A 71,654-nucleotide genomic window follows, 5' to 3' on the forward strand; every position below is an offset into this window, starting at 1 on the left:
GGCCCCACTGTGCCAGCCTTGACTCACCCACCTCCCAGCAGCCTGGAAGCATCTATATATGCTCCTTTTCTCATGGCTCACCTGGAGCTGCATGCCTCGTCTCCCACAGCTGCTCACTAACATCATGTGGGCACAGAGTTTGTGATGCACATCTCATCAGTGCATATGGGGGATAAAAGCATGGGGAAAAGAGAGTCAGGCCCTGCTTGGTGCCCAGGGCTCCATCTGGAAACAGAACTCTCCTTTAGAGAGTGAGTCCTGTGAGGAGAAGCTGAGGGAGCTGGGGGGGCTCACCCTGGAGGCTCAGGGTGATCTTCTCTCTACAGCTCCCTAACAGGAGGGTGCAGCCAGGTAGGAGTTAGGGTGACAGGAGCAGAGCAAATGGACTCAAGCCATGCCAGGAGAGGTATGGGTTGGACATCAAGAAGAATTTTTTCATGGGAGGGGTTGTTAAACATTGGAATGGGTTGCCCAGGGAGGTGGTGGAGTCTCCGTCCCTGGAAGTAATTAAGAAGTGATTGGACTCTGCTCTGATTGACAAAGTGGTGACTGGTCACAGGCTGTACTTGATGATCTCAGAGGCCTTCCCCAATCTAATGGATTTGGTGGTTCCATGATATGCTCTGCTGGGTTTCTCAGCAGACAAGTGACAGGCCAGCTGCAAGTTTTCTACAACAGCTGTTCTGTGGGGGAAGCTGTGATGCCTCCTGTGTGAAGAGAGAAGGGGATGGATACACTAAAGCCTTAAACACTGTCACACTACTCAGAAGCTTCCCAGCCCTGGAGCAAACATAAAGAGAGAAGGTGGAGAAGCAGGGAGGGAGCTGAATGCTTCTTCAAGCCTTAGCAAGTTGATGGCAAGAAAACAAATTCACTAGCTGATCTGCCTCAATGAGTCATGACTGTTATGCTCAGCTAAAGGCAGCACTCAGTAATTCTTGCTCAAACCCAACAGCTCTCCTGTATCTTTGATGTGTCTTTCATAAGAACCAGATTTGCCTCCTAACAAGCTTATCTCAATCTTCAGGGACACAACAAAGCCCTGAGGGTCAAATCCAGCAGGCATTAACATACACTGGCTCCATTGGGCATTATGCAAACTCTGGGAAGCATTCTGCTCCTAGGAGGAGAGGTGATGTGATTTTACAACAGGGAACTTTCCTAGCCTCCTAAAACCTCATAAAAAAAGAATAGATATTAATTTCTCTCCTCCCACCCTTGCAAGGCCAAAGCACCTCCCCAGTGTTGCCATCTTGGACTTGCCATTGTCCTGGCAGTACCAAGTAACCTGGCCTGCCCCTAAGTCTAGTGTAGGGGTGTTCCAAATTGTCCCTTGTTACAGGGCCAAACACAGTCTTACTAACAGGAGACAAAGGTGGCAGCTGCAGGTCTTCACTGGCACGGCTCAGTGTGGCTGTGTGTCCTGGGCAGGCTGCACCTTCCCCTTGCCAATGGCACCCACGTGGGTCTCCCCCATCACACATCCGCCTGCAGCCAGCCAGGTTTACTCCTGGTGGCTAAAGAAGTAGAAAAGAGACCAGACGATCAAACCTTTTAAAGTAATTTATAAAGAACATTTACATTCAGTAGTACAAAATGATGTAGCATTTCAATATTCCTCCTGAGCACAGCACCTGCAGAGAGGTGGGACCATACGCTCAGATCACAGCAAACACAACATGTGCTTCCAACTTTCAATTGTCACAGAATTACAGAATTTTATGTGTTGGAAGGGACGCACAAGGATCATTGAGTCCAATTCTAAGTGTTGAGAAACAGCTGTCTGGACTTCCCAGCTCTTCCAATGTGATTTGTGTGGGTACTCCTCCAGCCTGGGCTTTGGAGCTTAGGGGCAGTAAGAAGGGACTGAGATCCACACATTACAGAACTGGTCACTGGCACAAAGACTACCTCCCCTGAGAAGAGCATGTTTTATCTTATGCCTTTCAAAAGCTTTCATTTCACTGTACTCAGTTTTAATTTTGTGAGTGCATACAGGGCACCTGCTTTCTCAAGGGGTATCCCAGTGATAAGATTTGTCACTCGTCAGCCATAATAATTACTGGCAATAGGCCAGGGCCTCCAGAGGCTGATCCAGGCCAAACAGATTCCTATCAAACATTAGGTGGGTAAAACTTTACACTGCCAGAGTTTATCCACCTTCTTATTTTTAAAGTATTTTTCAAGATTAACACATTTGACAACAATTACGGTGCAGTCTTAATACAAGTCAAACCACTTTGATCCCTTGCTATCTGTTTTGAGGCTACAATCTATAGTAAGCTTTTACTGAAGGAAGACAAAAAACTTCCTGCAAATATCCATTGGCTATAAACACTTTGGTTTATGGGAAGCAGGAATTCAGCTACAATACTGCAATTGCACTCCAGTTTATCTACACAGTGAGCAAAACTGTTTCTACAGATGGTGGCCTGGGGTGGCTGGAGGCCAGGCCAGCATCACAGGACAGCAGCTATCTTTCCTTGGCATGGCCATTGGCACGGTGGGCTCTGTTGTCCAGGGGCTGAGATCCATTCCTCTGGATGTAACCATTGCTTGTGACGTTGCTGAAACACGTGATCCCATTTTTCTCCTTTTCTCTAATTTTATCTCTTTCTTCATCCTTGTCACTTTCTTCTGTGTCACTTCTCATGTCCTTGTCCATCTACAAAGGCAGGTGAGTGAGGTGAGAAGCCAGATAAACAGAGCATTTGCACAAGCAGCAGTGATGGCTGAGCCACAGGCTGACCATGCCCCTGCTGCCTCAGCTCCCTGCAGCCTTCACATGACCCTTGGGAGCAGATTCTCCCTGCCTCTTTGCTTTCAGCCTCACTGGAATCTCATCTGTGACCCTGATACACATAATTCCTGAAATTAGGAATTACAGGCTGCGAAGCAGGGCAAAACCACAAATGCCCAGGACTGAGGACAACTGTGCAAGCCTGAGGAGATCCACGTTGCTGCCCTGGTCATTGGCAGGAGGGAGAAGGATGGGGAGGCAGTGAGTCAAGCTCGATTACACTTTCCAAAAGGGACAAGGAGCTGACTTGTGCCTACATGGCCTGGGTGGCTGCAGGCTGACAACACTGGGGACAGGCTGGAAACATGCTTCCCAAAGGCTCAACACAAAGCCACTCCACTCTGACTGCATTCAGGTTTATGGTCAGGTTTTTCCTCTTGTTGTTTATTGACTGAAAAACCTGTAATCCACTCCTAAGTATTTAATTATCTGCCTTAAAAGGGAGGCAAAAAAGAAATAATGGGATAAAATGACAGCTTAGAAAAAAGCCGCTCAGCACTTCCTGGCTTCTCAGGCTGTCTCTACTCTGCCATATAAGATGCCAATATTGGGGACAAATTCACAGTGTCACACTCCTTGTCGGACAGAGGGAAAGCTGCAAATCCCTTCTGTGACCTCAGCTTTAGAAACTGCTCAGGGGAAAATCAGGGGCTGCCCAGAAATTTAGTCTCCATTTATGGCTGTCCATTCTTCTTGAGATCTCCCAGATCATACTGAGAACTCTATTTCAGCTCATGCTCTTTCCAGAGATCACTACAACCAGATGCAGACAGGATTTGTAAAAATCTAAATTTGCACTGAATTCATTCTACCTCCAAGGACAATATGGGTGAGAGATAGGATCTGCTATGAACAACCTGCACCTTGGATCACTCTGGAACTGACAGATCAGGAAACATGCAGGAGTCTGGACCTGCAGCATAAGGACAAATAATAGTCAATATTTCTAAATATATCCATTTATAGCCAGAGAATGTGGCTGAGGCCTTAAATCTGGCAAGATTCCCAAAGGAACTATAAAGCTGCTCCCTCTGAGAGGGAATGAAACTTGTACTTCAGGATCTAGGCTGAGTACTAATTACTTGGGATTAGGAAACATCATGTGAGAAGGTGGTAAAGATTATTCTGTAGCCAGAGAGGAAAACCGTGGGGACCAGAAAGGCCTGCAAGAAGAACATGAACTGATTGCAGCAAAAGTTTTGTAGCTCTCAAAGAGAGAATGTCCTGTATTCTTGCTGATATTGCTTTGGGCTACAAAATATTGTCATTGAAACGGATCTCTTTAGGACAATTCTTTTTTGCTTTTTGCTGCTCAGTACAGAAAGTTTTCAAATATATTTTTATATCAAATCTGGCATATCCATTTTAGATAAAATAGGAAAAATTCTGGATATGCTTCAGGATTTTCTTCCCTGATGGTTCCTTACTTTCTAATAAGACTATTTATTACCTCATCATTTTACACTACAGTAACAGCAGTGGTAATTCAGCCCACACAAAAACTAGGAAAACAATAAAAGGCTGTATTCAGTTGTATCTTCATTTCCAGCCCTGTTTCCTGATCTGCAAGTAATTTGCTCTGTGCTACCTTAAGGGAAGGCAGATAAAGAAAATGGGGACAATCAGGATAAAGAGGAGCCTTTAATGATTGCTCTCAGTTCCTGTAAGACAAAATTCCTCAGTTGGATACTAATAAAACAAATCATCCTGGGCTCTGAGGTCACTTCCCACAGGGCACTGACTGGTTGCCTTTGGACGGCATCCTTGGCACGTGGCCAGCCATGGCTTTGATTTTGGGAACATGCTGAGCAGCACTTTGGTCTCACAGCAAATACTACAGGCCAGACAGAGTGGGATGTGGGATGCATTCCATTCCAGTTTATACAGCTGGAGCTCAGAAACTCATCTCTGGTTGCTTTGTGCCTGTTGAGCAGCACTGTCAGGTGAAGTATGGAATGGATCATAATTTGGGCATGCCTGTTGCCTTCCACTGCTGGAAGAAGAGCCCAGGCAGCTAGTTTAGACAGAAATACCTACTGTGTGAAATTGCATTCAAAAATCCTGTACAATAAGGGAAACACTTTTACACCGACCTCACCAGTCATGACAATTTCCTCTTCCTTGATTTCTTAGTCTTGTTACAAATGCAAATCACACTGCACAACGTGTTGGGATTTTTACCCAGATGTCACTGGCATTGTTCACAGACATCTCTCCTGGAGTCAAATCCATATTTTTGTTGAATAGAAGCATCAGAAGTGGACCCAATATTGTGATTCATAAAAAATTTTTCGGTCAACTTTCCCTAATACAATTGAGTTTCCTTCTACCTCACTGTTGGAAATATGCATATATAATTTCAATAGAACAATAAGGAATCCATGCCAGAGGGATCCCTGTATTCTCAAGCAGTCTAGGTGGACCCTCCCTCCCCATGTGATGTAAAGGACAGTGCAAACTGATGCATACCGTGCCCTGGAGGATGAACTTGTAGACCATGTGAATAATTAGGCAGGACCAGAAGACGTGGAGCAGCTGCAGAATCATCAGGAGAACATTCACAAAGTAGTATCCAAAGAAGGGCTGGAATATCTCCATGGAGTAATAGTAGGTGTTATAAAGCACTCTGCAAAACAGAGGGGATTGCAATGGAGGGAAAGCATGTGGTTAACAGGGCCACAATTAAGCCCCAGAAATTTGTAGTCACAGAGGAAGTTTCAGATCAGCCTTTCCATCTTTACCTATCCCAGCTCTCAGTTCCCCACCTGAAGTACATGGGATGGAGCCAGGGCTCCAGGACTGCTCCATGAACCCAAAGAGCAGCCTTTTTACCCCAAGGCAGGTGCAAAGGGGCAAACCCATGCTCCAGGACAAACACCAAAGGCTGCAGCCCCAGATAATCCTGCTGTCTCCCAGGAGGCAGCTCCTCCCTGTCCCCTCACGAGCAGACTCACGTGTAGGGGTAAATGACCAGGCGGCTGATCAGGAAGACAGCAGAGAAGATCATAAAGAGGCTGTCACAAGTTCTTTTCCACTTCATGTAATTGAATATCTTAGTTGGCTGGAAGGAGAAAGAACAATTAAACAGCAGCCAAGACAGCATCTGCACACACTCCAGGAGGTTAATGAGACATGTGTGACACAATCTGCATGCAGGTAACCACAGCTCTCAGCTGGGCACCCTTGGCTGGGTCAGCAGAGCAGCAGAGGATCTGAGGAACACCCCAGGGCTTGGCCTGTGTTAGACAGAAGGACATTCTGTGACTGAAGAGCACCATTGCTGATGAGGCTCTGCCTGGCTCACCTCTAGGAAGCAATCAGAAGCATCATGAATCACCATCACCAGTGTCCCAATGCGGATGTAGTTGGCACAGTATGAAAAACTGATCAGGAAGATGGTTGCAGCATGATGGACTATCTGCTCCTTGAAATCCTGATGAGAAGGGGAACAGCAGAGAATAAAACACATAATGCACCTCCTGCCCCAGTCTAAACGTGGTTCCTGCAGGTAGCAATACCTCTCTACCTAGTGACTAAGAAACATCCCTCTACAAAGTCTTACCCACATAATTATTTTACCAAATGTAATCTAGAAATGTGGGCAACCAAGAGACCCAGGAATGAAGAGCTTGTGGTGTAAACTGAGGATCTCACAACAAAGAACATTCTTTCCCTCCACCTGCCATGGCCTGATGCTGCACCCAGTCTGTTGGGACACTGGCACCAGGAACACAAGCAGCTTTACTGGCAGAGAACCCCCTCTTTTCCCATCTCTATGATCAGTGCAGCCTAGAAGAGTTACAAAAGAGCAATTTTTATTTTTGGATTTTAAGTTTGGATTGAGAACTCTGTAGTACTTTGCACCTTTCTATATCAGGGCTGGTTTCTCCACTTCCAATGAGCGGTAATGAAAATGCCTGTGAATGAGCAAGGAGAGACTGCCACAAAACCTTGACTGTCACTGTACACGCCCTTTGAGATCACTCTAAGTGTTCAGCTTGAGTCCTGGTTGTACTTGATTCTCCCCTGAGACTGCCACTCACCTTCCTCTTCACGTCAAAGGGCAAGGTGAATACCAGTGACCAGTAGAAGGAGAGCTCCAGCATGTAGTACCAGAACAGGGAGGGCTGGAGAGGCTGTGAGAGAGGGAGAGACAGGGAAACACCCATCAGATACATTAGTGCAGGGGCTGCAAGTGAAAACTCCTTCCAAGGCAAAAGACAACTGTAGTGGGTTGATGCTGACTGGACACCAGGCAGCCACCAAAGCCACTCTGTCACTCCCCTGCACAGCTGGACAGAGGAGAGAAAATATAACAAAAGGTTCATGAGTTGACATAAGGACCAGGACAGATTGCTCATCAAATATAGTCATGGGCAAAGCAGACTCTAATTAGAGATATGAATTAAGTTAATTGCTAACAAAATCACCAACATGATCATGAGAAGTGAAATAAACCCTTAGAAACACCTTTCCCCCTGCCCTTCCCTCCTTCCCAGCTCTACCTCAAACCCCAGTGATGCAAGGACATGGGAATGGGGGTTATGGTCAGTTCATCACCCACGGCTTCTCCTGCTGCTCAGGGAGAGGAATGCTTTCCCTGCTGCACTGTGGGGTCCCTCCCATGGGAAACAATTCTTCATTAACCTCTCCAGTGTGAGTCCATCCCACAGGCAACAGCTCTCTGTGAACTGGCACAACATAAGCTCATCCCATGGAGAACAGTCCTTCCCAAACTGCTGCGGCGTGGGTCACCCTTCCGTGGGGTGCAGTCCCTCAAGGACAGGCTGCTGCAGCACAGGGGCAGGGCTCCTCTCCCCATGGGCCTCCCACGGGCCCACAGCCTCCTCAGGCATCCCCCTGCTCGGCTGTGGGCTCCTCTTCCACAGGCTGTGGGGGCATCTCTCATCCCCATGGATCCCCATGGGCTATGGGTGGATCCCCACAGGTTGTGGGGGATCTCTGCATCCCCTGTGGGTCCCCATGGGCTGTGGGTGGATCTCTGCATCCCCATGGATCCCCAGGGGCTGTGGGGGATCTCTGCACCCCCATGGATCCCCACAGGCTGTGGGTGGATCTCTGCATCCCCATGGATCCCCACGGGCTGTGGGGGATCTCTGCATCCCCATGGATCCCCACAGGCTGTGGGGGATCTCTGCATCCCCATGGATCCCCACAGGCTGTGGGTGGATCTCTGCATCTCCCATGGATCCCCACAGGCTGTGGGTGGATCTCTGCATCCCCATGGATCCCCACGGGCTGTGGGGGATCTCTGCATCCCCATGGATCCCCACAGGCTGTGGGGGATCTCTGCATCCCCATGGATCCCCACAGGCTGTGGGGGATCTCTGCATCCCCATGGATCCCCACAGGCTGTGGTTGGATCTCTGCATCGCCCATGGATCCCCACAGGCTGTGGGTGGATCCCCGCATCCCCTGTGGATCCCCACAGGCTGTGGGGGATCTCTGCATCCCCATGGATCCCCAGGAGCTGCAGGGGCACAGCTGCTTCACCCTGGTCCTCAGCACAGCCTGCAGAGGAACCTCAGCTCTGGTGCCTGGAGCACCTCTTATCCCTCCTTGTCCACTGACCTTGGTGTCTGCAGAGCTGCTCCTCTCCCATTTCTCAGCCTGCTCTTCTCTGGCTGCAAGTACAACTGTGCAATAACTTTTTCTTTTTTTTTTTTTCCTTTCTTTTAAAATCTGTTATCACAGAGGTGTTACCACTATTTGTAATTGGCCCAGCCTTGGCCAGTGGCATGTTCAACTTGGAGCCACCAGGGATTGGCTCTGCTGGACATGGACGAGGATTCTGGCAACTTCTTACAGAAGCCACCTCTGTAGCCCCCTGCTACCAAAAGCAGGCACCAAAACCCCAATATTACAACCAAATCAACAAAGCAGGCTCCCGCAGCTACAGAGGGAAACAGTTCAACTGAACAACACACTCACTAAATGTCATCTGTGCCAAGATTAAATCAAACAGCAGGGGAAATTCAACTTTACCACACCATGTCAAACATTTAGGGAACCACCATGAAGACTGTGAATATTTTTAGGATTTCTTCAACATTATTGAGATTCCTGAGCAGACAGTACAGAGTTTTAAAAACTACATAAACCAATTCATTATGGTGGAGAAGGAGTAGCTGAATAAACCATTCCCTTTTTAGGCTTGAAGATGCTTCAGATACCCTGCACTCTGTCACAAATTTTCCAGTTTAATCAAACTAATGGGGGGAAAATCCAACCCCAGCAGGAAATGTAATTCACATTCTTTTGGGCAAAGTATCTGGGCTTTTAGAGTTGGGAAACAGAAAGCTTAGACCCAAACAGCAAGATTTTGTTACTTAACAAGCAATTTTTGCTGTTGTTGCATTATATGACCTCCTTAAACCTGAATCTATTTGATTAATAATTGCTATTAACAAAGTGGCTTTGCAACCATTTTCAAAGGAGCATGAAGTATCATGCTCCCTAATACCAACTGGTTATTTATGGCCTTCATAAATTTTAGTTTGTTTTCCTTTGTAGCAGCAGCAGTTGGCCACAAGAGGAAGCACAGCTGGATGCCCTGGGGCTTCCAGGGAGGATATGAACATCTCCCGAGCTGGTATGTGCTGGTCACACTCCAGGTTATCCAAACAGGAGCTCTGGATCAGAAGCTATTTTTTTCCCCCAAAGATCTGACTATCTGGGAGAACTGGTGTTTCTTTTGTCATTGTCTGTAGCACATGGCATGGTCTGTTTAGTAGAAATTGTGATTAATACATTTGTTGTTCCTGCTAATACACAGGTTTGTCCTTGACTTGCTTTTTGCAAGTGGGACATGCCCAACCCTGGTTTTGGTCTTTTCTGGTTGTTACAAATGTTGGAAAATGAGTGTGCACTGGATTTACATGGAAAGGTTTTGCTAGAGGGGTGGGGGCAGGGGTGGCTTCTGTGACATGCCAGAAGCTGCCCCCTGTCCAACAGAGCCATCTCCAAACACCTCCAAGATGGATCTGCCACTGGCTCCATGAATGATAGTGCCAGCAGCTCAAGGACGATGCTTTTAAAAATGGAAAAAACTGCTGGGCAAGAGTGGTGTGGAGAGAGGAGTGAGAATATGAGATACAGCTCTGTAGACCCTCAGGTCAGAGGATGAGGATGAGGAGGAGGATGAGGAGGATGAGGAGGAGGATGAGGAGGAGGATGAGGAGGAGGATGAGGAGGAGGAGGAGGAGGAGGAAGAGGAGGAGGAGGAGGAGGAGGAAGAGGAGGAGGAGGAGGAGGAGGAGGAGGAGGAGGAGGAAGAGGAAGAGGAAGAGGAGGAGGAGGAAGAGGAAGAGGAGGAGGAGGAGGAAGAGGAAGAGGAGGAGGAAGAGGAAGAGGAGGAAGAGGAAGAGGAAGAAGAGGAAGAGGAGGAGGAAGAGGAAGAGGAGGAGGAAGAGGAGGAGGAAGAGGAGGAGGAAGAGGTGGTGGTGGTGGTGGTGGAGCAGAGACTCCCCAGCAACCATGGTGATACAGGCTGTGCCCTGCAGCCCATGGAGGTCCACAGGGAGCAGAAATCCACCTGCAGTCCCTGAAGGACCCCTGACTAGAGCAGGGGGACGTGGCCTAAGGAAGCTCTGAGCCTGTGGAGACCTTGTGCTGTGGCAGGCTCTTGGCAGCACCTGTGGACCTGTGCTGGACCCAGGATGGTCCTTTCCCATCCTGTGGGAAGGACCACAGTGGAGAGGTTCATGGAGAGCTGTCTCCTGCTGGAGAACCCCGCTCCAGAACAGGAGGAAGGAGCAGCAGAGACAAGGTGTGATGGACTGACCACAACCCCCATTCCACATCTCACTGCACCACTGCAGGGGAGGTGGTGGAGAATGTGGGGGTGAAGTTAAGCCCAGGAAGAAGGGAAGGGTGCAGGAAGGTGCTTTTAAGATTTGGGTTTATTTCTTATTAAACTACTCTTATTTCACTAACAGTTAATTAAAATAATTTTTCCCCAAGTCAAGCCTGTTTTACCTTTGATGGCAACTGGGTATGCTCTCTCCCTGTCTTTATTTCAACCCATGAGCCTCTTCTATATTTTCTCCCCCCTTTCCATTTGAGGAGGGGAGTGAAAAATAGGCTTGGTGGGCACACTGTGGCCAGCCAGGGTCAGTCCATCACAGTGTGCCCTTATGGAGGCTCCCATTGTTTTGACAAGACATAGATCACAATGTACAGAGCAGGAGACAGAGGGAGCCAAGTGATCCTTGCAGTCTTACATTGCTATTCAAGCCCCACTTGTTTGTATGGTTTAATTTTTACACAGAACTACAGACTTGCCCCTAAAATTTTTGTCTTCATGCAATACTGGATTGTTCAGAGACTCATCCTCCAACGCATTGCCTCACTCTTCAGTCATTGGTCCCATTACATTTCCTGTGCCTCATGCTGTTAGAATTGGGCATTACTTTTCTCTTTATGGGTTTGCACCCTCCACATACAGTCAAGGGGTCTTGCTCTAGCTTTGACTGTCAGACAAAACCCCTGGAACAAAAGTCTTCATTTTCTCTTGGTAGTGACAAAGTGCTCTGCCAATTCATCTTCTCTTGCATTAGATGAGACCAGGTACAAAGATGTTCTCTCCAGATGAGGGTCTGACTTTGAATTCTTAGGTCTTCTGTGTCTGAATTTAATTCAGTGTCCTCTTTTTGTCACTATTATAATTTGATTTTCAAAAAATACAGAAACACAATACAAGACTGATAACAGCAATTCTCCTTCTTGTGTGACTCACCTGTTTTGGATATCCTGTCCAGCACTCTCTATGGTCCCAAAGCCAAGGCTTCTGCAATAAAAATGCAACACGTATGTGAGAATATCAGAGGAGCTCTTTACTTATCAGTTGTCTAATTCCTTTAGTTTGTTACTACCATAGACTTTGTTGTCTTTTATTACAGGCAGAGCTGGTCTCACTGTCTGGAATCCAATTGCCAAGAGATTTAATTACAAGGACTTGCATCTGCCTGCGACATTTCCAAATTGTGGCTATTTGCCTGAAATCTCACACACTATTTAACTGTTCCAAATAAAATAGCTCAGAGAAGACTTCTCCCAACTTCTTACCATCTTCTACAAGCTTGAGGTGGTGGTGATGTTCTGAGCATTTAAAAATAATCTTACAAGTATTTCATTAGGAATACCTGTGATTTAGACAATAACACTTAAATGTGGATAGAACGTTGAAAACTGGTGTGTCAGGTATGTGTTTTTTTCCTTTAACGGTGAAGGTTATGCTGCAGTTTGTTAAGTAATGAACCTCTGAAAAGATCCTACTCTGTTCAATAGAAAATTGGTAGTTTAGAACTCAGCAGTTTTGAAACCTTCACAGAAACACAGAAACATGGCAACTGCAGTGCCCAAGAGTCCTCCCTGCATGGAGCTGTGCCCAGGCTGGGTCAGAGCTCACAGAACACAGCAATGCCTCACACCTATGGGGGTAATTTACGTTCTACAGGGTTCCAGGTATCAGAGCTCAGGGAAAAAGGCAGCATTGCTTCTTCCCACTGAGCACTGCTGGTGTGTGGGCAATACAGAGGCAAAGCAGGAGGCAGTGGTTTTAGGTGCAGTGGTCATTTGGAACAGACACGGTTCCTGCTGACTGAGAGTGAGGCTGGGAATAGAATTTACAGCGAATGCATGTGCAGAACCAGGAGAGATGTGTGATATAGAACACATAAAGCACAAAGCAAAAACTACCAAACAACTATGGCATACTGTTTACCTAAGCTAGAAAGGAACTCCAGATCCCTGAATTTCATCATTCCTCTATTCTCAGCAAACATAGCTGATTTCTAGTGGCCTGCTGGAAGATAACTTTCCTTTGTTACAGGCTGTTTCACTGACTTACATGCAGAGGTTTTTGCTGTCAGTCTAAAACTACTAATGCAGAATTTAAACATTTGATTTTTTTCTAAAGAAAGAAGGGAGTTTCACAAAAACAAACACACATTTAAAAGCTACTCAGGTTACAAAATAAACTGTGAAAGTCAGAAAATTTCACAGGTATATATGCCTTGTCATGTTAATTCTTTGTCCCTCTTTTTAAAGTAGTCATTTTAGTACAATTTAGGTAACAGAATAATATATTTGCTACAGGATCTAGAGGTGCTATCTGTAGGATGGATGTCTCCCTTTTTTGTGAAAATTGTAAGATGTGTGTTGAATAAAGACATGGGTCACAAAAAGTGAAAATGGTATTTCATCCATATAATGGACAGACAACATGCTGAAGAATATGATTTTGTCCCTTCTTGCCATAGGGCTCTTGTACAATGCTAAGTAGATCACGCAGACCGAATTTCAATAGCTGGTCTCAAAGAACAGTCTTCTGTTTTGATGTACAGATCCACAGAACACTGCAGCTGGGGCTCAGATACCTTCACTCCTCAGCTACCTCATCCTCTATTCCTCATACTTTTGAGTACCTTAAAATCTGACTTAAAAATCTGTGTAAATTAAAAGTCCTTCAGGTGTTACAATGAGAGGTTACAAGGAGAGTTTGTGCCTGTTGCCTTGGAATGTGCACATTTTACATCGCTTAACTCATCAGACTGTACCAGAAGACTTTTGCAAATCTCACCCAGGGAACCAGGCACAACAAAAGAGTCAGGGGAGCCTTGAAAACAGAGGCAGCAGATGGCCAATGCCCCAGTCCCAGCTCAGTGACCACAGCTCAGGGACAAGAGCACACCCACGGCTCCTGTTAACACTTCTGCCTGATGAGGCAGTACAAATTGTATGAAGAGAACTCACTATTTATCAAATTAGAGAAAAGACTGAGGCATGAGCCTCAACCAATCACATCCTGGGTAAGGAAAACAAAATTAGCAGATAAAATTATTAAATTGCAGTCCATGCTCCAAAGGAAGCCAAATTTATTTGCCTTAAAGAGGTATTGGGTACAACACACAAACAGGCCCTGCAGCTTCCAGCTTAGGTAAGTGTTCTACCCTACAGAAATTTACTTTTATACAATCTCAACTGCTTTCTGCTTTGCCAGAAGAAGAGGAAACATCTTGGTTCTGGAGTCCTTAAAATAGGCATGGCCCAGTATGTCTGCGGTCTCCTAAGTGTGCTATGCAGGGGATACACAACAACCTGTATGGAAAACCTCTAGAAGAAGATCTGAAAAAGCATGTTTGACAACAAACTCTGCCATTCCTGCAGGCATTGGCTGGGGAGAACAGCAGGTGACTGCGTGTGTACTCACATCATACAGCACAGCGAGTCCAGTGAAGAAAGAAATGATGTAAAATGTAAATCTCCAGCTACAAACAAACAAAAAAAAAGGGCATTAGAATCCCATGCATTAACCCCTGAGCTGCAAGTCTGTGTACCCTCACACTAATTAAAAGAATAACACTATTAAGGCAAAGACACGTTAGTATGTTCAAGGTTTGACCAAAACAGGACCAGCTCTTTGCATTTTACCAGCACATTTCACAGACTTCACAAAGAGCAATTCCTTTGCTGTAGAGATGGCAGACGACACAAGAATCTTGCTGACTGAAATCCTGAGGAGAATAATCCCAAAGCTTCCCAGCAGTACCAGATGCATTTGCAAAAGTGAAACAATGCCAATCTCTCTCCTAGGCCTTTGGAGATCCAGCCTGCTAAATTTGTTATCATGTACAGTAACTAATTACTGTCATGTTTGGCCCAGTGAGGAGCCAGAAATGACTTTCCAACATTAAACCCACACAGAAATACAACAAACTGTTTGCCCAGTTCAGTGGACAGAGGCAGGTCACCCAAATATTCACACACATAGTAAGGAATGGGGGGAATTCAGCCCAACTGAATAAACAAGTTATTAATAAATGAACCACAGGAAATATGAAAAGGAGTAAAACTGTCTAAACTAGTCCTTTAATTTCCAAAAATCTCCATAACAATTCAGACATAACTGCATTTTGAGAGACTCCACCTGTCAATGAAAGCCCCAGGAATTCCAAGACAAAAATAAACTCTGTAAAGCTGCTGTGTCTCATCAGAGAGACATTCTGTCTACAGACTGCACATGGCAACAGAGGGCCAGGGGAAGGACTCTATCCTCAGAGGGCTGAGGCAGAAAAGGATTTACTGTTTCCCACTTACTGTTACTATTTACTACAAGTGCAGGGAGAGCTGATATTTCATCCAGATGGAGGGAGAATAAACATTGTTTATAAATAAACAACTCCTTATTCCCCGTTTCTGTAAATATTTGTAACTATATGGAATATTAGAAATAAATAATACACATCCTTTTCTTTTTGAATTAGGGTTTTTATGCAGGGGTTTCAAATTACAGGTGGAGGGTTAAACGGAGCACATGCTGATGAGCCCAAAGTTGATGCCTACCCAATGGATACAGATACCCACTTTTAGATAGATGAACTCCAGGTGTAGTACTATTTAGATAGATAGTGCTGCAGGTATTTAACGATTTCTTTTGCTTATGTGGCTTTCCTGGGGAGAGCCCAATTCCTTACACAAATAGCAGAGCAGCCCCTTGCAAATGAGGCATTCCAACCAACCTGTGGAGAGCCCTCCTTTTCTGTGGAAAGCTGAGCCAGGACTGACATGCAAATCTGTCTGTCCTGAAATTTATTTTGTGCCTCCACATAACAAGAAGGATTTCCACACAGCTGTTTCCAAGGCAGTTTTTGCTCTTTGCTCACAAACTTCCACCCCCGTGGAAGGATGCTGGTTTGTGACTTTCAGGATGCTGAAGAAAAACAACAGCAGAATCCAATCCAGCCTGCTGCCTGTAGCTTTTGAAAGCAACAGTGTGCAAAACAGTTGCAGAAAAGGTGCAGCAGAAGGAATCTATGCAGAAAGAGAAACTATGGGGAAGGCAATAGAAAGGATGCCTTCATAGTAGGAACTGAAGCAACAGCAAAGCACTAAGATGTAAACAGCAGAGAGTTTTTCAGGTTCAAATGTGTGTCAAAGCAGGATGCCAGTGTGACAAAGTCAGGAAAGGTCAGAAACAAGGGCCCTGCAAGGGGTAAAGGTACAACAGCAAAAGGAGATTTGGGACTGCAAATAAGGGGGAAAAGCAAGAAATGCTTCTGTAACAGAGAAGCAGCAGAGAGTAATAGCAGAGCCAAGTGGGTCAGGGAAACCCAAGATGCTTTCTGTGGAGGGAGCTGGGATCTGTGTGTAGGGATGGAGGGCACACAGGGAGGGATGGAGGGCACACAGGGAGCTGGGATCTTTGTGTAGGGATGGAGGGCACACAGGGATCTGGGATCTCTGTGTGGAGGGATGGAGGGTACACAGGGAACTGGGATCTCTGTGGAGGGATGGAGGGCACACAGGGAGCTGGGATCTCTGTGGAGGGATGGAGGGTACACAGGGAGCTGGGATCTCTCTGCACAGGGATGGAGGGCAAGGTTCAATAGGAGGCAGTGAGCTGTCTGTGCAGCTCAGCTCCCATGAAAACTTGAGTTCATGGCTTGTGCTCCTGCTCACCAGGCCTCGCTGAACTTCTTGGGCAGGCTGGGCCGGTCCATGTTCCTCCGGTGCCGGAACCACTTCTCCACCTTCCTCACTGGCAGGTCACATTGCTTGGCTAAACCGAGCAGCTCACCCTGGAAAAGAGGTGAGGCAGCAGGCTCAGATCCAGATTCAAAGGTCAGGCAGGGCATTATCTCATCTGATCCACCACAGAGCCCAGCTGGAGCCCCTGGCCAGCCTAAGTCTGTTCAAGCCAAGGCATCTTTCTGAAAGCTGTCCACTCCCGGTGTAAAGATCTTGGATAGCAGAAAATCTTTCCATTCTCCTCTAATCGATTGGTTATGAATACTAATGTTGAAAGTTCTCATTTTTTATGTTAACTTCCCCAGTTTTAAACTGGTCTTGTCTCCTCACATGATTTTGTTGCCTAATCACTTCCTCCCTCTGTCTTCAGGGATCAAATCCTTAAAATCAGTCACTCCAATAAAGATCACTGCAGCTTAAATCCTATTTTATGGTTCTGCACTGAACCTTGTCACGCCTCTCAGCAATTCTGACACAGTAGCATGGTGGATGTCATAAGCAGAGGCAACAAACATCATTTTCCTACTGGATATTCTCCTCTTGCCGTAAACCTGTTAGGGGTAATTCTTCAATATATAACTCACAGAAATCCTGCAATTACCTTCCCTCTAGTCCTTAGGCTGTCAAGAGTTTGTCATGTTTTATATTCCTACTAGGAGGTGTCATCATGGATAACCTTATTTTTTAAGTAAAGCAATAGTTTTTCATGGAATGCATTTACCTGAATTAGTATCATGTGAGACTGGCCTAGATACTTTAAGCATGCTGTACAAAAATAAGTTGACTACCAATTTTCAGATATGCTGCTTTCAAATGTGCTGTTTTATGAGCCCTTTTCTGGAGGTGGAGACAAATGGAGATGTTAATTTACATTCTCTAACTGCTCCATCAGGTGGAATTCTCCCGAGAAATAGCTGCCAAGAACTGCAAAGTCTCACATTGTACTGGACAATAAAAGCTGCCTCTGAGCAGTGGTGTGAGAGCTCATGGCAGGGGAAGGGAGCAGCAGACTGGCTGAGGTGCACCCAGCCAGGGGAGAGAGCCGAGCAGCAGCTCCTGCTTCCCCTCACGCTGCTGTCCCATGGTGAGGGTCTGTTCCAGGGTCCCAGACTCTGCTTAGTGCAACAGGGGTGCAGGAAGAGCCACAGGAAAAACCTGCTGGCAAAGCCAGGCCTTGAGTTAGATCTCTGACATAGCAGCAGTTACACTGAGAAATGCCTGGATTTTGGGGACAGAAAGGCAAGAGGAAGGTCAACCACTGACAAGTGTCCCTCAGAACACTCCTTCCCACTGCTGCAGAGATGGGCTGGCTGCACTACCCAGATCAATGCCTGCATTTTAATTTTAGCCTCTTCTCCTTTATTTCTAACCTGGTACTGCATATCCTGGGGCTCCTCATGCCCCACTGCAGCAAAACCATGCTGCAACAGCCTTGGTGAAGCAATGTGTTTGGAGCAGGATTGTTTCTTGGGAGTGGAACCCATGGTGAGCACCCTACTCACCCATCCTCTGTAAGAGTTCACAGCTATTGCTTTGAGGCCAAGAGAAAGTCTACAAAAACAAGCTGAAATAAAATCAGATTGCTTTCCCTACGACAGAGTTCACACTCAGGGACTTCCCTGACCAGGCTGAATTCTAATATTGCCTGACAATTCATAATCCTGATAGTGGTTTTTCCCATCAGCAGCAGCCATTATAACTCTGGGTCATCTTGCCAATTTCTTGAAAAACACTTTTCTTACCCCTCAGGGGAAAACTACCCACCAGTTGTGTTTGCAGGTTTCTGAAGCCTCTCCCAGTCTCTGCGATGATGGCCAAGACTTTGGCTTCTTGCAAGGCCAATCTCAAACTCAGGGATTGCATGGCAACAGAACCCAGACCCAGTCTAGGACTGGGAGATCAAGCAAGACACAAGGGCTGAGCTGCAGGGATTGGCAGTGTGGGAGCTCAAGGCAGCTGACTGTTTTCAGGATTTGCCGGTGTATGAAAAGAGGCCATCACAGAACGGCTGGGGCAGGAAGGGACCATGGAAATCATCTCATCCAATGGGCCCTGCTCAAATGGAGCTGCCTGCAGCCAGGTGTCAAGGAGCATGTCCAGAGAGCTTTGAGTTTTCCCAAGGATATAAATTCCCCAGCCCTCTGGGCACCCTGGCAGGGAGAAGGTGTCCCCGATGCTCAGGCAGAGCCCCCAGTGCTGCAGCCTGTGCTGTGCGTGGGTGAGCAGGGACAGGAGCTGCCACTGCTCAGAGCTGATGGCATCAATGGCAGCAGGACCCTCCTGGAGCTAACCAGGGCCACAGTGCTCCCTTTCTTGAGCTTCCACATAGGAACGGCATTGCTAAACCTCAGGATTCCAAATGGGATTTTCTTTGGCTAAAGACACTGAATCTACAGGAAAGCAAAGGAAGAAGGGACTCACCTCTTTAGGGTTCTTGCAGCGTGTGCTATAGAATGTTTCCAGCACGGGGTTGGGCTGAGCTTTTGGTCTCTGCTTGTCTCTCACACCCAATTTGGCACTGAGGGGCAGGGCTATGGCTCTGCAAAAGAAAACATAAAGGGTCAGCCAAAAGTAGAACAGTGATTTCTGATTTTGCAGCACTGTTAAAACATGGTGCAGTAAATAACAGCTGCTTCCCACATGTGAATCTAAATATGAGTATTATGTTGAGCAGGTAAAATCACAAACTTACAGTAGAAACTGTTGGACTTGCACCCTACTGCTCTGAGCTCTGTGCTGTGATATTCAAAATTACACGAGGCTGGCAAATGCAATATCCTCCTTTGTCAGCTTCTGAATCACCAGTCACGTACCTCTGGCATCCTTGATGGGGAGAACCACACTGGTGACAAGGCCTAAATGCTGTTCCCTGCTTGATCTAGAGCATGGAGCATACATGGCATTCACCTGAACCGAGGCCTAGGCTCAGGACCAGGAGCCAGGCTCTGCCAGAGGTGTGTTTTTAATGCAGAAGAAATGTCCTGCTGAAACAGGAAGCCATTTGGTCTTTCCTGGAGTAACTTACCCCCATGTTTCCTAATATAAATCAAACACAGTTACCAGCTGTGCATCTTCAGTTTTCACAGTGAAGAAATAAAGGAAAAAAAAAAAAAAACCAAAAAAAACCCAAACAAAACCCTGCATAAATAGAAAAAAGTTATCCAAGGAAAACTGTTCAGAGAATTCCTGTGCTCAACAACTCAACTCTTCTACTACCAACACTCTTCTCTACCTCAGCAGCAGAAAACATCCTCATTGAAGGTAAAGTGAGATCCTGTACAAATACTGCACAAAGAGGAAACTTGTCAAACAATTTTTTTTAATATCCAAATAATCTGAATTTTACTTTAATTTCTCAAGAATTAGCTGTTCTTATTAATTTACACACTGCCCCTGGGGACGGGTCACTGTGTTACCGCAAACTGGGGCTGAAGCTGTTTGAGCTGACAGCCCCAAGCAGAGGCAGCGAGTGCTGAGCCCACACCTGCTCTGCCTGCTCACTCCTGATGCCCAGGCAGGTCCTCTGATCCATTCTCCCCAATGATTTGGACACAGAAGAAGATTTTTTTTTCTTTCACTTCGGTTAAAAAAAGCTGCAAAAGCTATTTCACTGTTCAGGTGCTTAAAGATGTTCTACTTCAAAATAGTATGGGATATATTTATGGCTGTGATTGTCTGGTGTGGTTACCTGTGGTTTCTGCTAGTCAGAGAGCTTATACTCCATATGCATATCTTTAGGGACTATTTCATGTCCAGATGGGTCTTTCAGAAGTTTTCTTTTCAAGAACTCATTTCTTAATTCAATTATCAAGTATTAAAAAAATTTTATAAAAAGACCACCGACCTAAGGAATGCTGTAACTTCCGTTAAACCACAGGACAGGTACACATTTACTCACTCATATAACAGCTCTCACTTTTCTTTTGCACAGCCAACCCACCTGCCTGTGTATCAATTGTTCATTGTCATTATCTTTGGGAAATTCCTTTGGCATCACTGGCTACAGGAACATTCAAAGATGTACCAAGGCCAACAAAAATTACATGTTTCTACCCTAAAAGAAGGGCCAGGGCTAAGTGTGCTTGCTGGCAACAAGACACATAGTGATCACAAAAACATGGGGAAGCATTAACCAGTTTCAGTGAAATTTAGCAGCACTCTGGCACTGCTGCTGGGTGGCAAAGGAATAAAGCCATCGCTGGGAATCCTGGGGTTTGGCTCTGACTGCTCTCAATAAATGTTTTAGGTACATCTAATGACTTTTTTGGATATGAAGTGATTGGTTTAATAAGAGTGACACTGCACCAGCAGGTCCTGTGCTAAGAACAATAACACAGTATTTCAGCAGTATCCATAACTCCTCTGAAGTTGGGAAAACATCCACCTTAAGCTCTGCACTAAATCTTGGTTCTTACATTAAACATGGGCCTGATCTTTCTATTTCAAAGAACAGGCATCAATATAAGCACCTCTGAAGAGGAAGATGTAATAAATTATATTGTTGAAAACTGCCTTATTGACACTTCTTCTCAGGCCATATTGGGAACTGCAATGTATGACATTTTCCAGATACATTAAATAAAGAGAATGTCAGGTGTCAATGCAGCTTGCCAACAAATTTATTTTACTGAAAAGTATCCTGAAAATTTTCTTAATTTTGTTTAATCCCTGACTTCTCTGTATTTTCTGATGATTTCTTAAGGTTGTGGCATAAAATCTCTCTGTAACAGAAACAAGCCACTTGCAGTGGATGAAGTCAGGGTGTAACCAGTTACAATTACTTTGTTATTCAGGTTTTGAGTTTACCCATGATTTATGGAACCAATCCTACTTTTATGAACATCATTGGGAAAACAAGGCCTGAAATTCTTCCTAAGGGACGTTTGCATGTGTTGGCTGAATGCTCTGACTCAGTTCTCAGTTCAGCCCTGTTCCAAGCACAGCCCTGAAAGGATGATGCTTGTACAGATTTCAACATCACAGATATGTCATCTCAGTGGCAGAGATGCCTCGCCATGGCACTGTATCAGCTCTCTGCAGGACAAAAGGGTAAATCTGAGGACTAAACTGTCTCCTCTCAGAGTCAGTCACAGTCAGGGAGATGATTCTCGTCACCAGCCTGCTCCTCCATCAGTGAGCACATCTCACTCCATGTTTTGCATGGCAGAGGTCTCACCAAGGCACTTCATTCAGTAATCACAGAACAAGCTGTCTTGTGCAAAACCTCCTGAAGTTGCAACTAAGTGGATTTATCATGAATGGGCTTAAACTGCTACTCTCCCACCTTTCAAAAGTGGGCTCCACTCCTTCTGCAGAGGCCTTCAGAGCTAGTGTGAGGTAAAAGGAATATTTGACTTTGGAGGTGGGTTTTAAAAATATTATATATAAGGGTGCCACTTGCAAATACCTTCAAGTACTAAGAAAAGCAGAACCAGTGACAGCAGCAATCTGAACTTCTGTTCTTTGAGTCTCTTTTGGCCTCCTGCTTTCCTTTGGCAGAGGGCTATTGCTGTGCTCCTGGTGTAGTCTCTGCCTTCTCCGGCTGTCAGGAGAATGTTTCACACCAGTTAAACTGAGTGTTCCATTTGATACAAGGCCTGGATTCACTACAGTGCTGCTGTTCAAACTGACCCAGGTCCGTTTTCAGTTCCTGTCCCTCATCCTTGCACCAAGCCCTGCCTGTAAAACCTTAACAGGAAATTGTTTCCAGATCCTTACTGATCAACAACAAAAGTCTCTATGCAAAATAAACTTTACAAAGATGCATTTCTAAATAAAATATTCTGAATTTGTGTCCTTTCCTTCTTCTGGTTTTGAGTTCAAGTATCTGTTCCAGGCTGATCAAGAGTGTCTATTTCTTTAAATGTACAACATATGGCTCACATCCTGGCACCACCCTCCCACAAGAGACTGAGTATTTCTGACTAAAATCCTCTTCTAGTGAAATCTGGGACCTGTGTGGATTCAAATTCTCTGACAATTCCTTTCAATTGCTCAACACCCAAAAATTCCTGGACAAGCCCAAAGTCAGACAAATCAAAAATTGTACGTAAAGTCTGGTTTTCAATGGCTTTACTATTTCTCAAAGGACTTTAGTTGCCACATTTTACTAACCATGCAGGTAAGAAACACTTTGCAATATTCCTTCAATATCACAGCTTTCCAAGAACTTGATTTTTACAGAAATGGTCTTAAACATTACATAAGTAGAAGAGTAGCCAACATCCTTGCAGGACTACGCCCAGGGAAAAGTTCTGCTAAGTAAAACCAAGCTCCAAGTTATGGTTGAGGGACATATCTCCTACTCACAAGTGCAATCTGGAAACATTAAAGGAACAGGGGAGCTTCCCAAGTTCTAGGTTCTCTCTTTTCTTAGGACATCATTAACTGCTACCCCCAGTTCCTGCCTCGGTTCTGTGGCACAGCTCAGCACTGCAGCAGAAATGGGATTTCTACTCTCCAGCCCTGAATCCACCGTTTCCCACCTTCCTCAGCACAAACCAGCTCTCAGGGGAGTTGCTTCACCACCCGTGAGCTGTTTCTTCTCCCCCAGGGCTGCACCCACAACCTCCCGAGCTCTGCCAGGCACACCCAGCTCCTCTTCCCAAGGCACCACCTCATCCCCAGCATCGCCGCCTCTGGACGGGCCTTGCTGGCTCAGTTTCCCTCAGTTCAGCCAGATGGTGCAAAGGAGAGGGAAACCCATCCTTTCACAAGTTTAATGCCGAAAAAAGGGATGAAAAAATTGGTCCCAGCACAGTGGCTGATGTGGCCAGTGATGGCACACTGCAGAAAATCCTCCAGACTTCCCCTGCCCCTAATTTTTTACCTGGAGTTCTGACAGTTAAATCACATGAATCACATTATAACATATCTGAAATCCCAAAGCAGACACCACCAGGAACTATCTAGAGAGAGAAAAACTTGGCACCCAATGCAGAGTTGCAGGTAATAGCTGGTGGTGGCTGAAGGTAGAATAAGTTGCCACAGGGCAAGCTACAGCCACTAACCCCAAACCTGTCTCTAGTTACAGTCACTCATTTCAATCTGCAGACTAGGTGTCCAAAGATATACAGTCAGGGTTATCTACACAGAAAATGAGAAATAAACATTTCCTTCTGCAGTTCTCAAATTTGGTGTAAATTATTTTAAACAGGGCCAGTGCCACTGTTTAAAGATACAGATAAGGCAATGGAGAAACTGAGGGCTGGATTCACACCTCACCTTCCCAGGGGAAGATTTCTTCTCCAGGATGAACTGGATGTGAAACAGTAATGATTCAGAATGAGAAAAAGTCATGCTGAAATAAATTACTGCAGAGTTAGGACAAACAAGAATACAGCTCAGAACACTGGCTTGTAATTTGCATAGGTAAAATAGTGCTATGATTATAGGTTTCCTGGACCTGTAAAATGGGCTTGTGATGTTATCTTTTTCAAGGGTGTGACATGCAGCTTCAATTTAATGAAGTTTGTGAATCAAAACAGCTTTAAAATTAATGAGTAGGACCAGGCTTGTGGAAACACTCCCAGCTGAGGCAGCACTCGGATGGGAAAGAAGAAATCTTTTTACTTGGCCATCGGCATCTAAAAGCAGATGAAAAAGATATTTAGATTGACTGGGAGTGGTGTGGCAGGAGGTAGGCAAATAAAGGGACAGAGTGGCAGAAGCACAGAACCAGAGACGCTGCAAGGGGCTCTGGAGATGGCCCAGCCCAGCTCTGCTGCTCCTGCAGCTGCCTGGGCCGTGTGTTGCGGATCTCTGCCCGTGCAGACTCCTTCCCTCTCTGGGGAAGCTGTTCCAATGTTTGATCACCAGTAAGAAGAGAGTTTTTGTGTGTGCAGATGGAGCATCCTGCATTTCTGCTCGTGCCCACTACTTCACGTCCTGTCAGGAGCCACCACAGGGAAGAGTTGGGCTCCTCCTTCCTGGCCACGTCTTGCATGGGGAGCCATAAACTGGCCAAGGGCCACCAGTGGCACAAGGGCCCCATTTCCAGCTCCACATCAGAAGCACATCTGTGTCACCCACCAGCAGGAACAGGAATCCAGCCAGGTCTCTGCACCAGCAGGAAAGAAATGTGACTCACTTGTGTTTTAAAGTCTACCTAGAGCACCTTGGTTTCCACATGAATAGAGGTAACCAAGATGCCCTGTACCCAGGAAAGTGTAGGACAAAATCCATGGAATTTATGGAATGCACACTGAACATATTGTTTACAAAGAAGATATTTTAATTCCAATCTTGTATCATTCTAAAAATGATTATTTCAGTAATTATTCACACATTTAGTTTTAATAAAATACCCCAACTTACAGCCAGTATTTTTAGATAAAAGCATTCTTACAGGAGAGCTCTGAATCATTTCAACTTCTATAGGTTTTTCCAAGCTACCCTTGTGTCACAGAGAATCTGCAGAAGAAACATCCTTCTAGTCTACAGAAAAGTCCATTTCCATTTTGTTGTGCACCCACTTTACTTTTCAAAAGAGAATGATAAAACATTTTTTAAATTGTCATTTTCCTCTCTTTCTAAACTTAAAACCACTGAAGATTTCAAATTATTACCTCTTCAGAGAGCTACTAAGAATACTGTGTTTTGAATATACTGAAAACCACTTTAAAGCGTATTCAAAATCATGAAGGGGACTTGCTCTGCAGTCTTATCAACAGTTAATGCTGTAGTAAATCTGTTTTCCACCACCAAATCATGTGTCACCAATCACATTAACTACTGACCAAACTGCATGAAGCAATGGCACCAGTTCAGGACTTTAATCATTAAGCTCAGAGTTAGTGACACCTGCAGGATTTCTTGCTATACTTTTGTCATAAGGCCCAAATTTTCTGTGCTGAAGTGTAATGTGACAAACATTCAAATGGTTCTGGCCAGAAAGATTCTTGAGTCACAGTAACTTCTCGTGCCAGCACTGGAGGATGATATCACAGAGTCTGCAAAAAGCAGCCCCAAAAGCAGATTTGGGAGCAGAATGAGAGGAGCAGGGATCCTGGCAGCCCAGCACTGAAGGGTTTGTCAGCTCCAGGTCAGAGGCAGCAGCTGCAAACATCTGTCCGTGCAGAGAGAGCAGTGCCCTGCAGCCCACGGGGGTCAGTGCCACCCACCCTGCTGGGGCACAGCAATCAGCCCAGCCTGAGGCACCTTGCTCAGGTGTGTCTGGCAGTGCAATATCCAGAGCCCCATCACCCAGGATAAAGGAGACCTCATTGCATGATGGAGTGTCAACATGATTTCTGCCACACTCAACCCAGAAACAGCAAGTAACATGCAACACACACAAACCAGCAAAACACACACACAAACCTCACCTACAGTGATCTGTTTAATGTGTACAAAGTCACGGTGCTTGCAAATTGACCCTAAGGACAGGCTTTGTGCTCTACATTCAACGCACTTCTTTAGCCAGTGCACAGGGCTGAAAGGAAGGAGCTGAAAAATGCCAGCAGACTGTGACATGGAGTCTCTGCGATCTCTTCAGTCATGCCCTGGCACAGACAATAAAGCCAGCTTTTGGACCCAAACTGCTCCCATTGTACCTAAGAAACCACGAACAGTATTAAATAACTTACCTTTCAAAGGCACACCGAACGACTACCAAGATTAAAGCAAAAGGGATGCTGAGCAGGAGATCACGAGGCTGAGGGTAATGAGTGTCTTCAGACTCTTGCATGTCCTCCCAGGTGATTCCTGGGGGCAGCCAGAACTTGTGCTGCCACAGCCACTCATACAGAGAGCGAGCCATCCTGGAAGGAGGAGAGACCAGAACTGAGTGAGCCCTGCACACAGAAAACCTGTCAGCACAAGCCAAGCAAGGATCACACCCTTGCTGAGGTGGCATCTGGCTGTGGGACTGCCCAAAGAACTGATAACCTGTTCACAGATCCTGATCGTGTGCTTGGGAAATGCTGACTCCTGGCACCGAACCAAAACGGGTAAAATGGAGAAAAGTGCCTCAGAATTCAACAGAGTATTAGTGCCAAACTTCTCCGTTCAGGATTCCTCTCTACAGCTTGGTATTGTGGGGATGTGGCAAGTCTGATCTACTTTTTATGTATGTATCCTTATTTTTCAGTTTTTGATCTTTTGCATTTATTTGATTCTATTTACAGATTGTAATTCCATTGCGTGTGTGTGTGTGTGTGTGTGCGTGTGTGTGTGTGTATTATTATTCTGAGACTTCACCTTAGAAAAGAAATCATCTTTTTGCTTTGAATTATTAAGGAAGGTACTTCAGGTAAGGATTTTTGTGCTAGGCGGATTTTGTGCTGTGTTCTTAATGTAATTTTAAAGATTATGCTTGAATGTAGAATCTACATATATGATCAGTGAATTTAGCAGCAAAATGGACAGCAGCATGTTGATGTGACAATTCAACACACAAATACTGTTTCTAGATAACTCTACCTCATACAGAAATATGAGCTGCACCACCCTCCAATACACATTGCTCATTCTTAGCTGGTAACAACCAACATCCCAAACACAAGCTCTGAAGTCAAACAAACTCTGTGTAAGCACAGAAGAAGGAAATGTGAATGAAATGCCCCTTGAGATAATCAGAACAGTGCACAGGAAATGCCACCTTAGGAAACTAGGGAAAAAGCATACAATTTAAGTGTCTGTCCCAAGTATTATAAAGCTTCTCTTCAAGCACAGCCCAAAGGCCTGGCCTATTTTCTGCAAGAACTGTCTATCAAATCAAAAATTAATCAGTCATTTTATTTTGAAGGTATCTTTAATTCTGATGCAATTTCTCTGTTAAACTCATTCTACAATTTTGGTATCTGAGGGATATTTTCTGAATCACAGCCATGGAGTCATAGAATGGATTGGGTAAGACAGGACCTTGAATTTCATCCCACCCCTGCCATGGCAGGGACACCTCCCACTGTCCCAGGTGCTCCCAGCCCTGTCCAGCCTGGCCTTGGGCACTGCCAGGGATCCAGGGGCAGCCCCAGCTGCTCTGGGCATCCTGTGCCAGGGCCTGCCCACCCTCATGGGGAGGAATTTCTTCCCAATATCCCATCTAGATGTACCGTCCCTCAGTTTGAAGGCATTCCTCCATGTCCAATCCCTCCAAGCCCTTGTAAAAAGTATCTCTCCATCTTTCTTGTAGGCCCCCTTCAGGCACTGGAAGGAAATGTGACATCTTTTCTTGATTTGGACTTTACCATTCCCCTCAATGTTTCTTTGGATCTGACTACAACAGGGAAGGAGAGGATACTGTTTCCTCAGATTTGACTCATCCTGGCACATGCACGTCCAATTTGGTTTGAGGAGAAAGTTGATTAAAAATATATGTGTAATTGATAGTAAGTGGATGCAAACTTTCTAATCACTTATAGAAAAATATATATAATATATAGAATTTATATATCTCATATAGAAAGGAGGAAAACACTTCCCTTTTTCCCCAAAGAGAAAGGAAAACCATCTTATGAAAAATGCATTCTTCTCCTGCACTGTGCACTGCTCGATTTCAGCTTTTCATAGTAAAACCCACAGCATAAAAATTTTCCTAAAAATCAAAAACCTGACATACTGAAGAACTGCAACCAAAAGAAGTGGACGTATGGCTTCACTAGCACTGAAAAGAACATCCAGGTTTTTACTAGAGTTCAGTTTGACAATAATCAACAGTATTTTCTTTCTGGTGTAGCTCCTGGGCCTCTCGAAACTGCAGTTTTGACACCACTTCCAGGCTGCTCTCCATTCCTTCTTCTAGCTCTTCTTCCAGACAATACCTGGACAAAAACCACTGGCACATCTCCACTAAATGGAGATACAGAGGGTTTATAGATCCTTCAAATCCTGTTTTAAGAGCCTGACAAGCAGGATGCAGCAGTTTTTGAATTGCCTGCCAGATCTCGAGTGTCTGCAGCTCTCAGGGGCCTGTCCCCACCGAGGCTGTTTGGAGTGGGAATTTGCTACCAACCCTGTTCCCCTGCAGGGCTGTGGATCCTCTGGGACAGCTTCCTTTGCCTTTAGTGCTCCAGCAGAAGCACCTGGACCATGGGGGTTGGTGATGGCTCCTGGTGACAGAGCTGGCTGAAGCTCACATCCACACCTGCCAGAAAAAGCTTTGCAGACTGCCCAGTAAACGTGCTACAGCTCCTCTGGGTGACACAGCCCTGTGCCACGGGACAGGGTGGCTCTGCTGAACCCCCAGGCCTTGGGAACCATTTATTCAGGATGTCCCCAAACTTCCTACAGACTGTGTGAACCCAGGTTTCTCCATAAAAGTTTGCATTTTTCAGAGAAAAATGTGTTTGTGTAGAAGCAAACTGTATATGGGCTTAGCCTGCGATGAATTCAACATCCTGTCACCACAGAGCATGGTGACACCACACCAAAACAATTTGTGCATTTCAGCACTGGACACCAGCCTGGAGAGCCAGATAACCAGAGTGAGGTGTCTGAATTGCAAAGAACTTTACAGGCATCAAACATACCAACCTCAAAATGTTGGTAAACTTTCTCAGCTGTTAAAAATCTCAGCTCTAGCTGGGAAAAGCATTAGGAATACCTAGGAGAACTCCAGGGGAAAATTACACTTCCTCCTTGGCTCAGCTCTTCAAAACCCATTTCTTCAGTAGGTTTTCCCACTGTGCAGACAGAAGGCGTGCTGGGGAATGCTGCCTTCACAGCCAGCTTTGCAGCTACACATTCCCACATTCTCCCTCCAGAACCGTCCATATCTGGCAGCAACACAAAACCACACCTGGTAGAGAACAGCAGCTGAACTCTGTGGGAGAATATAAAATAGATGTCCAATTTGCTTAGGGGGGATAGATTCAGTGTGCTAAGGAAGCAAATAGCCAGTAGCTAATTGACTCTCATGTGCAAAACACAGATAGGCAGGATCACCCTCATGGAATATTTCTTCATCTTTGCAGCAGTCTTTACACATTGCAGAAAATACAGAACAAAAATTACAAAAAACCAAAAATACAGAACAGGGTACTACATGAAGTAATACATATATCTTTTGCAATTTATGCAGGTCAAATTCTCAAGTCAAGGCTGCTGGAAACTGAAGACAGTGGTGTGTCTAAAAGGCCCTTTGAGCACCCACAGAAAAGTGTAAGTGGGCCCATCCTTTCTCAGTTCTTTACACCTCATACAGCACCTATCCTGCACTGTAGCTTTTGAACACGCAGAAGCAAGCCCTTCAGCTCTGAACACAGGTCTGACAGAGAAGACACCCCCTCACACAGAGCTCAGCAAGAGCAGAGGTAACAAACAGCACTGGGAAACACTGGACAGATCAACATAAGGACTTCACAAACAACCAACAAAATAGTAAATGCTGAATAAACAGCTTTAGGTTGGTTGTAGAAAGGTTCATGTAAGGATGAAATCAAAACCAGAGAAGTATCACAGCCACACCATTGGGTAAGGGAGGACAAGGCATCAGCACTTCCTGAGCCCATAGTGCACCAAGGGGAGACTGGAAAAGGGGAATTCACTGAGGTCCTTTGAGGTGACACAGCCAGAAGGTCTTGAAGCAGCTGGACTCTGCTGCCCAGTGGCCTCATCCACTGTATTCACTTTCTTGAATCTTGCCTTTCCTGGTGTTGATTGCTTTTTTGGTTTTTGTGAACATAGTGGTTTCATCTGAATCCTCAGCATTGCAAAGGTCTCTGCTGTTGGGCTGGCTGGCTGCTCCCAGGAGAGCAGGAATTGCTGCATCTGCAGTGCCTGCAGCAGAGCAGCGCAGCAGGGCTCCCCACCCTGAGCCACAGAACAACACTGCACTGAGCCCTGCAGGGCCAGGCCTGTGCTTGGTTTCGCTTTTGAAGCAGAACTGCTTGAGAAGAAGCAGGACATCCAGCTAAGGAGGTTACTGCTCGTCTCACAGGTAAAATGGCTAAGCAGGTTTACCCAGACAATGTTAACTGTTGCTTACATCTTCAAAGAGTTCCTCTCTTGCTTCACTTACAGACTCCATTCCCAAGCAAAACATTAATATATAGGTACACAAATATTCATATAAATTTACATGTGTGACTATAGCAGATAAGGGTGGAGACGAAACAGAGAGAAACAGCTTACACATCTTGGAAAGAACTGGCTGCAGAGGCCTTCGAGTGCTCAATTACAGCAGGCATGGGCCATTGTCTGCAGGTGGATTACACAGGTTTGTGGGTGAACCATGCCAAAGGTACAAACATCCCTGCAGTGGCTCTGGGCGAAGCCATTTAGGTCAGCCAAGTCTTATTAGTTTAATTGCAGCCCCACGTGAATGGCCTGGCTGCCAGAGCAGCTCAGGGATTCCTGCAGAGCCTTCCTGGTAGGGCCAGTTTTCCCAGGATGCAAATATCCCCTGCAGCACAGCACTGCCATGGGGGAAATCACCACTCAATGGGGAGCACACCACCACAAGGATGCAGTTATGCTGCTTCTCGAGTCAAGCTGCTTTATTTTTCCATGGGGTTAAGGCTAAAGAAAACCAAAAAAGCCTCTTCAATCTTGATATGCTGGAGACCAAAATGGAGAGGCTTGTCCTATCTTCCCAAGAAACTGGGGTTGAGAAACAAAGTCCTCCGTATAGTTCTAAAGGCTCCTGTTATTTCAAACGGGAATTTGGAGCCATTGTATTCCTCTGGTCCATATTGCCTAAATTTGAGTTTCCATTGCCTATTATGCATTTGAACCTTTAACTCATTTTGCTAAGAAATCAATTAGCCAAGAACTCCATGAGTAAATTCTTCCCGATAGCTTTTCTAGGCAGTTTCTTGTTTGATACTTCCCAGAATCCTGATGTCTTCAACTAAAACTACTTGTTAGAGCAACCCAAGAGAAGATACTAGTTTAAACATGAAAATTTCTGTGTCTCTTTAAGGCAGAAATAAATAATTTTATCAAATAAAGCTCTGACTAACATAGCACAGGCTATCTTTTGAACACCCAAATTATATTTAATATCTTAATCTCCATCTCCAAGGATTTTTCTTTTTTTAAACTTTCACACTAATGATCACAATACTGGTTTTATGGTATTATAGTTCTAGGATAATTTTTGCTTCTTTTTTTCTTTTTTTCTGGTAAAATCTTTTATACATTTCTTCTAATATATATCAAGACTTGGTAAAATTTATAGATAAAAAATCACTAAAGACTTTGTAAAATTTATGGATAAAAAATCTTTGCTCCAAAATTTTTAGTTACATGTAGCATTACTTTCAGCATACTGAGATGGAGATTAGTTAGTTAGAGTCACCTGCCTGAAGGGAATGCATTAAGCTTTTCAAATTTCACTTTAGTTTTGATATGTTCATTTCCATTTCCTCATCTCTGTTAGCCATCCTGGAGTCATATCTGCTTTCAGATATCGCCTTACTCAAAACAACACTTCCCCTGCCCGAGATCCCTTTTTTAACTATGTTTCTCTTGGTTCTTCACCATTTAAAGGCTTTTCTTATAATGTAAATTTAACCATGGATGGACAGTGTCCAAGGGACTCAACTGAAATTTATCAATTAAGAAAAATGCCTAAGAAGGTCCTCCCATGGTAATGAAAAGATATTTAAACCTTTCCATATAGTTCCAGTCCATGAACTACTCATTGGCCTTAGCTCTGCTAGCATGCTTCCTCACCCTGTCAAAGTAACATTCCTATGGAACCCAGCACCCTCTACACCTCCATTTCTTTGAGCTTCTTTTGCAGATTTTTACAAGCCTGCTTGCTCTGGCCATAACTGACACAGAATCTCCAACCACATGCACAGGTTTTGTCATTAATCTCTTTTTACCTGCAGATAATTCTGCTTTATTTCTCTAGTTCCTCAGCCTTCTTATCTCTTTGTCTTGTGACTCTACACACCCTTTTCCCTAAAACTACAGCTTCTGGCAGAACCTCCATTTGTTTTTGAATCAAATAAGATGTTTCAACTGTGACCAGAAGCAAGAGAAATGAAACCACAACCTCCTCACCTTTGTAATCACCAACACTATGTTCTCCAGGCTCACCCTCCTCACCCAGACTCTGTTCTCCAAATCCTCTTTTTGGGAAAATAATTGAAAATTTGAAATTATTTGTGCAGTCTTGTTTCTCCACCAATGTCCAGTTACCCTCAACTTCCTAGCTTTCGGATGTTCTCCTCACTTAGATCTACCAGCTGACATTTCTTACCAAATTATTTCATGTCCGCTGTTTACACAAGAATAAATTCATTTTCCAAGTCACATACTGCTCTGTTCAAAGGCCAAAATTTCCATCTCTTGGGAGAGCTCTGTTGCAGAAAACCCCTAAAATGCCCAATTAAACATTTGAAACTGCAAATAAAAGTTCCACAATAGACAAACTTGCTTACCTAGATCTGCAGAGAACATCTTCCTCACCCAGCATAAATTACATACTAACCTCGCATGCCTTGTGCTCCACTCGCCAGCTCCGTCCCTGCTGGGCTGCTGTGCTGTGAGTGCTGGCTCTGAGCAGCCTGCAGGTATCACCCACAGCAAGCAGGGCTCAGCTGATGTCACTCACCACGTCAGAATGCAAATCAGACAGCTCTCCTCATTCAGCCATCCCTCACGGAGGGGAATGAGTACAACTTCCTGCTTCTGCACAGTGAAAAACAAGCATTGGTTTATTCAGCTAAAAACAAGGCCAGAAAAGGCCCCAAATACCTCTGGCTTCACCATGTCTTTGGTCAGAAGGCGGTCAGAGCAGTGTGTCCGAATTTTTCTTAGCCTCTCTCTTGCTACCAATGTACTTTCAGAAGTTGCTCTGGGTGCTCTTCACACCCCTCACTCCAGCTGAGCTTTCCTGCCTGCATCCTTCTTTCCCCAGGCAACATTTCTATATTGCCCATGGCCATTCATACCTCTCCCACCCTCCTGATGCTTCCTGCTTGTGTTTGGGCTCAAACAACAGCTCCATGCCCGTGCTCCTTTTGCTCCTACCATGTTTGTTTGTCCTCTTGCACATTGCTATGGACTATGTGCTTGGATCTGGCTGTCCTGGAAGATCAGCACCTTTACCTGCCAGGAGAGTCTCCCATGAACTCCTGCCAAGCAGATCCCTGAAGCAGCACAAATCTCCTCTCCTGAAGAAACTTAAGAAAAACCCAAGAAGGCAGATTCAAATTTTGAAATACCACAGCTGTTTCTACTATATCTTTCCTCCAAGAACCTGGAGACACTTCCCTACTAATGCTGCAAAAAACCTGGGCTGAACTGCAGCACTCATCAAACTAGACTGAAAGACAAAGTGTTGTATTGAATTATCAGGGTAAAAGCAAGAGACAAAAGCTGAAGACCTTTACTGTTTGGCTGGTACCTAGTTCACGGCTGAATTATTAAATGCAGCAACATTCCTGTTGCATGCTAACATGAAGTAACACACCTTCCAAGGACAGAGTGAGGTAACAAAAACCTTGTTGTCCTGACACTTGGGAACAATGTTCTGCTACTGAACATTAACTGTACAAACAAACAAAAACAAAACAAACAAAAATCAGCGAAAAACCACAGGAGGCTGCATGCTGACTGTTGGTCTGTGCAGGAAGCTGCAGACCATATCACAGCTTAGTGAGAACATCAGACACCACTGGTGTCACAGCACCAGCTACAACACCTCCACAAAACACACAGTCCCTATGTGGGTTTCTCAAGAGAGCAAATGTAAAATACAAGAAGGAGGTACCTATAAACCCCAAATGAGCTACTTATCAATTTCTTTGCATTTTTTCCTTCACTCCTTCTCCTGACATCTACTATTTCCTCCAGTCTCACTGCAGAAACAGCCGTCACTGTCTGACATCACTTGATAGAACTGAGGAAGAATATGAAGTTATTGGCCCCAGGCCACAGTGAGCTAAGAAGTCAGGTTGGACGATCACTCAAAGAATCAAGAGGGAGATTACTTCTCCTAGAACTGCTCACCTGTTCTTTCTCTAAATTTATCAGTACCAAAGAAAGAGTCAGGCAAACTTAATGATATCATGTCCTTCAATCTGAATTAAGAGACAGTAAAAACTGTCAAAAAGCCTCTAAACAGAAATGCTATTTATCCCCAAAGATTGTACCAACAAGCAGTTCATGCACCAAGAGAAGCCTTTTGGCAGATTTTGGAAGAGAAAGGCACAAAAAGGAATCACACTGTGAGAATACACACTGAATAAGGCTCAAGACTTTGAGCCTGGGCAGCAATAACTTTGTGAGAAACTCTTTCAAAGGCAAGTTCTGGCCTTACAACCCAGTTTATGTGCATAGATGTTCATATGCTGGAGGAGCAAAAAATACTTGTCCATATAATTCATGGCAATACACACTCCTGACACTGTTTCTACTACCAACTGCAATCACTCAACTGATTATTACTCAACAAACATACTGATTATTACTGATTATTACTGATTATTACTCAATAAACATATACCAAGCCTTAAAAAGTTTAATTCTAACTTTAAAATTGAGAATAACAAAAAGCGGGTAGTATGTTCAAGCTTCCAAGCCATACTTGAATCACATTAAAATACCAACACAGCACTCAATAAAGCCTCTTATGAGCTCATGTGACAGCGCAATGCTTCTCCAATGCATTACCTGGCTCTCCAGCCCTTTTGAAGCATAAACATTCCTAAATAATCGTACTGGTGTGATGGCCCTCTCCTCACCTCTAAGAATGACCCTTGGCAAGCCCTTCAGGTCCCTTCCAGGACAGCTCCTCCTTTCCTGTCCTTTTGTCTTCAGCCACACCCCAGGTTCCACAGTCTGTCAGCCCTCAGAAGCTCTTCATCCATTATTTCACCTGCAATTCCTACTTCCCTGCAGCCCAAAGTGTCACCATTGCTCCTAATCCCTACAGTCAAGCCCTACAGTGAATCAAGCACTCTTATCTCTCTCTTATCTCCTCCAGCCAGGCCATTTCCCCAGTCAAGTTTTCTAATTCCTCACCCCAGCACCTCTGAGCATCCCCCTGAGCGCTGAACTCCTGAACAGCCAATGCTGGGTCAAAATAAGAGAACCTGCTGTGTTAAACAAGGAGGCCTCAGGGACCGATCTGGGCAACCTCTGCCACAGACCTCGCAAAGATCAAACAGCAAAGTGGGATTGGATCATCTTTAATGCCAACATAGATTAGAAAAGTGCTTACCTATCACTTGGGATTAATCTGTTGCATGAAGTTGAGGGAGGCATCCTGTATTGCAATGCAGTACACCTACACACACAGTAAATGACTTTTCACACAACCCTCGCTCTCCTCCCTCATGCAGGAAACACACAGGCTTTAATTACTTTCTATGAGTTGTCTTTAAATTTCAGTATCAACAGTTCCATCAGTTTCCCAGGTATTTGTTCTTGCAAACTCCCCAGCCTGTTCCAAAGCTTAGGGAAAAAAAAATTAATTATGCTAAAATTAAGATTCTTTTAAATTATACTCCTACCTGTAAAACTAGTACATGCTTTCATGATTTTTCATTTCAAAACACAAAACGTAAAACCTTATCTGAGAACATCTACATTCCCAACATTACTGCAAAAGCAAAATATGTCAAAAACATTGAGATAGCAACTGATAGAAGGATTTGCCTTTCTCCAAGATTAAAACCATTGAGAATCACTTTTCACAAGCATTACTGCTTAATGAGTAATGCAATCTATCACATGATGATGTTCATTGAAAAACAAATGTGAATATGAATTATTCTTCATTAGCACAGATAACTTAAAAGCTCTGTGATAGGAGCAGCCTATAAAGCACAATGTGAAACTCCAGTTGTTTCCATAGGCATTGTGCTCTCTTCTATGCTGGAAGGTGCGTAACACGAAGAGAACCTGCCTCCCATGGAACTTTATCTATTACATAAAAACAAATCACTGTAGGACGGTGTATTCCTTGTCAAGATTTGAAGGCTGCCACAACTGTGCTATTTACCCAGTAATTCTGGCATTATGGGATGGTATAACCACACGTGCAGTGGGATCCTTTCAATGAGTGATCCCGCTGGACACAGACAGGGCTCATTGGGATTGCTCAGCCCTGGGGCTCCTCTTGGTCTTCTGAGGACACAGTCCCTCCTCAAGCTGGCCTGCTCCTCCTGCTCTGCTGAGGAGCCCTGTGTTTGCTGAAGGATCAGAGAGAGAACTCGGACACCCCATTTATTCCTCCAATTCCTCCGCAGGACAGACACTGATTCACCTCACCACAGCTGTCCTGCCCTGCCCGAGCCGGCACCGTTGTGGCTGCAGCAGCTGCAGAGGGTGAAGAGCCCGGCCCCGAGCACAGGGTGCCAGCCCCGGGCAGCTGCATCCATCCCCCAGCACACCAGCAACACCTCTGGCAGCTGCATCCATCCCCCAGCACACCAGCAACACCTCCTGCTGCATTCACCTCCCATCCCACCAGCTGCACCTCCTGCTGCATCGTTCCCCCAGCACACCAGCAGCACCTCCTGCTCCCGGGCACAGCCCTGACTCACGCTGCCTGAGCTAAGGTTTATTTTTAAAATGCTGATACCGAGGGTCACTTTCTCCTTGCTTCAGTTCACCACAAGTAACTTTACAAAAAATGTCATACGGAAGTGATTATTTGGGGAATTCTGCTTTCGTGCTTTTAATTCAATATCCTCTCTAAACAGAAGAATTCCTCTGATCTTTTCTTTGAAAACATTAAACACAAACTCTGACAATTCATCTTTCAAACCCTGCAGAAGGATCTTTCAAATATGTATGAAGACAGACAGATGAACAACAGGGAAGCTGTTGTCCCAAAAGCTCTTATAGTACCTCAGGGATAAAAATAACACTGCTCATTGCAAACAAAATAATGTGAACACAGCCTGTAGTTTACCTCTTTCACAATTTATTTTTCCTTATCTGTTTTGATTCAAAGCCTTGGCATTTGTTGGGTTGGAAGGCATATGCCATAACCTGTGACTACCAGTGCAGCAACCTCAGAAAGAAAAGTATTTTAAGAATTTCTTTATTTTTGGAACTGACTTTTAAAGCAAAGACACTAGCTCTGATCAAAACCAGTTTCGGTAAAAGGTGAATCAGTCTCAAAGTTTATAGAATTACTGCTGTCCTCTCTGAACCAATTTCCTATTTTTCCAAATAAAACTCCTGGATTAAATTAAAACTAATGCATATTGGAAAAGGAGTGGGGAACATGCACTGGGTTCTTGACATTGCTGTTTAATTCTGGACAAACCTGCTGAGGCATGCACTATAAAAACAACAGAACAGCCTTAAGTGGACTTTCAAAACTGGGAAAATGATGAGTTTTTTTTCTTTTTACTTAAGAAGAACCTGCTATAGAATGCCAGTAGAATTAAATATGAAACCTTCGATACAGATACACTAAAGGTGAATACATGCATATAGCAGAGACCCACAATAAAATGCAAACCTTGATTTGAATGAGGACGGTGGCTAGGGGCACAGGACAGACTTGCAGACACCTAGTTAAGGTGAGAAGCGCCCCACAGCCAGGTCAGTGTGCGGCACCAGGAGCTCTGAGTCACACCAAAGCAGGCCCAAGGACAGGAGCTGTGGTGGCCAGGGTGCATCCAGTGGAGAACAACACTTTGCATCCTCAGCCCTCCATGGCAGCTCACAGAGGCCCAGCCTGGGCTGGCAGCAGCTCCTGGAACTCCTCCAGAGCCAGAACCTGCACTGGGCATTCCAGGGCTGTGCCCAGCTCCTGGCAGAGGTTCCCCTACAGCTCCTCTCAGGTGCACTCCAGGTCTAGGGGCTCCCTGAGCTCCAGCTTTTACAACAGAACCTGCAGTGTGTGGCATTGCAATGAAACTGTGCTGGAAATGTGCAAACTCTACACCTGCAACAGATGCCACTCAAGTGTTCAATATCCCAATATTAACTGGAATGAGGATAATTAATTTTACTAGTAAGAAATAATTACAAGATTTTGGCTTCCTCAAGAGCAATCTATTTTTAAGTAAGCCTTTTGACTTCTCCTTTTGCTTTACATGAAAGCGTGGCTTTTCTCCCACAGGGAAGAAACCTGGAACAGACTTTAGAAATACAAGCAGGATATAAAACACAGAGCACAATAAACAATTCTGACTCCAGAAATCTCATGGCACTTTTGTTCTTATCAGCAGGCTCTAAATTCACAGCTAAAGTGGAGTCAGCTCAAAACTGCATGCCCCTCAGTTCAGCTGCACCCCCACTGGATTTTAGTGTGGACTTGTGTCATAGTAATGTCTGGATATATCCAATGAGCCTAAATGTATTAAACAAATGTGATTTTTCAGAAAATGCTGTGATATAATGACTCAGCATTTCAAAGAACAAGTACATGTTACTTACACCCTACAGTACAGGAAATCAAGATGGACTATTTGTTCTAACTTGTGCATGTCAGCTCTTTCATGTTCTACAATCTCCTTTCTTCTAAGTTTGTTTTCACCTGAACAAAGCCTAAGACTGGAGGACCACAGTGGGAAAAGAAACAGATGTGCTTCCTTTAAGATTGTATCAGTGGGTGGAGAGACCCACTTCAGTCCTTAAAATGAAACTGCTGCTCTTTCCAGCATGAAGATGCCCCTGCTGAGAGAGGCTCCTCACAACTGAGAGCCAGTGTAAACCCGCAGAGCCATCAAAGCCTGGACCTGGCCAGCCCTGCCCCATCACTGCACCACCCGCCACGCTCAGCACAGCATCTGTGAGGCTTCACACAGAACCAGCTTGAGGAAAAGATTTGGGTTTAAACCAAACTTTTTCTGTTTTTATCACTTGGGGGTGATTTTACCCCGTGCCAGTTCCTCAGTGCAATTCACCTCCTGGCTGCAAAATCATTAGTGCAGGCTCAAAGCAAGGTGTAAGGGGAAATGGGAAGTGGCCTTGACCTGGCAAAGGTGGCACCTCTCTCTGCAGGAATGCAGCTCAAGCCAATGAAACTGCACCTCTGCTGAGCTCCAAACACCCATCTGCTACATCACACCTGGAAATGTCAGCATTCATGTCACCGAATCCTTACTGACCTTTGCAAAAGGAACCTAAAAAACCCAAAAAACTCAACCAAACAAAAACCAACAACAACAACAAAAAGACAAACAAAAAACCAAAAAAAAAAAAACCAAACAAACAAACAAAAAACCCAAAACACACACACAAAAAACCCCACCAGAAAATTAAACTTAAATATGTGACAGATGCACCCCCAAGCAATTTCTGGGTGCACATACACAACTGAGGGACCCTCTGGATCATATCACACCAAACACCATGCCTGTATTTTTCTCCTATTTCTCTCAGGAGTGAGTAACAAGCTTAAAGAATGATCCCCTACTCATCTTAGACCTGAAAAAGTAGTGTACAATAATATTCTAGCTGCATTTTACCCTCCTGCAGAGAAATTTGCTATGAATTAGGATCCAAAGATTCGCTGAGGGATCTTTCATTTACAGCCACTGCTTCCAAAGTCTGGACAAATCATCCTGACCTTGGCAGGTGAGAACCCAGCTGCTGCAGCTCAGCTGTGATGCAACACTGCTCACAAACCCAACTCGTGTACCAGTGCTGTGCACAGTGCTCTCCAAAAAGAGAAGTCCCATGGACTTGTACCTTGGAACTGCCTTGGAAGAAAAGGAGACCAAGCTCAGGTGTGTGTTGGGAGAGTAGCCAAGAATTAGAAAAGTATAAGGTTGTAGCTAATTCTAAGTCTTGCACTTGCAAGATAGCGTGTCTTTAGACCTAGCTGTAGTATGATAACAAAAAGTGAAAGAGACATGAGAAAAGGAATGGGGAAGAGCTGATGTTGTGGTGTGGCCAATAGACGGTGTAAATTACAGAATATTCATGAACTTATTACTTGCTGTATAAGTGTCTGATGCTCTCTTCAATAAATGGAGCTTGCTGATCTCATATTGAGTGTCTGAGTTTTCCCTGCACCCAACAAATAACTCATCCCCAACAAATGGCTCATTCTGCAACAGGCATGCACCCAGATGGCCGGAGCCTTGTCATCTGTAGCTATATTGACTAAACACTCCTTTACCACAATCACTTTTCACAAGCAGAATTAGCAGCTCTGCAGTTTGACTTCTGTATATTGAGCCCACATAAGCCACTTCCTAGAATAATGCTAAAATAAGTGATCTACAAAGGCTTTCACTTCCTTCCCTGCCCTGCAAAGTATTGTTCTCTGCCATAAACATGTCAGAAAAGAAAAATTTGGATAACTCTATGAGCCTGAAAGCAACTTCCCCCAAAGAGCTCTGCAGGGAAGAGTCTAGGGTTTTATAAAAGCTAGAGCTAAAATAGAAAATACAATTTAGATAAACAGTATCAATTTTCTTGTTTTGTATCTCAAAGAACAGAAAGCAATTGGACTTTCCTGAGCCTTCTTGGGCTCATGAATATGATCAAGGAGCTTCTTGAGCCTTCTTGGGCTCATGAATTATGATCAAGGATTCTCATTAGCTGCCTGTTAGAAAAAATTTAAATTGCAGGAATGCCTGAATTAGTTATTTTTGTGTTTATTGGACACTGCCAGGTTTATAAAAGATTGGATGTTGTCAAGATATTGACTTTCCAGAGCTCATGCTGTCCTTCAGATCAGACATCATTTAAGTTCTGCATTCAAAAGGACATCAGAAACTGTAAGTGGTGTTTAAAAACCCACTGGAAATGCGCTCCATCAATCTGGTGACCTCAGGAAGTGAAGGAAAAAACTCCATCACGAGGAGAAGCTTTAAAAAGAAGCCTTCTTTATTTCAACAGAAAGGCAGAGACCAGGAAACTGAACGTGGAAGCCTGTGAGGATGCCTGCATGGGTACACAACCGTGAGCCTTTGGAGTTCAGGCAGGTTGGGAAGCAAGAGCAGAGAGCTGGGACATCCTCAAGCACCACTTGTGCCTCATTTGGCAATGCAGGGGCTTCCCAGACACTGTCCAACAACATGGGAAAAGGACACCAACTCAGATGAGATTTTCATTTTTATTAAAGCTGAAATCCTTCAGCCCAACATGAAAGGCTGGCAGCATGAATCTAATCTTTGCCACTTGTGAACAGAGGGGCCAAGTCTCTTGTAGTTACTGGTGTGACAGACAGCAAAACAAAGCCATTTCTGTGGATTTTGGTAGACTATAACAAAAGAAAAGGACAATAATAATTTTTCATTGTAGGTGTTTACCCTCCTTCCTGTCTGGAAGCAGTTGTCAAGCTGTGAAGTCTCTACTCTGCTTTATCTCCTTAATATAACTCTGAAATTAGATGGGGATTAGATTAAGAAAATTAATATTATATGCAAATTTCAACAGATTTTAACAGCTAATAAGCCTCAGCAGCTTTGATTCTCAGTAAAAAGCTCTTTTGGCTGCATTTTTCCATTTTGGCAGCTTCTTTGCTGCTCTGAACATAAGCATCTCACAGTCTTATCTTTCAGTGTACAACTCCCAGGTAAAAAAAAAGTTTTGTCCTTTTTTTTTCTTTTAAACAGAAATACAGAAAAAATTCCTCTGCATTTTCAAACCTCATGGCTATCTTGATAAACCTGAGCTTGTAGATTCATCAGTCGCCAGCCGAGTCACACACCTCACCCCAGTTCTCACTGTTGGCTGAAGGAGAGGTAGATTCCTTCTGAGGACAAACTTCACCACGTGCGTCCTCTCACACACATCTTCCATCTGACTTGGGCAAAACTTATCTCACAAAACTCCATATTACATTTTCAAAAGAAGGAATACCTTTACATGATGATAAACTGATATAGATAAAGATGCATTTTCCAATCTGGTGAGCTAAAATTCAGCTGTCAGACTGCAAATTAACACCGGTCTGCTCCAGAAACACTCACCTCATACCGTGACACCTGACTTTGCTCTTATCTCATTGCCATTACCTCCTAAAACCTACCAGCTGGTCAGGTTTTAAACGATTCCAGAAGTGGAATTTGCTGTCAAGTATCTGATTTGAGGTTTTCGGCAACTCCAGTCTAAAATTAGGGTTGGTTTTCTTGGTTGTTTTTTTTTTTTTTCTCGTTATCCTACTTGAATTTTGGCATTACACAAATCTTCCTAAAACCAATTCAAATCACAAACGAAGTATCTCAGCCTCCTGCCCAGCTTTGCCGTCCTTTTCTCTGAGAACAGTTTTCATTGCTAGCAAGAAAATCTTCCCCAAATCAGGGGTAAAAGCGACGCTCCCGTGCCCGCCGCGGGCTGAGCGCTCCCGGCCCCGCAGCCCCGCGGCTCCCCCGGCCCTCGCCCGTTCTCACCCGCGTTCACCCGCTCACCTCCGGCCCGGGCCCCGCCAGCGGCCCCTGCGCGCCCGGGGGAGCAGCCGGCGGCGGGCCCGGCACTGCCCGCGACCGGCGCTGCCCCGCTCCGCTCCCGGCACGGCCCCGCTCTGCTCCGCTCCGCTCCGCTCCGCGGTGCTGCCCCGCTCCGCCCTCTCCGCTCAGCTCCGCTCCCGGCACGGCCCCTCTCTGCTCCGCTCAGCTCCGCTCCCGGCACGGCCCCGCTCTGCTCCGCTCAGCTCCGCTCCCGGCACGGCCCTCTCCGCTCTACTCTGCTCCCGGTCCGGCCCCTCTCCGCTCCGCGGTGCCCCTCTCCGCTCCCAGCGCTGCCCCGCTCCGCTCCCGGCACGGCCCCGCTCCCGGGGCTGCCCTGCCCGCCCGGCCCCGGCTCAGGGCGGCCGAGCGGGGAGATCTCGGCGCAGGGGACCCGAGGCTCCTTCAGCGAAATTGCAGCCGCTCTTTACACGGAAAACAGGGGTTAAAGTAATGCATAGTATTTCAGTCGAAACACCGAGAAAGTGCTCCTTCTGTGGACCACGGCTTTGGAATCAGTGCAGTTCAGCTGGGTAGATTTTAAGGCCGGAAAAAAACCCCCTTGAGATGATCTATTCTGTCCTGTGTTACGCAGGCCAAAAAAAATTCCACTCCGTCATTCTTCCTCTCGAGCCTTGGAAGCACAGATCCTGTTTGCTGTTCCTGTGCTATAATGCATTCTTGGAGCACTTAAGGCTGTTCCCTTGTCTCACTGAAATGCTGTCCATCAGCTTATTCTTGCCAGATTTTTCTAAAGCTGTAGTCAGCATGGTTATGATGTGCATGGTTATAAATACCTTTGCAGACAGAAATGTGAACAATTTTAAAACAAACACAGTGACTTGCTGATAGTTTTCTCGATTACCCATTTGAGTCCACCTGCTCCATTCCCACTAGGCAATGCACAGTCCAGCTGCTGGCAAAGGGATGGCTTGTAACAGTCTCGGTTACAGTAGCCAGGTTGCCACAGCATATCAGAGAACACAGTTGCACAAAGTACTGGGGGCCTGGTTTTGCAATGCTGTCCGGAAACTCTGGCCATCTCAGAGCCCCAGGGGACACCTGGACACCTACAAGCAGGTGGTCATCCGGTATCTCCTTTTGTGGCATCACTGAAACCATCTTAAAACAGTGCTTGATCTGCAATGACCATATTTATAGAGCCAGTTTTTCTGGGGCTGATCTGAAGCCCACTACGAAAACTCCCACTGACTTCCAAAGGATTGGGATTGGGCTTTCCACAAGCAAAAGTCTGCTTGTTTCAGTGTGTGCAATAGGTGGAACAAAACCATCTAAGACCCTGGAGCAAAGGAAGGTGCTCAGGTGTTGTTTGCCTTTCATTTCCCTTGCGTTCACTTTGACTCTTTTAGTTACAGAGGTGTGATCCAAGTCCTCCCACTCAGGAGGCCCCATTTGTGTCCTCACCAGAGGGTCCCCAGCACGCAGAGCCACAGCAGCACAACAGCAAAGCAGCTCAGAGCAGAGCCCTGCTCAGAAGTGCTAACCCTGCATGCCTCAGCAGTCCATAATCATAAATCATGGTGAGTCTAGAATTACAAGTGCTGAATACTGCTACTCAATCCCTCTGCAGAGTGCTGCCTTCAAGCCATGAGAGATACCAGGTTTTTTGGGATCTGCACCTTGAGACATCCAAAGGAGTCTGAAGGACAAAGATGGGCACCCAGTCTCTTACCTATCAGGTTTGTTCAATACTTCATTAAACAATTAGGATATGAGGTACTTCAAAATCACTTATCATTTCAGAATATGGACTGCTGAACCCCTGCTGGGTTAGTATTTATATGACAATATATTTATGAGTATACACAGGTTTATAAAAATGTAATCATTTATCCAGCAGATGCCCACTGTGAACAGGATGATAATATATTCAGAGGTCACACAAGTCTTCTAGTTAGGGTCCACAAGAATGTTACCCTCTGAAACCCTGTTCAATGAGTCCAAATGAAGCTCTGAGCAGGCCTGATGGCCATTTTGTCTGTGAGCTCTGGGATGTGATGCTGGGCACTGGAAAAGCAGAAGGGTGGCCTTTGCCAATGGGAACAGCACCCTCGAGTGGGAAAATGAAGTTCCTCCCAGTCAGCAGGACCTGAGGTAGGCACAATTAATTGAGGCTGGAGAAGGCTCTAGGGAGACCTCAGAGCCCCTTTTACTCCCTTAAGGGGCTCCAAGGGAGCTTGGGAAGGACTTTGGGCAAGGAGGAAGGACAAGGGGGAGTGGAGAGACAGGACAAGGGGGAATGGCTTCCCACTTCCAGAGGGCAGGCTTAGATGGGATACTGGGAAAAAAATCTTCCCCGTGAGGATGGTGAGGCCTGGCAAACTTTAGCCAGGAAAGCTGCGGCTGTCCCATCCCTGGAAGTGTCCAAGGCCAGGCTGGATATGACTTGGAGTAACCTGGGATAGTGGAAGGTGTCCCTGCCCCATGGCAGGGGTGGGAATGAGATGGACTTAAAGGTCCTTTCCGATCCAAGCCATTCTGTAATTCTATGAAACTCCAAATGCAGTTGAGCACTGGTGCCCCCAGAGCTGGATGTGCTCAGGTGTGGCAATGGTGAGCGAATGCTTGTGCCTGCTGTGGCACTGATCTGGGCAGAGCTGCTGCCCATTGCAGCCTTACTGGTCCAGCTGCAACAAACCTCACCTTGTGCGGATTCTTGCATTTAAGTCACTCTTGAGTTGTGACTCTCATAACACTTCATCCTACTGTCTTATTCGTGCACCTCTCCATCCTAGTGAGGATCCCAAAGCCATTATAACTCAAGACCAGGACACAGCATTTTCATGGAATTGGTTCATCTACTCTTGAAATAGATCCTGTTTGTGAAGAAAGGGGGAGGCTTGTCTTCAGGAGATAGTGCAATTCCTCGGGTCTTGAGAGAAGATGCTGTGAGACAGTGTCTAACTGGAACTGCACAGGTTCCAGAACGTGCAATTATTTACACCTGAAATTTGATAAGATGCTTTTGCTAACAGGACTATCCTTTCGAACATGCCTTTCTATTATCACTTTATGGCTTTTTTGTCAGAGGAGGGTAAGGTGGGAGTTTTGAAAGAATTATCACTAGCAGACAAACTCCGAAACTGACTTTCTGTAGATCATGGTGAGGCATATGTTTATGGTCAGGCAATGAGGGTGTCAGGGGGTAGATACTATGGCTGACACATCACTGATGCTTCTCAAGAGGAACCCAACCATGATCAACTGCACCAAACCTCCTCTCTGGAAATGCTCATGTTCTGAATCAGTGACATTACTCATGCCAACACTACTAACACTAACAGTCTGAGGAGTCTTAAAGTCTTCAAGTCATCATCTAAGCCAGGTCATTAAAATAAATCCCCAGTGTCTTCACAGAAAGCAGGTATCTCTGTTCCAAGTCTGCTGTTGATTCCTTCTGTAGAGGCTGTGAATTCCAGCTCCACCTGGGTGCCTCCACATCTGCTTGCTCACGGTACCAGATGTGGCATCATTTTGGCACTGGCTGTGGCCAGTGGGGTATTGGGTTTTACATGACTTAAGCAGAAGGAGTCTAGCAATTAAAAAACAATGTACAGCAGGAATGGAATGGAATGGAATGGAATGGAATGGAATGGAATGGAATGGAATGGAATGTATCAGCCAGTGGTGCAGAGCCTGGATCTGTGAATGCCATCGAAGCCTGCACACTACAGCAGCAAGAGCTTAGTTTCACTCACAGGACCTTTATAAATTACATACTCTCCTAGATAGTGTGCTCAGAGTGCTTTGAACAGGTCTCTGCCATCTTAGTTACCCTGAAATGCAGAGTGGCTGGTGGGATTTTAAGAACATTCTTGATTAGGAAAATTTGAAAATCTTCTAGGTCTCCTTCCATTTACCAATGGCTATTCCTGTAAAAGCAATGTCTTCTATGAATTTTCTGGAATATCAGCTCCTCTTTGAGGGTCAACACCCTCTCAAGACATTCCTTTTGATCATACTATTGCCTAAGAAGTTAACATGCAGCTTCCTGTTAACACCATTGTCTTGATATTTTGGTGTATGTACTTTCCTTTTTCCCACTTAGATAATCCTGAATTCTGTGCCATTTAGTTTCTTCATTTCTTCAAGCCTGATGCAGAATTTTTTGTTTGGGCTTAATCGGGTCCCCCTTATCTGTCTCTCAGCAGCTGTTTGCTACCTGAACTCTGCCCTAAATCCTGCAGTGACAGGTGATGCCCATTGACACAACTCCACTTACTCTCTTTCCCGCTGGCACCCCCACCCCAATGTTCTGGCACCGGTGTCTGCTCTTATGGTGTCATTTGGGCTCTGAACCCTGATGTTTAGGGTCGCAGAGGGACCTCAGATTCTCTGTGCAGAGGCAGCACGTCCCACACCCCACACCCATCGCTGCTCATGGCAGTTCACTCACCCTCTCCTGCTGCTGGCGGCTGCTGCACTGTCTTACTGCCACATTCTTCCTGCCATGTATCAGCCTGAATTGGTTGTCCTTGGATATCCTTACACCCGTGGGCATGCAGAGAAGGTGGCTTACTGCCTGGTGCCGAAGTTCAGTATCTTGAGAGAAAGGTACAACTTTGTAAATGAAGCAGAAAGAGGAGAGATGCAGACAGCACAGGCACTCTCAGATATCATGTGAGTCCTCCCCCAGCTCTGGGGGGAGGCACATGGGAGCAGCTTTGTTCCTATTTTAGGTACAGGCCTAAGTATCCCAGAGCCATTTGTGCTCTCTGCGCAGCCTGGCAGGATTTGGGTTACAAGCCTCAAAGAGCTGCTATTGAGTGTGCTGCTCCAGGGGATTACAGGCAGGAAAGCTGTCCCACAACCTCTGTCCTTCTTGAAAGGCTTTCTAAAGTATCCGACCTGTGGCTAATATTAGACACTGCAACTTCAGCAAGCAGTCCAGTGCCCTTTCTGTAGTGCTTGGCTCTGCCCATACCTGCTGTGATTTCATCCTGTAGCACCATTTTGAGGGTGAATGTCAGGACCTCAGGACTCATGTCACTGGACACTTAAGGGTTCCTTGCTGATATTTTTGTTGAAGAGGGTGAAGTGTCCCAGGCAAGCCTGCTGGAGTGTCAGAACACCCTCCCCTTTCCTTGCACAGCCAGTGCAGCAAAACTCAGGATGATACACTGAATAGCTGATTTTATTAGAAACAAAACTGACTTCATTTCCATTCATTTCATTAAATTTCATTCACAGGTTCTCTGACACTCATGCAGAAGTACTGAGATGAATGTGTGCAAGTGGTGTTACTTGAGGTAACACCACGAACAGAACACTGGCTGCTGAGTCCGCATCACGTCTCTCAGCTCTTCATGTGGTGGCCATGTGCTGCATATTGCATACACCTTTCATACCCACCCCGAGGCTCTTGCTCCAGAGAGTGCCAGGGCTTCACCGAGCCTTGCAATGGCACAGGTGGGACCCTGCAGCCCTGCAGCCAGCCCTAGGAACTAAACAGACACCAATATTTCAGTTGGAGAATATAACGCAGCTCTGGGGTTTTCGGTGTCTCACTGACTCTGGCTGCCGTGGGTGTCCCAGACAGGGAAGCCCAGTTAAGCACAACCTGTCCGGGCCTCTCAGGCAGGCTCAAAGCTGCTGGCAATCTTAGCAAGCTCAGCTCTTAAGTGAGATCAGCTCTTTGGTGATTTTCAGCTCTTTGGTTGCGAGGTGCCTCAGCAGACGCAGGGAGAGAGAGGAGAAGGCTGTGTGAGGTTCCACAGAGGTGTCTTCATTGGTATCTTCTGCAGAGGGTCCCAGTGACAGTCCTTCTGCCGAACTGGGCAGAAATAGGGGTTTATATAGGGTATAGGAGTTTTGGGAAACAGTCCAGTAACAAGGGTCGAGACGAAAATGACCTGTTGTTTTACAGAGATAACAAGGGTCCGAGGGTGGAAGAGGGGTTTCTTAGGTCCAGTCATCATGACTAGGCATTTCTTATCTTAGGTTGCTGACTGCCAGAGAGACCTTGCAGGCCCTTTGCGTGCTACAGGAGACCTACAACAACCATCTCATCCACCTCCCTGGGCCCTTCAGGGCTGACCAAAAACTAAAGCTTGCTCTTAAGGCCATTGTCCCAATGCCTCTTCAACACTGACAAGCCAGGGGCATTGACTGCCTCTCAGGGAAGCCCATTCCAGGGTTTGAGCACCCTCTTCATAAGGAAATGCTCCCTCATGTCCAGGCTGAACCTTCCCTGGAATGGCTTTGTACCATTTCCAGGAGTGCTGTCCCTGGATCCGGGGGTGAAGAGCTCAGCACTGCCCTCTCCATGTCCCCTCCTCAGGAAGGGCCAGAGAGCAGCAGTGTCCCTCAGCCTCCAAAGGAGACAAGACCAGAGCCCTCAGCTGTTCCTCAAGGGCATGCCATCCAGCCCAACCAGCTTGGTTCCACTCCTCTGGACTCATTCAAGGACCTTCACATTCCTTTTTAAATTGTGGGGCCCAATTTATGGGATTGCAGTCCCATTCTAGGGGTGACAGAACAGAAATGCAGTTATTACAGCTATAGTAAATTGTTTCAGGATTTGATATGCCAACATTCATTTGCAGTGCATGGCCCTTTGCAGAGGGGAAAGGATGGCCTTAAAATGTACTGGTTACCAACTTGTTTTCAAATGTAATTCAAAGCATAGGTTTCAGCTCATAAATCCTATGTCATTTACAATCCTTGCTGTTATAGACTAGGGGCATTCAAGAAATGGGAATTTATCTCTGTTGTGGTTTGACAATGGTTAAGACACCAGGCACCCATGAAAATCATAATGAAGGGCTCATGAGCTGAGATAAGGATTGGAAGAAAACATTCTAAGGGCAAAACAGGCTCAAACTTAAAGGTATAAAGTAAATTTAATATTAACAGAGTCAGAGGAGGATAATGAGGAGTAAAAGAACCTTTTCAGTTCATCACTTGAGATCTTTCTACAGTTTGCTTAGGAAGAGGAGTCTTTTTCTTCTGCTATGCCGTGGAGTCTTTCCCATGGGAGACAGTTCTCAGTGGCTGTGGTTCAGCATGGTTCTAATTTCACAAGTAGCAGTCCTGCCCAGCTTGCTGTAACATGAGTCCCTCCCACAGGCAAAAGAGTCTTCTCAAAACTGCATGTCATGGGTCACTAGTCCATGGGATGTAGTCTTTTAAGGCCAGGTGCTCTAGTTTGGAAACATGGGCCCTCTCTCTTGGTCCAAGTCTCCCACTAGACCACAGCTTTTTTAGGATCCACCAACTCCAGCGCGAGCACCTTTTCTCATGGGTTGTGAGTAGATCTCTTCATCCCCTGTGGACTTCATGCATTACAAGGGGACAGTTTGTTTCACCACAGTCCTCACTCCAGCTTGAAGAGAAATCTTGGCTCTGACACTTGGAGCACTTCTTCCCCCTCTTTCTTTACCACTGATCTTGGTGCCGCCATGTTGTTTTCCCTCACGAGTCCTCACCTCCTCCTCTTCTCTGACTAGAAGAAGAGCTACTGCTTGTAGGTACCACTGCCAACAAATCCCACGAGTTCAAAGATTCCTGCAGGATCCTGCAGCGCTGAGAAGTTGATCTCCTCCAGGTTCCACGTTGGGAATCACTCGTCATGCTTCTGCTGCCAGCCATGCGGCTCTGCCCCATTGCACAGGCAGTGGTGGCTGCCGTGGCGCTGGCACCATTCAACGCCTCTCCACGTGCACCGGGAAGGGGGAGCCGCTGCTGCCCCTGCCCTTCTGCCCATGGCACAGCTGGCTAGGAGTGGCCAGGCGGGCAAGGCTCACCGCGGGCCATGCCAGAATGTGGTGGCTGTGGTGGTTGTGTGGCCACCCCCAGCGTCGGGATCGCCCCTGGCAGCAGCGCCTCACCACCCCTCAGAAAAACCTTCCCATGTGCCATTTTGATTTCCTTCTCAAATATGTCACCACAGAGTGTTACCAGCTTCTCTAACTGGGCCGGCAGCATGTCCATCTTCAGAGCCATTAGAGATTGGCTCTGTCAGACATGGTGAAGCTTCTAGCAGCTTGTCAGAGAAGCTACTTGTGTGGCCTTTCTCTGATACTAAGAACTAGGCTGTGCCAAATCAGCACAGTTTCTAGCCTCACTCTCACAGGCCTGTTGATGCCTGCTGATCTATCAAACCCATGTTTGGACATATGGAAGGATCTGTGTTGTGACACTGAGCGTGTGTCATGGCTAAGTCCCAGCTGGCAACGAAATACACAGCTGCTCCTCACCCACCTCCACCCTGCCCTTGGTGGGAAGAATCAGAAGGAAAAGTTAAAGCTCATGGGCTGAGGGAAGAACAGTTTAACAATAAAAAAAAAAAAAACAAACCACAAAAGAACCCCACCAACAATAATAAACACAACACTAATAATTGTTGTGAAAAGGAGACAGATAAAATGCAAAACGAACAAGTGAAGCCCAATACAGCTGCTCACCAATGCCCAGCCCACTCCTGAGCAGCAAGAACTGTCCCTCCTGGGCAGTTCCCCCCCTGTTCACACACTGGGCAGGATTTTTCATGGTGTGGAATATCCCTCTGGCCAGTCTGAGTCAGCTTTCCCAGCTGTGAACCCCCCAGCTTCTTGTACAGCTCCTCACTGGCAGCGCATGAGAGAATGAAAAGTCCTTGACTTGGGGTGAGCACAACTGAGAAACAATGAAATCAGTGTGTGATCAACATTATCCTCTTCATGAATCAAAAAACCACAACAATGCACCAGCCGCTGGGAATAAAATTAACTCTGGGAGCCATTGTGCAGCTGGAAAACTGTAGCAGTGGGGAACAAAGTGACATGGACCCCCTTATGCATCCAAAGAAGATTGCTTTCTTGTAGAATCAGCCCTTTTTTTACTGTGAAAAATGTCCATCACTTGTTTTAAAACTTTAAAAGTTTAATAGTAGTAAAATGGTTATAAAAATAGTAATACAAATTAGAGCAATAAGAATTTGGACAATCAGAGTTAGGACAATAAAGGACAATAAAAAAAGCAAAGAATTATGAAAGTTTGGATGCTTTCCTCAAAAAAGCATGTCTGCTAACAAAGAATTAACCCTTAAAAGCAATAGCCTGTTGCATATTCATATATCTCATACATGATGCAAACATTCCTTTCAAACTAGATTTTTCTGTTTATTGTTAACTTCTCCCCCTTCTTCTTGTAAATCATGGTTTGGGTCCATGGAGTTTGAAAGGAGGTAGAAGAAGCCTGGTTCTTCCCGATAAGGAGGCAATAATTCTTCTCTTTGGGATTTTAGTGTCTTGCTGCTGTTATCTCTGTGTGAAGAATTTCTTCATTATCTTATCCATTCCTTGAGCTAGTTAGAAAAATATCTTACATCACATAGTCTCTATTTTAATATTATGTTGTAGCCTAAAACTATATTTAACACACTATTTTAAAAGGATTAATACAGCATAACTTTCTAACATGACACATATAATATTCATTTTAACATTTGTGAAAAGCCAATCATATAATACGCATTTTCCACATATACCTTTAATTTTAACCTGACATAACTGAAACCAAACTGAGACTTAAGAGAACTTAACAGAAAGAATGCACCCATTGGCTGGCTCAGCTGCCACGCTGCTGTCCATGCATCCTACCATCCAATCAGTTTCCTGCTCATACACTGTCCTCCTGCTCCTTCAGCCAATCACAATCTCACAAATCCAGCTGACTGACTCCTCACTCCCAGCGGCCTCTTGCCCTCAGACCATTCCCGCCCCTCCGCCTGCGGCTCTGCCTTTCTGTGGGGCCTTCTGGTGAGCGTGAGCCGTAACCACTCTGATAATTATTATCCCATATCCTACAGAAAACTACGGCATCGTTGCCATCACAGAGACACAGTGGGGTAACTCACATGACTGGAGTGCTGCAGATTCTGAAGGGGCAGGCAAGGAAGTAACCAAGTTGGGGTAACCGTATGTGTGAGTGAGTGTTTTGACTGCTTTGAGCTTAATGATGCCAATGATAAGGTTAAATGCATAGGTTTATGGTTAAGGATTGGGGGAGGAACATTGACCGTCATGGACTGACCAACCCGGAGGAAGAGGCAGACAAAACCTTCTATAAGCAGCTGGAAAAATCCCCACAATCACTGGTCCTTGTTCTTGTGTGGGACTTCAGCTTAAGCAGATGTCTGCTGGAAATACAACACAGTGGAGAGAAAAGAGTCTATGAGGTTCCTGGAGTGCACGGGAGAGAACTGCCTGACACAGCTGGAAAGTGAAACAGCGGGGAAGCCGCCCTGCTGGACTTGGTGTTTGTGAGCAGGGATGGACTGGGGGGACGTGACAGCTGAGGCCATCCGGACACAGCGATGGTGAAGTGACAGAGGTTTTGATATTGGAGAAATAAGGAAGAAGGACAGCAGAACTGCCACCCTGGACTTCTGGAGAGCGACTTGGGTCCGTTTAGGAGACTGAGAGCCCCTTGGGAAGCAGTCCTGAGGGGCAGAGGGGTCTGTGACAGTGTTCACAGGGGTTCTTGGATGAGGGGAGAGACAAGAATGTTGACTCCATGTTCAGAAGGCTTGATTTATTATTTTATGATATATACATTACATTATAACTATACTAAAAAGAAATAGAAGGAAAGGTTTCCTCTCAGAAGCTAGCTAAGAATAGAATAGAAAAGAATTATAACAAAAGGCAGCTCTCTCTCAGACGCTGTCCAAGATAGCTCAGTCCTTGATTGGCCATTAATTATAAACATCCAAGATGGGCCAATCCCAGATGGACCTGTTGCATTCCACCGCAGCAGATAATCATTGTTTACATTTTGTTGCTGAAACTTCTCAGCTTCAGCAGGAAAAATCCAAAGAAAGGATTTTCACAAAAAGATGTCTGCGACAGGGGTCCAGGAAGGCTTTTCAAGAAGGAAATCTTCAAGGCACAAGAACAGGCTGTCCCCATGTGCTGAAAGACAAGCTGGTGAGGAAGAGACTGGCCTCGCTGAACAGAGAAATTTGGCTGGAACTTAGGGAGGAAAAGAGCATTTATCACCTCTGGAAAAAGGGACAGGGAACTCAGGAGGACTTATGAGGATGTTGGGAGGTTAGGCAGGGAGAAAGTTAGAAGGGCCAAAGCCCAGCTAGAAATTAATCTGTCCCATGCTGTAGGAGATAAATGGATAGTTTTCTGTGTTTCTATGGATAGATCAGGAAGTCCAAGGAGGCTCTCTATCCCTTCCTGTGGTGAGAAAAAATTCCACAATGAAGTGACTGAAGTACTTAATGCTTCCTCTGGACCTGACTGTGCTGGTCAAGAGCAACTGAACATCAACTGGTGTGTGCCCAGATGGCCAAGAAGGCCAATGGTACCTGGCCTGTATCAAAGATAGCACAGATGAAGTTATTTGCTACCCCCTTAATGGTACAGTTATGAGCTGAGTTTGCACAATTTTGTTGCAAATTTGATACTTTCACACACTTGGGTCTGGTTTCTTCCAGCAGCAAACTCACTTGCACAGAAGAGGTCAGTTAGTTGAGTTGTCTTGAGCATGTTTTGGAAGCAATCTGTCTTTGACACTGTCTTATGTCAAACGCTGTACCCCTCTTTGGTGTGCAGAGGGGCCACAACAAAGCATCTCAGACCCTTCCATTATGAGTTAAATGCCAGAACGTTCTATCGCAGGCCACACTATCTCTCCCGTCCATTAAGAGCTCATGGCCAGAACCTGCCTAGAAGGGCACATTCTCCCACCACAGCCCACAGCTCACTCTGGGGAAGGGTGGCAGTGGCTGCAGCTGGGCCAGGGGTCTGCACCCCTCACAGAACCAGGGAACACAATGGTTGGAGGCCCTGGCACCAGCTTGGTGGTTGACACCATGCCATGCTGTATTGGGGGCTGGGGGCCTCATGCATGCAGTCACCTGTGACAGTGGTCACAAGGGTTTTCAGGTGAAGAGAGACGAGAATGTTGATTCCATGATCAGAAGGCTTGATTTATTATTTTATGATGTATATATTACATTATGACTATACTAAAAGGACATAGAAGGGAAAGTTCTCAGAAGGCTAGCTAAGCTAAGAATAGAAAAGAATGAATAACAAAGGAGCTCTCTCCGACTCTGTCTCAGAGAGAGCTCGGTCCTTGATTGGCCATTAATTGTAAACATCCAAGATGGGCCAATCACAGATGCACCTGTTGCATTCCACAGCAGCAGATAACCATTGTTTACATTCTTTTTCTGGGGCCTCAGCTTCCCAGAAGGGAAAATCCTAAAGAAAGGATTTTTATGAAAAGATGTCTGCGACAGTCACCCTTTGTCCCGCTGGGGTCTGGAGCAGGCCCTGGGCAGCCTTGGGGAGAAGGAGGTGAGGACGTGGGAGCTGGAAGCACCATGGGTTGAGTTGGAGCAAGAGTGGTCCTGGACCCAAGAGCAGCACTGCTGCTCCACTGCAACCCTGCAGCTGATTCAAGGTTGGCTGGTTGAATTGAATGGTCAGTATGAGAAGCTAAATTAAAGCAGTCAGCAGCTGTTTCAGGAATTGGAACAGGTGGAAAGAGAAAGATCCAGCTCTGTCATTTCCAAGCTGCAGCAGGCTAACCTGGAAGCAGACAAAGAATCTATCCTCCTGGAGGCTGTGAAAAAGCAACTGGCAGAGCTTCAAGCATTTGCAGCTTAATATAACTATGATCCTCTTGATGGTCCCAATGAGTGGCCTGAACTAGAGCTTTCTCTCATTTCTGGACAGTGTTTACATCTTTGGAGACACGGATGAAGATGGTTGGTATGTGGGAGAACTGCATGATGGCACAAGAGGATTTGTCCCATCCAGTCTTGTTGAAGAAGCTGGAGTGATGGACATCCTGATGGCACCACATCTGATGGAGACCAACTGATGGTGTCTCCAGGGGCTAATGCTTAGAGGATGCAGAGGATGTCCACTCTCATCTTCCTGTTAAATGTTTTTTTGATGATCTGTGTCATCTCCCTGTCCTGTGTACATGTGAATGGAAAGGACAAGATGCATTCTGGGCAGGGGTACCAGAGAGCAGATGGTGGCAGCATTCACAGAATCCACACATGTGTGTGCTTGCGACTGTAGAGTGTCACATATGTACCTACACTGGTGACCTCCTCTCTGCCAGCCCAGGACAGGGCACCAGGCTGGCTTCCAGCAGCTGGGCAGATCTGTGCTGTACTGAACTACAGCAGCACAGCAGGACAGGTCCTGTTCTGGAGTGGTTGGAGGCCAGTCTTGACATCCCTCAACACTCTGGGTCTCTGGGTTGCATGGGGGAAACTGAATCCTGCTCCATCCCCAGGGCTTCCACTGGGGATGAGATGACTGCCCTGCTTCAGCCGAGGCCCTGCCCTGCACAGGATTCAGCCAACACTGCCAGTGTGTCCTTGCTTTGTTATGGGTCAAGGATACCAGAGACCAGAGGGAAATATTTACACCTTTTGCAGACATCCATCTCTGGTAGGACAAACCTGCTTTCAGAATCAGTCTCTCTCCTCTCTTTAGATGACTGGTGATTATTTCAGTCAGCTAAAAGATGATTTATTGAGGGTGACTCTGCTGCCCTTTTTCCACAGGAGCTGTCAGACCTGGAGCCCTGGGACAGGGAGGCCAAAAGGGGCAGAGAATGTGGCACCTTGGGCTGGCAGAGTGTGAGTCCAGGTGTGTACCCAGAGGTACCCAGGGCTGTCCTTCTGAGCAGGGTCTGTGTGCTGGGCAGGAACTCTGCTGCCTGCCAGGGTCAGCTCTCAGCCAGCCCAGGGAGCTTCCCAGAGCACTCTGGGGAGAAGCTGGGGGTGAAAGGAACCGCGCTGGGAAGGGCAGAGTCCTGTTTCAGCTGAGAGGATACTCCATGGGCCAGGGCTGGTCACAGCTCCACATCATCCTCAGGATATTTCTGATGACGGTTTTGAAGAAGAATATCAAAGCAGGGGTTGAATGAAAGGGAAGGAGTCTGTGCATTGTGTTTTCTCCTCTTGGTTCCTGAGTCAGCAGACTGCATTTTGGAAAAGGCACCGAGACCTCAACTCTCATTAGGACTTGGCTGCCCTGCTCCTCAGGCCCTGCACACACCTCTGTCCCTGTGCTGATGCCGGGAGGGCTTTGCAGGGCAGTGCTGAGGACTCAGCAGGTGGGAAGGGGTCTGTGCACACTGACAGGGAGGAGTTGTAGGAATCAGAAACAGCTCCTGGCAGAGACATCTCCAGGCAGGGAGGGAGAGGAAAGTGCCACCCGAAATGCCTTGGGAGAGGTGATTCAGGCTCCTCTCTGCCATCCCCTGCAGTGCAGATGCCTTAGCCAGAGCAAGGTTACCTGGCAGGAGAGACACCATGATCAGGAAGGGGGTACTCTCAGGGCAAGCCTCACCTCCTACACTAATTTTTCTTCACCTGAAGTTTGAAAGGCATTGAGCACGGGTGCAGTGAAGCAGTGTGGGGTTTAGATGTAGCAGCATGCTTGCTGCTACCTATACTTATTTCCCAATAAGCATCTCCTGTGGAAAAGCCACTTGGGGAAGCATTCAGGCGAAACCGTCAAGCCCACACACACCACGCTCGGTGAAGAGAGGCAGAGGGGGCCTTTTGTACACTCAGTTCCAGCAAGGTTCATTTCAACACGCCCAAGGGAAGCCAGAGACAAAAGTCAGGACTGTGTGCTCTGCACAAGATTAAGTAGGGGAGGGCATGGGGGTGGCACAAAGGGCAGGGCAAAGGGCTTTGGCTTTCAGGGAAGATGGGGCTGGCCACCAGGGATACCACAACCAATGAGGAAACAGGGAAAGGACAAACATGGGGAATTTGGGACATATGGGGCAAGGAGCTGGGATGGATCAGTGTTAAGCAAGAGTCCATGAGGAAGTCCTTTCCATCTGCCCAGGTGGGGTTAGCTCTATGGTAAGTGCCTCCAAGGCAATGCTCTGGGGATTTCCCTGAGGGGGAAAGATTCAGAGGATTCCATAGCACAGCACAGTGGTGAAGTCACCATCCCTGCAGGGATTTAAAAGACGTGTAGAAATGCCACCTGGGGATGTGGTTTAGTGGTGGTCTGGACAGTGCTGGGTTAACAGTTGGACTTGTGGTGTTGCTGATCTTAAAGGTACTTCCTAATTTAAACAATTCTTTGCTTCTAAGCCCCTGGTCTGCTCTCCATCCACAAAAGTCCCTGCTGTTAAGGCCATTGGTACAAGGATGAGGTACCTCCTCAGCAGCCCAGCCTCTGATGAGGAGATACCCCCTTGAGCCCATAAATCTTCCCTGACCTGCCCCACTGGCAGGAGCATTGGGGTATTTCTCTGTTTCCCTTCTTTGTCACCATCTCATCTGGGGTCCCCTGGTGTTGCAAAAAGTGAGGCTGCAAAGAGGTGAACCAGCCTCCATGGAACCCAGAAGGCCCTTTGTAAGACTCTTTTCTCCAGGCTGAGCCCCTTGAGATTCCTCAGCTGCTTCTCATTAAACTTGTGCTCCAGACCCTTCCCCAGCTCTGGAATGCCCCAGCCCCTCAATGTCCCTCTTGTTATGAGGGGCCCAAAGCTAACTCCAGGATTTGAGGTGAGGCCTCAGCAGTGCCCAGCACAGGGGGACAGTCACTGTCTGAGTCCTGTTGACCATGATAGCCGGTTCCTAAATGCTTATCCACAAACTCTTACCTTGGATGGATGGTCTTCAACCATCCCTGGGCGCAGCTTGATCCATTCTAGTTCCTCTCACACGTAAAGAGCAGTTCCAGCCCCTCTCTTTGCTGACCCATCTTTCTTAGTGTGTAGCCATCCACACCAGCATTCCAGTCATTCCAGCTATCCCACCACATCTCTGTCATGGCAATGGGACCACGGCCCTGTGACCACACACAGCTCCCCAGTCCTTCCCATTTGTTCCCCATGCTGTGTGCTTGGTCTGCAGGCAGTTCAGGGGGAATGGAGCAGGCAGCCTTCCCAGGAGGGGTCCAAGAGGATACACAACAGCCATACACACCCCTGAGGTGGCTGGTCTGGTCTTCTGCTCTCATCTTGGGAGGCCACAAAGGAACATTTGCCCCTGCTCTGGGGGTCCTGGCTTATTCCTCGATGTGATGGTGGAAGTGCCCCCAAGTCCTTCAGTTTAAAGCCTTGCTGTCCAAGGTGCCTGGCCTGCTGTCAGGTTCCCTGACCTCTTCTAGACATGTGGATCCCATCCCTCCCTAACAGGTTGTAGTCATCGAAGAACGTCCTCTTATCATAAAAGGCAAATCCCCATGATGGCACCAGCCACAAAGCCAGAAATTGATTTGCATTACACATCTGTTCCTCCCCTGTCCTCTTATGGGTGAAATGAAGGAAAAGATTACTTGGGCACCAATATTTTTCACTTGGACCGCCAAGGCTTTGTAATCTTTCTTGATTTTGCCCAGTTTCTGGCTTGTGTGGTGTTTGTGCCAGAGGGAAGAGCAGCTGTGGAGAGCAGTCTGTGCTTTTGAGAGGTTGTGGTGCCCTCTCAACCATATCTCAGGCCTCAGCTGACAGAAGGTAGGTTACCTCACATGGCTGGCTGCTGAAGGCCTCACGGTCCCTTAACAGTCACGCACTGTGAGCACTCATCATTTCTTTTACAGTGTCCCCTCTGTGCCTCTGGGACAGTTTCTCCTTGCAGACCTTGCTCGTGGGTGTCTAGAGCTGCCAAAATGCTACTTCTGGGTCTGGTGTGGTGCTGGAGGGCGGAGACTGAAGCACTGCTGTGCTTCCGTGGGTCAGCAGCTCTGAGGTGCCTTGTTCTCAGTGCCTGCCAGAGGAACATGGTTCTGAAATCACCTGTGCACATCCATGTCAGGTCCTCTAATACTGCACAGCCTTTTAACTGTTTCCTGTTTGTGAGATAATAGATCATCAAACCTGTGCACACCTTATGAAGGTATTTACATTTTCTCCAGGAGAAAGGTCTGGGCACTTGTTGCAACTCACCACCTTTACTGAACTCTCCTTCCTTACCACTTGTATCTGGGTGAAGCCTTCCCTTGGCAAGGTCCATGGCTGCTGGACACCAGTTGACTGGAGTGTCTGGTGTGAAATCATGTCTGAGAAAGAACACACTGCTCTCCTCCCTTTGCAGAGGGAGCTTCCCCTATAGCAAAATAATCTGGAGTTACCCATCTCACAGTTGTTGGGGGACACAAGACAGATGATGGACTTTGGACCTGGTTAACATAAGAGATTTGGTAACAGGATGCCTTGGCAAAAGCAAATGGAACTTTGAAAATTACACCTAGATTGCAAGAAGATTCAATCAAACGGGTTTACTAGAAAAAGAAAATACCATTAAACTTTGCAAGCAAGAGATGTTGTTATATGCATAAGTTTGTGTATGTGATTTTAACCTAATCATTGTAGCACACATTACTAGTCTCCCTGAAATAGTATACAAGTGTTTGTATCCCACAATAAAATCGGATTCTGATCACTGAGTCAGTCCCCCTGTCTCCATCGCCGACACACGATGTGGAATATCACCAGGTCACAGGTGAACTCATCCCCAGGGTTTGTGCTGCTGGCAGGTGTGGGGACAAGCACAGCCATGACCTGTGTGACGTATGATGGCAAGAGACACAAGCTAGGTGCAAGTGAATTTACTTCATTTGCGAAGCTCACCAGATTTATATCCTTAGCACAAAAGCTATTTCTAACTGCAAGCTTAAAACTAATCACAGTTCTACAATAAATCTGTCACCTCGACATCTTCTATTATTCTTTCCAGAGTCACGAGTCAGTAGAGCAGAAAAACTGTTTTGTTTCAGATTCTTCTTGTTCTGAAGTGGTTTCTTGTTCAGCTGGTGTAGTTTGTCCAAACACGTGATATTGCTGCCACTGTTTTTTCTGTAACCCTTTCCTTACCCCAACAGACCTCCCCCACTGACATGCAGCAGGATGCAGTGAGCCATTTTCTCCCAAGTGCCTGCAAATCCCACCGGCTGAAAGGAGCAGGAGACATTGCTCAGAGACAATGATGCTGACACACATGCAGACAAATGACACCAAAGTAATTTCATTGTGTACATTTCAAAAAAGTCCTTGTTGCTGGAACATCTTTTCAGTAGAAATTGTGTTCAACAGAACAAGGAGAGTTGACAACATGAGTTGCAACTGGAGAAATTCTGACCAAAGAGAAAGGGTTGGGTCAGACCCTTGAGAGAGATGCAGCATTGGACAGAGGTCCAGAAATATAACAAGATCTCTGCCCTGGGAAACCCTACACAACTCAGCCAAACAAGGTCCAAAGACACCAAAGGCAGCCCTCAGGTAAGCCCAGCCCTGAGCAGCTGGTTGCCACAGAAACTCCACAGGTTCTTTCTAACCTCAATCCTTCTGTGAGTATAAACTACCAAGTTCTCCTAGAAAAGACTTATCTCATTCCCTCACATTCATCACAGTCATATTTTGAGAGGTCCCAGGACCCAGATAGAACCAAAAGAGGATTTTTTTCTCATAGACAATACCAGTGGAAATGGGAAGATGAAAATACCCTCACCAACACTGAAAATGCCACCCATCCCTCTTTATAATCCAGACAGATCTAGATCCATTTGGGGGTACTGATTTCAGGAAGAAGAGTGCAATCAGGAGAGGTGAGAGCTAGGAAGTACCCTGCCAACAGCCCCACTGCCCAGCTGCCTTTCTCTGGCTTAAATTCAAGCCAGAAAATATCATTCTTCTTTTTCACATCTTCTGTAGAGTCTTCCCGTGGCCCATCCTCCTGCATCCACCACCTTCACCTCCCAGAACTGTCTCCCCGAAGGTGAAGCCATCACAGCCAGCACACAGCAGCATGGGTTAAATCCCTCAGCGATGTCCTGTTGTGTGTCACCTCATTTCACACTTTTGCCATCATCAGACAGGACAAGGTCCCAGCGGGCTGTTTCTGGATCCAGAACCATGTTCACTGCAGGTGAGATGGAACCAACACATCAGGGCAGAGCTCATCCCAGGGGAGCTCTTGGCTGGGGCTGCCTGAGGAAGCAGCAGAGTGGGAGAGGGAGATGGCAGACTGCAGGACATGGAGGTTCAGGGACAGCACACCGTGACCGACATGATCCAGTGAAGCCAAATTTATTATCCCTAAAAGACTATATTTATAGTAAGTCTCTACTATCCACGCGTCTCTAGCTAATACATGATTGGTTAATCCTGTCTGTTCACACATCTAAATTTGAATGCTGATTGGATCACCTAATTTTTCACGCGTCTTGCTGTGCTACTCAGGCCCACCCATGATTTACTTTTTTCTGACTTTCCCAAACTTGCTGACAAACTTGCTGAGTCCTGATGACTCTTCTTGTATCTCCTTCAAGGATATACCAACCCCATTTCTGAATATGTCCATTATTCATTGCCTGTGTACGTGACCATTGTCCATTAGAACAAGCAGGCTGGATTGTGCATCGGCTGAATATGGCCATTGTCTAACAAAACCTCCTCAATCTGCAAAAAACTCTCAACAGCAGATTGTGGCAGGGGAAGATGCATGTCCTGGGTTGCAAGATGTGGGTGGAGGTGTATATTCTATTACCATCTGTTAAAGGTGGGCAGTTATCTTCTGTTAATTGGGCAGTTTATCTCTTCCACAACCAAATCTCCCTCGGGGGAATATCTGCTGTTAATGGGCCATTGAGTCTCACTGGTAAAATTACATCATCCTATTGTGAGATGTTCCACCCAGAGGGAGGAGCCAAGCATTCCTACCTGGATATAATCTAAGATTTGGAAGACCATAGTCAGCCTTTTCCCACCAGAATCCCAGAGGAAGGCCAGGCCCATCTACACCCCCACTGGATCTTCAGAGGAAAACTCCACCCTTCTATAGGATCACTGCTTCAACAGAACCATGCCTGTCACTGCAGGAGGACTGCAGCCACCACACTTTCTGTGGATCTGCAATGATTGTCCTTAAAATTACAAAATCGATTCATTCAAATTAATTGCATTATATGTATCCAAACCATTTCCATCCCAAATGTCCCCCAGAAATGCAACCCATGAATTCTTCCATTTGAAGATTTCTCCAATTTCTGGAAAATGGAAAGTAAAACTTACCTATTTTTTTTCTGATGCCTTCCCATGAAGAAAATAAAGAAATGCAAATAATTTTTAAAATCATCCCTTCCACCAAGCACTGATTAACCTCCAGCAGGTTACATGGCAGAAGGGCTGCAGGGTCTGATGTGCCTCAAAGCACGTGCTGCTGCAGTGCATTTTGGTATATGCTTAGTCCAGTTCACCATTGCATCTCTCCTCTGATATATTTCCAGCCCCAAATCAATCGATGTTGTGTTGCACTAAGTAGTTTATTATAAACTAGTTGTTATTATTGTGCACTGGGTGATTGATGTTGCAGTGTGTTGCAATTTCCTGGTTTAAACTTCCCAGTCCCTTCCCAGGTGTGGCAATACCTCTCTTCCCCTTCCTCCTCGCCCCCTGCTGGGTTGTCAGTCAGTCTTAACATTCCAGCAAGGCCATCGTGTGGTTGGTCAGGTTCAAAGGATGCCCTTCAGGCCTGGGGTCACTGGCCTGTCTGGGTGTCCCTCGTCCCCTGAGACCCTCCTCCTCCCACCTGGTTGCTGCTCATCTGTCCCTTCCCCTCCTCTTGTCCCTGGGCTTAAATTCAGCCAGGACCATGTGCTAGGGATTCTGTTGGAGCTGTTACCAAGATTCAGATGTCTGTGACCATGGAATAAAACTCTGGATCAAACCCTCTGCAGAATCTGTCTCCTTTTCCTCTTCACCCTAGCCTGAAGCCCTTCCACCTGAGATAAACTGAGTTTCTAACCTTGCCTGGACTTGTCCCAGTGCCTGCTGCCCCATCCAGCCAGCCAAAGGTGCCTCTGAGGTGTCTCTGACTGTGCCTTTGGCCCAGCAGCAAGGGTCAGACGAGCCCAGGCACAATCTACCTGGTAATATTGGGATCTTATTCCCATAATTGGAATTGTGCACTGAGTAGTTTTTATATTGCACTGAGTGGTTTGTTTGTATGACATGGTTTGTCCCTTCTCCCCTCTCGTCCAAAGCCCAGTGGTGCTGGTCTTAGCCCGGGTTACTTCCTCCCCTCGCCCCTCTATCAGTTGTATCCCATGGGCTGTGGCCCCTCTCCCTGCCCCGTTCCCCCGGGTTTAAAATCTCCCACCATGAGCCATTCCTGCTCTTTCTTCTCCTGGACAGCTCCATCCCAGGCTCTCTCTTTTCCTGGACACCATTACCTCTCTCCCAGACGCTCTCTTTCCCTGGAGGTGTTCCACAATAAAGTTGTGGGACGTTCATGCTGACAAGAAGAGCATCTCTCGTCTTTTGCTTTTGTCCTTGCCGGTGAAGCCGGGGTCCAGATAATGAGATGACTGGTTCTCATAATTAAAAGATAACTATTGTGTGAATATTAAGAAAAGCTTTAGTGATGTATAGTTATGTTATTGTAGTTTAGATGTCCTCTGTTCTCCCATAGTTCCCTTTCCCCCCCCGTGTTGTGACCACCAGACAGCCTGGGATGTCTAGGACAGGTAAAAAAGGTGTGCACAGGTGTCCCTTGCATGGGGCAGCTGGGAATGGAAAAGCTTGGGGGTGCTTAGGGGGTGAGGCATGGCAACACCTGACCTCCAATCCAGTTACAAAGCAGTCTCCATTGATAAATGGCAAAGAAGAGCAGGCTGACAGACTTTGGGAAGGGCCAGGGCTGGCTGATGCAACCCCAGGGGTATAAAAGACTGAGCATCCACCTTGAAGATGAACTGGCCACGTGGTGTGCACGAGGGGCAGTTCCCAGCCCTGCAGCTTTTTCCTTATGTAGTCCTTTGCTGTATTTTTGTCAAGGTTTAATAAACCTCTTTAACTTTTCAAAGTGAGCAGTTGTCTCTCACACAGAACTCGCCAAACCGGACCCCCACACGATTCTCAATCCAACAAATCATCCAGTGAAACAGGAGCTTTCCTGTGACACAAGGGAAAATAAAAAATGCATTAAATATCTTTAGGTGCCAAATTGAGACACAAGGATTTCTTTCTCATACTAAACCTGTAGGACACGATTTCACGGCGGGGGAGACTAAGGGCATAGATTGGTTTTCCCTTTTTCATTTAGTTCCAGTGTTTATTTCAGCCAGGGGTCTGTAGGAACTCTGTCACACTGAAGGCTGTTCCTTTTCCCCCCGATGGAAGTGATGGATTTGGGAGCACAGCTGCACATACCCTATCAAAGTCGCAGGGAACAGAGAGACCCCAGGTGAGCCTGTGGGGTGCTGGATACTGGGGCATGTGGTGATTTGGCTGTTCCTCTTCCTGACAATGGCAATCTTTGACACAGAAAAATCAAAGAGTTTTTTTCAGACAAATGTCACCTGGAGTCAGGACATTTCTTGCAATCTCATTTGCATAACATAGAAATCTGCTCTGGAGGCCTGTTCTGCAGGAAAATAATCCACAGGCCTGGATATTATAACATAAATGCCCAAACTACAACATTCTTTATTACCCAATGCCTAATTTTTTTCTTACACCTTCTTATATGAAGAAAACAATAGCAAGAACACTTCTGAAGGAGGAAGCATATCTCCTTATGGCCACTTGGTGGGCTGTTGGAGAATTTTGCTCAGAAATGGCTTATAGAGTTTTGTTCAGACAGGCCATAATCATATACAGCTGATGGAAAAGTAAAAGGCAGCTGTGAGGAGCAAATTCTCAAAGCCTGTTTCTGTAAACAACAAGGTTCTCAGGCACGTCTATGTAAACAGCAGAACTTCTCAGGTTGTTTTTTAATAACAAGTAAATATCTTGTCCTTGGATAAGTTTTGGGAAAGCAAAAGTGACAAACATGGAAACCTTGAGAACCGTTCATATCAGGGTGAGAAAACAAATCTTGGTTTCAATAACAAACCACAGGTATTGAAAACAAAAGGAGGGATTAATGTTTAATCTGTAACCAATGATGAGCTCGGGTTTTGCAATATGTATGAGCTTAATTAACACTGTTATAAAAAGTGCCTGGTGGATCAATAAATAGGAGTCCGATGCTGATCAGAGGATGGGTCGTCTCCCTTCGCTTCTACAATGGGTAATTTCACCTCTCTGAGACAACCTTAGTATTTTCAAAATGGGACTTAAGAAAACCCTATTTCCAAAGCAGCCACCTCAAACTGCTTCTGGGCAGGAGGACAGGGGAAAAGCACTGGCTGCAAGCAAGTACATTAGAGGTACCAAGGACATGAACTACAGCCCTGTCACCTTGAACTCTACCACAGCCTCGACATAATTTAGCCATGTTAAACAAAGCAGGTGTAATTCCCTCTGTCAGAGAGTTGGACATGAAAAATTTTCAAGTGTGTGCTGCCCTGGGCAGGGCCATCCTTGAGCAGCTCAGTGCACCCTCAATATTGAAGCATCTGCTCCCCATACTGGTCCTGTCCGCCCCTGTGGAGATGCACAAAGGGTGAGAGCTGCTCCCAAAACCAGGTCACCTCCGTGTCCTGTGCGTGCTGCTCTGGGGAGAAGCTGCAGGGCAGCATGGCATGCCTGCCCTTGGCCAGGGGATGGGGTTGGGGTGTCCCCTCACCCTGAGCAGAGCTGGGAGAAACACCCAGAGGGAGAAGAGAGAGCTGTGAGTTTGCTGTGGCACCTGAGCTCGGGCACAGCAGGTGCTGCTCAGCGCTGTTGGTGTGCTGCCAGGCCAGGGGTTGGGGTGGTTTATGGTGATAACTATTCCGTAATTATCTGCTTTATGCCCAGAAATGTCTGCAGGATCTTTAACATGAACCAGGGGGCAGGGCCAGAGCCTGGGAGCTCAGGCATGGGCTCTGTTCAATCTCTGTCCCTCTGGCATGGTCAGCAGCTACAGGGACTGTTACTTCATTGCTTTTGCTGGATTCATTTTCGCCAATTTAGGCAAGAAGCTTCTGGGTGTGTTTTACTGTTTTTGGTTTTGGGGTTTGTTTGTTTGTTTGTGTTTATTTTTGGTTTTTTTCTTCCCCTGGCCTGGAGGCTTTTCACCAGCAAATCCTTTTGGAGGATTTTTGGTTTTTTTTTCCTTGAACTGTTTTGGTTTGTTGTTTTTTTTTTTTTTTTCTTTGGCATGAGGAGCCCACAGTGGCAGCCCTGGCCAGAAAAACCAGCAAAAGAAGGGACATTAAAGTCCACCAACTTCATCTGCCATGAGGAGAAGTCCCACGCCAGAAATCCAACACATTCCCAGGCCACTTCACAATTTCTTTTCTTACCCCTTCCCAGAGACAAACAAGGGCAGCCAACATCTTCACCTCTCAGCGAGGTGGGGATGGGGTGAAAGGTTCAGAGTCTTTTTTCCTGTGCTTTGTGGGTATCTTGCTTTGTTAATAAATAGTTTTGCATTTTTTTCATTTTCATCCCCTGATATCTATTTCTCTCATTGGCAGAAGAAAAAGGAGTTATTGAAGCCCTTTCCCTCTAGAGGAAATGCCCATTCCAGGGTGTTTCCTCCTGAAATTTGTCTCCAAAATTGAGATACCAGGTCATTTTGCCAGCAGCATCCCCATGCCAGGCACAAGAGGTACTGAGGGGATCTGGGAGACGGACTGTCCCCAACTGCAATGCAAGATGTATTCTATTTGCCATCTGTTAGAGCTGTGGCAGTTACTTTCTGTTAATTGGGCAGATTTTCTTTATCTCTGCCACAATGTCATGGTTTGACACTGGCACAATGCCAGTGCCCCCATGAAAATACACTTTCCCTGGTATCTGCTGTGAGATGTGACCAGGAATAAGCAAAGCAGGCTTCTACTTAGAAAAAACTTTATTAACTAAACTACAAGAAAAAAAAAAAAAAAAGAAAAAAACACACAAGGAAAATGAAAACTTCACCAATACATCTCCCCCTCCTCCCCACCAAATTTCCAATACAATCCATTCCCCAAATCATCGACTCTCGGTCCGGCACCACCCTTTAGAATACTCAATCCTCAGTTCATCAAGGGGAGAAGAATCCTCCTTGTGGCCATGGGGACCTTTTCCTTTTCATGCCCAGTGCTCTCACTACTGAACATGGACCAGAGCTGCTTCTAGGGTTGTCTTTTAAGGATGCATCGTCCCACTCCAAAAAGGCACGATCTCAACTTTGGGACATCTGTCCCCCCCAGATTATTCCCCCTGGGGCCGAGGGGCACCAACACCGAACCCTCTTGGCTCTGGGGCATTGCCCCCCCAGATGCAGTCTCTGTATCCCAAGGAAACACAGTTCTGTACATGGCTGTACAGAAAGAGTCCAGCATAAGAGCCACTCCATCATCCCTTCCCACTCAAGGTTCTTCAAGGTTCTATTCTTTTCATATCTCTCCCTTGCTCAGACCTCCATCTCACTTGCTCAGTTCCTTCTTCATCCTCCACTGCATCTCCCCTCCAGGAAATGTCAATGCTCTGCAAAGATTTCATTGTCCACAAAGGGGTTAAAAGCTCCTACCAGCAGCTGGACTCCTTGCTGTCCCCGCCTTCGTGCTGTGCCAGCAGCACACTATATCAAATTCCAAGATAACAGTCCCAGGCACGGCTCTGTCTCTGTCTCCCAGAAGGGGGGGATTGGGGGAATACCTCTCAGTAGTTCTTCCATGCTCCCACCCCTGGGCCCCTCAGGGTCAGGCCCACCTCTCCCAGGCCGTGTGGCTTTCCCCTCTCCCCGCCCATCCAGCAGCTGGGCCAGAGGACAGATCCGAACGCTTCTCGCTGGAAATCCAAAGAGACCTTCCCAGGATAGAGCTCTGCTTTTAACCCCCCCCTCCGTGTTCTCAGAGGCGGATCCAATGTCCCAATGGCCAAACCAGGTGCCAATTTTAAAATCTGAGTACCCATTGGCCTGACCACAGCATCCCAGAAATCCCATTTCCTGTCAAACCACCACACACAACCACTCCTCCCTCTGGGGGGGACATCTGATAATGGGCCATTGAATGTCACTGCATGGCTGATAAGAACCACAGCATCCCACTGGGAGATGTGAGCCCAGAGGGAGGAACCAAGCATTCCTACCCAGATATAATCTGGAGATTCTGGAACACCTGCACGGCTTCTCCACGGGATTGCCCAGAGGAACAGCAGCTGTCTCTTCCACTGGATCTTCAGAGGAAGAATACATCCTTCTCTACAGATCCCCCTGGCTCCAACAGAACCACCCCTGACACTGCAGGAGGGCTGCAGCCACATTTCCAATTGGACTGCTACCAACACCCCCCAAGGTGTCAGGTTGAGTTCTGACTCTGTCAGTGTTGTTCTAGTGTTCTGCATTGTTTTATTCCATCCTTTAATTTTTTTTACTTTCCCTATTAAAGAACTGTTATTTCCTGCTCCCATATTTTTGCTGAGAGCCCTTTAATTTAAAATTTATAGCAATTCGGAGGGGTGGGGAGGGTTTACATTCTCCATTTCAGGGGAGGCTCCTGCCTTCCTTAGCAGACTCCTGTCTTTCCAGACCAAGACAGAAAGCAGGACAGCCTGCTCTGCCTTTTTTGGTTCGTTATTAAGAGATAAACAGGTGCAGAACGAGAAGTCCTGACCATATCAGGACTCATTCCACGTACCTCAAAGAGAGCAGGAAGTGGCCTTGGACCAGTGAAAAAATACCCAAAACACTAATGCAAGGCGCAGCCAGGACAGGACCTGACCCTGCTCTGCTCCCCCACCCTGAAGCGGTCAGGCTGGGGAAGGATTGTCCTTCTCAGATGTCCTGGCTAGCTGTCCAGCACCGCTAGTAGTGCAGGGGCACTCTCCCAATGTCCGTGGCTCGGGACAGCACCGAAGGCAAACGCTCTGTGCTATGACAGCAGCGTTACCTTGTGGTAGGACGTGGCTGGGCTTATGGCTGCAGTCAGCAGAAATAAGAGAGCGCTCTCCAGCTGTGGTGAACCCAGGTTAATTGAGTCCCAGGGGAAACCGACAGCCAAAGAGGGAGAAGTTACAACAGGTTATAAGGAGGGAGGGACACAGGGGAGGAGTCAGTCCTTGGACGAATAGGGTTTCAGAGGGGAGTGGGACACAAAAGATTGACTTAAGGAGAACACCAATGGGGAAAACTTGAGGGTGGAGCCCCGGCCCCTGAGCCAATCACTCGACGCTCTGGTTAGAAGTTTCTAGAGAGTTCCAGAGAGAAGGGTGGGAGCACTGAGTGAGGGACAGGGCACCGGGGAGGGATTTGAGAAGGGATACATTTATCTCCAAGGCAGCTGGGGAGGAGCTGGGATAACTGGCAGCATAAAGGAGGGAGGGGAGAACCAGCGCAGAACCATTACAAGATAGGGGGGAACAGAACGGTCCAACTTATACAGATGCAACACAACACCACCCCCCCTTTGTGCTCACTCACTTGGCTCCACTTTGCTAACAAGAGGTGAAAACCACGGGCAGTTCACAGATGTCAGAGGGTCCTTTCCATCTGCAGAGTCCCAAAAAAAGCCACCTAGCTGGAGCCCCTGAGCACTCTGAGCTGGAGGAGGAGCTGCTCGGCCATCACTCAGCACCTCGGAGAGGTCCCCTGGTCCCAGCTAAAACTTTCCCTGCCTGAAAAGGAAACAAAAATGTCACCCTGTCCCAGCTTGCTGCCCATTTCCTTGTGCGCTACCTCCGCTCCAAAATGAAAGTTGCTGAGGGATGTGGAGGATTTTGGTAATGCTTTTGCTCTGGACATGCTTTTGCTCTGGGTCTGCCTTCTGGCAGACCCAGCCCTGCTGCAGGGACTCTCCAGGGCTGCATGGGGCAGCCTCCTCCCACAGCTCTGGCAGCAGTTTGCACATCCCTGGCATGGGCGCAGAGGCAGTGGCAAGAAGGGAGGTGATAGAGCCAGGATTCACACCCAGAGGCAGTGCCAGGGGGGCAGCAAAGCCCAGCAGTAGCTTAAAAATTGCTTGAAAGCAATGCCCAGCTGAAAGGCGAGGACATCAAGGATGGGGAAATCTGCTGCCCTGAGAGAGGCAAAGGCAGTGCCAGGGGAGCTCAGCCCAGCGAGGTGCAGCACGATCCCAGCCCAGCCAGGCATGGGGGCACCTGCTGGGGCAAAGGGACCTGATCAGCAACCTGGCCAAAAGGGCTGACAAGGAAAAGAGAGAAGCAAAAAATAAAGGCTACAGAGACACAGATCTGGACAACTGTCCTGGTTTGAAAAACACATGTCTGCCAAGGAAGGCGGGAACGTCCCTTGGAATGGCCAAATTACTATAATTTGCATTATTATTCCAATATTATTATATTGGAATCAAGGGGCTTTCAGGCAAAGGCAAAGAAATGGGAAAATGAGTAAGAGTTCTTTAACAGTATGTATGTATATATATGTGTGTGTGTAACAAGGCAAACAAACAACCACAGCAGCAGCAACAACAGAACCACAAATCCAGTCCCCGTCCCAGCCCCAGCCCCAGTCCCAGCCCCAGCCCCAGCTCCAGCCCCCGCCCCGGTCCCAGCCCAGTCCCAGTCCCGGCCCCGGCCCCGGTCCCGGCCCCGGCCCCGCCTCTCTCGGCGCTTTCCCCTTTGCTGCAGTTCCGGGCACAGCCGGCAGGGGCGCCGGTGGCTCCCGGCCGGGCGGGGCGGGTGCGATGATTCCCCCGCGGCTGCAGGGGGCGCTGTGGCGCCGGCCCGGCCGCCTCTCCACACGGCAATGGCGGGCGGGCTGCATGGCGGGAAGGGGCTGCAGCAGAGCCTCGGAGCGGTGGCTGGAACCGCAGGGACGAGCGGACTCCGGGGTAGCAAACGAAATGGAACAGAAACTCCGCAGCTGTAGCAGGAGCCGAGGGGAGGCCCGGCAGGCAGGGCTGCTGAGTTACAGCGCAGTGAAAAGCCCGGAGCAGTGGCAGAGAAGCGGCGGGGCTGGGCAGGGGCCGCTCGGCTCCCGAGCGCCGCCGGGAGAGGCTCCCTCGGAGCGGGAGGGACTCGGGGATCCCGGGGTGTCCCCTGAGGGGTCTACCCGAGTAGATGGGGAGGGTCCTTTGTTAGGTTAGGCAGGGGTTAATAAGGTCCCAGAGACACGGCCGCTCTCATGAGCAGTTCCGCTCACGGTGGAGGGCAGGAGGAGCCCACCCCGCAGAGATGGCGAATTCTGCCCGCAGGGGCGCAGCCTCTGA

The 71,654-nt window shown here is 46.5% G+C and overlaps 2 protein-coding genes across 3 annotated transcripts; both read right to left on the reverse strand.

Annotated features, from left to right (window-relative positions):
- Window positions 1-1,597: 1,597 nt before the first annotated feature.
- Window positions 1,598-42,630, reverse strand: CERS4 (ceramide synthase 4). Of its 2 annotated transcripts, none has more exons than XM_054291072.1 (11): window positions 42,580-42,630; window positions 25,939-26,112; window positions 18,773-18,890; window positions 16,283-16,401; window positions 14,034-14,091; window positions 11,559-11,609; window positions 6,844-6,936; window positions 6,105-6,233; window positions 5,755-5,861; window positions 5,270-5,426; window positions 1,598-2,665 (listed from the first exon to the last, which is right to left on the reverse strand). In XM_054291072.1, the coding sequence occupies exons 2-11, from the start codon at window positions 26,109-26,111 to the stop codon at window positions 2,474-2,476; spliced, it is 1,197 nt and encodes a 398-aa protein (XP_054147047.1). In that variant the 5' UTR covers window position 26,112; window positions 42,580-42,630; the 3' UTR covers window positions 1,598-2,473. The 2 variants fall into 2 exon arrangements, with proteins under 2 accessions (XP_054147047.1, XP_054147048.1); XM_054291073.1 differs by lacking the exon at window positions 42,580-42,630 and adding an exon at window positions 41,839-41,871.
- Window positions 42,631-61,415: 18,785 nt separating this feature from the next.
- Window positions 61,416-66,092, reverse strand: LOC128946864 (myelin-oligodendrocyte glycoprotein-like). The gene is given in 3 exon segments (XM_054290862.1): window positions 61,416-61,489; window positions 64,838-64,883; window positions 65,892-66,092. Coding segments are annotated over 3 exon segments (321 nt in total).
- Between the last annotated feature and the right edge of the window lie 5,562 nt (window positions 66,093-71,654).

Source organism: Melozone crissalis, unplaced genomic scaffold, assembly GCF_028551555.1.
Source record: "Melozone crissalis strain CALT ecotype California unplaced genomic scaffold, PUWL_Pcris_2 ptg000088l_1, whole genome shotgun sequence".
NCBI lineage: Eukaryota > Metazoa > Chordata > Aves > Passeriformes > Passerellidae > Melozone > Melozone crissalis.

Excerpts from the sequence above, each read along its gene's own strand:
- CERS4 (XM_054291072.1), bottom strand. The coding sequence starts at position 26,111 with ATGGCTCGCTCTCTGTATGAGTGGCTGTGGCAGCACAAGTTCTGGCTG. Across the intron at positions 6,234-6,843 it reads CCTTTGACGTGAAGAGGAAG|GATTTCAAGGAGCAGATAGT; the intron begins GTGAGTGGCAGT and ends CCTTCTCATCAG. Across the intron at positions 2,666-5,269 it reads AGTTCATCCTCCAGGGCACG|ATGGACAAGGACATGAGAAG; the intron begins GTATGCATCAGT and ends CTGCCTTTGTAG.